Source organism: Helianthus annuus, chromosome 14 (genome assembly GCF_002127325.2).
Source record: "Helianthus annuus cultivar XRQ/B chromosome 14, HanXRQr2.0-SUNRISE, whole genome shotgun sequence".
NCBI lineage: Eukaryota > Viridiplantae > Streptophyta > Magnoliopsida > Asterales > Asteraceae > Helianthus > Helianthus annuus.
The window spans coordinates 167,679,094-167,740,041 of NC_035446.2; the positions used below are offsets into that span (position 1 = coordinate 167,679,094).

The 60,948-nt window shown below is 35.3% G+C and overlaps 5 protein-coding genes, 2 non-coding genes and 1 pseudogene across 7 annotated transcripts; 2 read left to right on the forward strand and 6 right to left on the reverse strand.

Moving 5' to 3' along the window:
• Positions 1-14,062: 14,062 nt before the first annotated feature.
• LOC110904914 (LRR receptor-like serine/threonine-protein kinase EFR) lies at positions 14,063-17,677 on the reverse strand. Its single transcript, XM_022150780.2, has 2 exons — positions 15,151-17,677; positions 14,063-14,741 (listed from the first exon to the last, which is right to left on the reverse strand). Exons 1-2 carry the CDS (start codon positions 17,537-17,539, stop codon positions 14,314-14,316), a joined length of 2,817 nt encoding a protein of 938 aa, XP_022006472.2. The 5' UTR covers positions 17,540-17,677; the 3' UTR covers positions 14,063-14,313.
• Positions 14,249-14,336, reverse strand: TRNAM-CAU. The gene is given in 2 exon segments: positions 14,249-14,284; positions 14,299-14,336. It is a non-coding gene; the product is annotated as a tRNA-Met (tRNA).
• A 101-nt stretch (positions 17,678-17,778) lies between the features above and the next one.
• LOC110904915 (adenylosuccinate lyase) lies at positions 17,779-24,247 on the reverse strand. The gene is made up of 11 exons (XM_022150781.2): positions 24,126-24,247; positions 23,000-23,217; positions 22,653-22,805; positions 22,016-22,231; positions 21,714-21,896; positions 21,385-21,606; positions 21,185-21,301; positions 19,990-20,133; positions 19,804-19,905; positions 18,313-18,381; positions 17,779-18,174 (listed from the first exon to the last, which is right to left on the reverse strand). The coding sequence occupies exons 2-11, from the start codon at positions 23,201-23,203 to the stop codon at positions 17,956-17,958; spliced, it is 1,629 nt and encodes a 542-aa protein (XP_022006473.1). The 5' UTR covers positions 23,204-23,217; positions 24,126-24,247; the 3' UTR covers positions 17,779-17,955.
• Positions 24,248-33,255: 9,008 nt separating this feature from the next.
• Positions 33,256-37,429, forward strand: LOC110904916 (sedoheptulose-1,7-bisphosphatase, chloroplastic). Its single transcript, XM_022150782.2, has 8 exons — positions 33,256-34,918; positions 35,080-35,199; positions 35,434-35,619; positions 35,723-35,804; positions 36,022-36,243; positions 36,737-36,837; positions 36,930-37,001; positions 37,082-37,429. The coding sequence occupies exons 1-8, from the start codon at positions 34,805-34,807 to the stop codon at positions 37,361-37,363; spliced, it is 1,179 nt and encodes a 392-aa protein (XP_022006474.1). The 5' UTR covers positions 33,256-34,804; the 3' UTR covers positions 37,364-37,429.
• A 443-nt stretch (positions 37,430-37,872) lies between these two features.
• TRNAR-CCU lies at positions 37,873-37,945 on the reverse strand. The gene has a single exon. It is a non-coding gene; the product is annotated as a tRNA-Arg (tRNA).
• Positions 37,946-39,243: 1,298 nt separating this feature from the next.
• On the forward strand, positions 39,244-40,551 carry LOC110904917 (transcription factor DIVARICATA). The gene is made up of 3 exons (XM_022150783.2): positions 39,244-39,493; positions 39,604-39,955; positions 40,073-40,551. Exons 2-3 carry the CDS (start codon positions 39,615-39,617, stop codon positions 40,389-40,391), a joined length of 660 nt encoding a protein of 219 aa, XP_022006475.1. The 5' UTR covers positions 39,244-39,493; positions 39,604-39,614; the 3' UTR covers positions 40,392-40,551.
• A 585-nt stretch (positions 40,552-41,136) lies between these two features.
• LOC110904918 lies at positions 41,137-43,845 on the reverse strand (annotated as a pseudogene).
• A 2,645-nt stretch (positions 43,846-46,490) lies between these two features.
• LOC110904919 (coronatine-insensitive protein 1) lies at positions 46,491-50,083 on the reverse strand. Its single transcript, XM_022150784.2, has 3 exons — positions 49,085-50,083; positions 47,712-48,183; positions 46,491-47,477 (listed from the first exon to the last, which is right to left on the reverse strand). The coding sequence occupies exons 1-3, from the start codon at positions 49,567-49,569 to the stop codon at positions 46,680-46,682; spliced, it is 1,755 nt and encodes a 584-aa protein (XP_022006476.1). The 5' UTR covers positions 49,570-50,083; the 3' UTR covers positions 46,491-46,679.
• Positions 50,084-60,948: the final 10,865 nt, after the last annotated feature.

A 60,948-nucleotide genomic window follows, 5' to 3' on the forward strand; every position in this document is an offset into this window, starting at 1 on the left:
CTTTTTACGCGTTTTAAGCGCATAGTATGTATTAAAACCATATTAGATATGTAAGACTTGATATCTACTGATATTTTAAGTAAAATTTTATATTCTAATAGTAAGTAAAATTTTTTGAAGTCAGATTCCAGATTCGACCTTTAAACCTTAGGTGAAATTACCAAAATGCCCTTTCGGTGCATAATTTGGTTAGAAATGATAAATTTCACACACAGGTTATACCCTACTGATTTAAATTAGTAAATTAAGTATTTTTACTGATTATATCAGACCCAAAACTCAGAATCATATTTAAACTCTTTTGTAACCTTTTAAATGACCAAAATGCCCCTACGGGGCATAATTCGAGTTTAAAATCATTTAGGGCATAATAGAGGATATCCTCCTGATGTCACAACATATTTAAATCATATTAACTTAGGAAACCTGTATATGACTCATATGGTTACCCGTTACGCATTTTGCGCATTCGGTTCGGCTTATGTAACTAGTTTGCATAAATTGACCGAAACGGGTCAAACCTTATCATTATTGTCTCAAAATCCAGAATGTGTTTAGTTTACCCATATTATACAAGTCTCCAAACTTGTCGGGTCTAAACCACATTCTATTCCGGTCTTCGCTTAATCGTGCGTTTGAACCGTATTTTCCTTTAAAACTAACCGGTCTAAGTTTAGGCTTAATTAAAGACCCGTTAGGAATCTAATAGGTTATTAAAAATCTTTGTTACAGATTAGGAGCACCAGTAAAAGCTACGTGCACTTGCTATTGTGAATTATACTTGCAAAGGTAAATACTTTTAACTAATTTTCCCTATACGGGCTTGGGGTACGGTATATAAAATACCGCTTGGTCGGGCATTGAATCTTTAATCGTATGATGGTTAATTTATTGAAATGACCCGTTTAAATTGTTTTGTTTGCTTAAAACCTTTGGGGGGTTAATGACCATGTCCCGAATATCCTTGGTATCATTCATAGAATGGCCACGACCTTAGCACACGGGTGTAGGCGTACACACGTCAGTGCGTTTATAATTAATAATGTATAACCGCCGGTTACGAGAATAACTCGACGCGGGACTGTACCATGTGGTGTGTCTATTAATCTTTAGCCCGGTGTTCAACCCGGGCTACTGAACGTATAAGAAACATGTAATTCTTTTACAAGTTTATATATAAATAATTATCCCAAGTTATAAAATGTTTTGTGCCTTGTGCATTCAAATCAATTTTTCTACACCTTTTTCAAAATGAGTCAGTTAAATTGTATTTACCAGTGTAAACTGACGTATTTTTCCAAAAAGGCTAAGTGCAGGTACTACTCGAAATAGGCTGGCCTCTCCTAGCATCAAATAGAAGTCTCGCAAGCTTAGATGCATAAAGTCTGTTGAACAAAGTTTCCTTTTTATTTTCGATCCGCATGTGGATCTGTTTCAACTATTTGTGATACTTAATATTACAATCTATTCAGTTGGTATAAATCTATCTTTCGCTTCCGCTGTGCATTTTAAATTTGTGTTTTTTAACAATGATGATATCAACTACGTCACGATACTCCCCACCGGGCCCACCGGTAATACGTGGAAATATCGGGGTGTGACAAAAAGCTATTGTCAACTCGCACGTTGACAGAATTAAGCACTGATGTCACCTTTTCTCATCTGGTTCTTGATGTGCAGGGTAAAATTCTTGAACAAATCAAGAAAAATCAAGATATATGGGAAAGAATACTTGAAGAACCATCATCAAGCTTCAGAGACAGAGCTTTGGATCACATAAAGGAACAATCTCGAGCTGATGACTTAGCCTTCTCCACCTTTCCGAATAGAAAAACCAGCTAACTTAGCGTATGATTGGTAAAACGCATATGCTTGTTCAATAGAGATAAATTGCATTCCAACAACTGGTGTAGCTGATGCTTGAACCTCCGGAGTGTAAACCCTTTCATCTACATGAATCAAAATCAAAAAACATAAAAAACGTGTGAGTTATCGGACTAGTTACATGCGACATATTAATAACAGCATAATTTCATCATAAAGAACAAACACACATGCGAATTGTATGAACAATAACATGCGAAAATGATGATTTTGATTAATTTGATTTATATATGCGATTTATTATACCATAACATGCGAAAATGCATAAAGAAAAAAAATCAAATGCGAATTGTAAGAGTAATAACATGCGAATTTGTGCATGTTGCTTTCAAATCAAAAATATAATCAACATTCAAACTTCAAAAAACAGCTATAACAACATTGCTACGATTAAACAAAAAACAGGTATACGAATGATTTAGAGATCTGAATTAAAATAATTACCATTAAAAAACTCGTTTACCGCACTTGTACTTGCAATTGGATTTGATTTGCAGGTAGCGGATTTAAAACATCCTCAGTCGAAACTCTCTGATATGCAGATAATTGAGCATGATCACCGATCGGTCGAGTTTCTTCAAAATCAACATCTGTTCGCCCAGTGCTGCTCTGTGGATCCATCGAAAAAAACAATTGAATGAAACCCTAACACAGAAGAACGAAAACTGCAATTTGAGAATTATGAAAAATTTGAAACTGATTAGAATGATAATTACCGGGATATTAGTGTAACGAACATCTCGCTGATTGAATGAAAAGACGAATTTGCCCTCAGATGATTGAATTAATTGTCTGATTTAACCTTATTAAAGAAAAACTGAATCAGGACACGTATATGGCTCAAATTCTTGCGTATGTAATGTACGATAACCTTATTTGTACCATACTCTTTACCTATATATATATATATATATATATATTAACTCTATAGGTATTTATGTAGGGTTATTAAATGAATTATATGTTTTAGTGTGTGTAATTATTATTTTCAAATCTCTACAAACTCATATGATTAATTCAAGATCTAATCTCTGTGTTTTCTCTCTCTACATATATATTCTCCACATTAGTTGTTTGTCAAAATCTTACATTCTACAACATAGTAAAACCACCACACCCTTGCTTCACATTCACTACAACATACAAGAGCATCTCTCTATATATATCCTTACTTGTCGCCAATGTTTTTATAACCGGACCGGATAACGAACCGGATGCCTTAGCGGTTCATTGGTCGAACCGGTCGGATCGGTCGGACCGGATTTAAGAACCGGATAACATTATAGATTAATTTAAATATTAAAAATATAAAATAACTCTAGATCACTTCTCCAAATTATTATAAGTGTTAAAATATATAAAAAAACACTATATTAGTTCACATATTACCAAGTGTAGAAATATAAAAGTATAAATTGTTAAAGTAAATTAAATTAATTATAACTAGGATTACGACCCGCCGCAATGCGGCGGGGATTCTTTATTTATAACTAAGTCGATCTACGACTCACACGTTATGTTAAACCTGTCAAACGGGGTAAAAATAGACGATGTAAAAACGTTCACCCACACACGCACGTTGCGTCGTGTTAACTCGCAAAATTTAGAACGAAACGTAAAAACGTTAAGCCAAAGACACAGCTGTGATGTGTTAAGTCACAAAATTTAGAACCAAGTATAGAGCGAAAAATTTGCGAAAAATGGAAACTATAAATGACCAAAGTTGAAAGTAAAAAAAGTTATGAGAATAGATTGCAAAAGATAAAAAGTTTTGGGTTAAAAGTAAAAAAAAACAAATAGTTTTGGGTTAAAAGTAATTTATGAAATACTTTTGGGTGAAAAGTAAAAAAAAAACATTCTTTTGAAGCCCCCCAAAGCCAACGTTACGACAACAATATGCATAACAATTTTTTCTTTGAAAACCCCCAAAGCACACCCCGCGTTGCGGCGGGGCGTAAAACGGTGTCAAATAGTACTAATGTCACACAACCGTCATCGACAACCAACACTGACTTGACCTATAATATGCGTATTGCGACAAACCTGTCAAACATGGAAAAATAGAGGTAAAAAAGTTGAACCACACATGCACGTTGCGTCGTATTAACTCGAAAAATTTAGAAATATACGTAAAACGAAAATTTGCGAAAGATGAAAAGTACAAGTGACAAAAGATGTGAAGTTAAATTGCAAATAATGAAAAGTTTTGGATTAAAATTAATAAAACAAATTATGTAGGGTTAAAATTGGAAAAGGTACAAACCTTTGGGTTAAAACTAAAAATTTAAAGTTTTTTTTTTTTTTTGAAAAACTCATAAAGCACAACTTACAACTAATAATGCACAAAAAGTTTGCAAACTTATATAGGTTTTAATAGTTACAATATATTATTCTACATAATATTAGACAATAAATATGTTTGGGCCTTACTTTATCAAAAATATAATCTAATAGGTTAAAACCAAGCCCAAACCCACAACTAACTAAATATAGTTTCGTAACCCTAGCCACCACTAACTTATTTGCACAAATTCTTTAGAGTCTCTCCCGAAGAGAACTTATCTACACAACTTTCTTATAGTCTCTTCACTAAAGGGTAAAGAGTTTGAATCTCTATGAATCGTAGATCGAACATTAACATTATTTCTACACCACTTCTTTCTGTTTAAATGGACAACTACCAACTCCGGCAAAGACTGCCGGCTCTGGCGAAGGCATAATGCTGTGAACCGGCCCGACCTCGCCTGTGAACCGCTGGCCCGACCGCCCGAATCCCGACCCGACCACCGGCCCTTTGTTGAAACGGCTCAAATCATAGAACCGGCCCGCTTCAGCCTCCAGATCTCGGCCGGACCGGTCCGACCGGCCGGCCCGGTCCGGGTTTAAAAACGTTGCTTGTCGCCCCACTCACTACATTCCCATCCCCTTTATATATGTTTTTCTATTTGTATACTGTATGAATAGATGGTACACAACAACATAGTAAAAGAGTAGTATATTGAATATATGTAACAATACCTTTTAGAAAGGAATTGACTTGAACTGAAAACTAATAGTGATAAATGTTTAAAATGAATTAACAAATGAACAAATGAATAGGCATAAAATGAATCTTGAACTAAGTCTAATCAAAATCTAGAAGTAAGTGAATCTTGAAACCAGCCTATTGCTTCAATTCTTTTTTTCCCAAAAGTGAATTTTGAACACCTCCCAGTAATAAACGCTTCATCCGGACCTTCCCCGTCACCATATTTGTTAATATACCTGGGATATTCGTTGATGTTAAAGTTTTCACGCTTAATTAGGGTTAAGCCAGAATCCTTTGCGAGACCAACGATATTTCATTGATCGTAGTAATTTGAATCCTTATGTGTTACTTGAACCTCGCCTCGTTCTTTTAACATTGCAATGGTGTTTTCGAAAATCCCTTTTACCAGTCTCTTATGTTTCATGTATCAAAAAACGAAGACCCTCGCAAGTAGTGTCGACTTCATGGAAGACCCTCGCACCCAGATCCTTTAGGGTCTTGATATTATTTTTCGCATTTTCGTATTTCTGGAGCAGTGTATCTGGGTATAATGCTATTAATTAGGGTTATTCAAGAATGGAATGAAAAAGGAAAAAAAGGAGAGATCAGTGTTTACCGTGATCATCATAAGTCGTAGCCGTTATTTGCAATCCATTTTGAATTTCTTTAGCCATAGAACATGAAAATGAAAGATCTCCGTCGCCAATAGTAAGTATCCTCTCATATCGTGAATATTCAATTACACCATATACATTAAATTCACATGTTGTAGAACACATACAATCATATGATCACTTAGGTACATACATATACACATATAATCGACTCCACACTTACTAGTGCTTCCATGATTCTACAACTGGCAACACAATAAAAAACTTAGCCAATACAACATAATTCTAACATCATTACTGGCTAGTGCACTTCTATGTTCCACAACACTACAAATTCACTTCTTAATCTCAATTAAGCAATTAATCAAACACATTGTGTGCATCACACCATTCAACCATAAGGTACAAACTCATAATGCCTATTTTTCAGAAATCATACAATCAAACTTAATTCCAACATGATTTCCAACTAATACACATTCCTCATGTTATTTAACTAATTAGTTACATCCTTTATCACATTTCATTCATATTTGTCAAGTTCTTAAATACAAATTCACATATTATCATTATATAGACACTTCATAAAACACTTGGTGTGCATACAACATTTAAGGCTCAATGTATAAGCAATTCAGATCTCCTTTCCTAGCTCATAACATCACTCACTATGTTTTCTTACTAAACTTCTAAGAAATTAACATGCGAAACATGTTTTCACATCATTAATAACCCATTTTAGATTGTTTTCTTGTAAATCTTGATAAATAAATTCTGAATTTGCTTTCTTTTGATTTCAGAACAATCGAGCCGCAAAATGAGAAACAAGTGAAAAACAAAGAAAATTAAGAAAATGTCACGTTGCATCGTACCTGATCATCAAGTCATGACAAAAGAGTGTCTCCTAAAAACAAGACAAAGTGGTGGTCCCTTTAGGCAACTAAAATACAACGATGTGGCCAGAAAAGCCCATAATTTCATGGTTTTTACGGTTAAAGTTGCAAGGCACATGTCGCGCCTTCTGCAGAAGACAAAAGGACAAGAGCGAGATGACAGTTTGCAAAGATTTGGAGTTGACCATGGGTCGTGCCTGGTAGGCACAGGCTATTCCCGGTCACGGGCTGTTCCCGCTCGATTATTCTCCCTCTCTCTCTCTTTTAAGATTACACTCCAATTCTTCCTTTTTCTACTTCGTAATTCAAGATTGTAAGAACACTTAAATATATTTTCAATCTTCTAATTTTTAATAAAAACCAAGCAAGTTTGATAATATTTGTCTTTAAAGTCATTTACACACACCTTAAGGTTATCCATAATCTATTTCGTTAACTTCCTATCAAGGATTTATTTTCCCCGAGTGAACAAAAGAACTTAGCTACTTATGGATTTAAAGATAGATATTATAAAACTTGCATGATTTTTGTTAAACATTACAAGATTGAAAATATATTTAAGTGTTCTTACAATCTTGAATAACAAAACCAAATTAGAAAGGGGTAGAATTAGAGTGTAATGTAGAGAGAGAAGGAAGAATTGAGCAAGAAAAATGAAAGGAGGAAAGCTAAATTTATAGGTTGAACTGGGTGATTAGGCACGACATGGCTCGTGGTCAACTCCAAATCTTTATGAATCTTTGCAAGTTGTCATCCCGCTATTATCCTTTTATCATGTTTGGGAGGCACGGCCCATGCCCGGGGTGTTTCGGGTTAGTATGAGCTTTTTTCTCGTTTTCTACATGAGTCACATGCCATACCTTGCAATTTTAACCATAAAAAACATTTTTTAGCTTCGTCTCATTGAGATATTCAAAATTCATATATTATGGTCTCCGTAACTCATTTCTTAGCTCGGGATATGCTTCCGTGAAGTTTTGGACTTTTCTAGTTACATCGTTGTCTTCTAGATGGCTAAGGGACCACCACTATTTTGTCCTGACTTGAGGATCATGCATGGGACGTGCCTTGAATGCACGGCTAGTGTCTTGACCTGTAACTTGACATTTTCTTAATTTTCTTCGTTTTTAGCTTGTTTTGTCATTTTGCGTCTTGATTGTCCTGAAAATCAAAAGTAAACAAATTAGAGCTATACTAGCAAAATTTACAAGAAAACAATCTAAAATGGGTTATAAATGATGTGAAAATATGCACATCAATTCCTAGTGCTGTATTTTTAAATATACAGTAATAACTAACTCTTTTATTTCAAAATATTTATAATAGCTTTTCTTATGTTACAATGATTCAGAATACTTATATATAATCATTATAGAACACTAATTATTGCGAGAACAAAATGAACAATTCTAAATCACTAAATTTTGGGATTTAAGATTCATATCTTTTAAATTTTATGTTTCTTACATTCATATGTGTATTATATATACATAAAAAACTATATATTTTTAGCTACGCATAGCCTACACATATATGTAGAAAATTTTCCATATTTTGTTTTGAATTCTAATGTGAGAAACAATAAATCTTACATTTGTAACATTTCCATTTACTTGTTAGGTTTTTGGATTGAAAAAATAGGTGACTTATTGTGTTCTGCGTGTTCTCACAATATTTAGTGTTCTATATAGAATCCCCTTATATATATATATATATATATATATAGGGCTGCTAGAATGAAAACCACCTCGAGTTGTAAGAACCGCGAGAACTACACCCCACGGAGCGTCGTTCGCCATGATTTTTTTTTACAAGTAGATGTGTATATTATAAACACGGCCGTAGAAAATCATGGCGAACGGCGCTCCGTGGGGTGTAGTTTTTTACACCACAAGTTTGGTGTTTTTTAAATTTTTTTCTTTTTTCTTTTTTTTTTCACCAAACTTGTGGTGTAAAAAACTACACCCCACGGAGCGCCGTTCGCCGTGATTTTTTACGGCCGTGTTTATAATATACACATCTACTTGTAAAAAAATCATGACGAACGGCGCTTCGTGGGGTGTAGTTCTCGCGGTTCTTACAACTCGGGGTGGTTTTCATTCTAGCAGCCCCCTATATATATATATATATGTATATATATATATATATATATATATATATATAGGGTGAGGATTTAGAGAAAACGGTAGAAAGTGTGAGAACGGTGAGAACGCTTATGGATCGTCCGATCAAAACAATCTATGGACTAGATTGGCGCGGTGGCGTTTTCGTAAATAACATCAATTTTATTACGTGGACGCACTTCATTAAGGGTAAAAAAGGTAAAACATCATTTTTCACATAAAACGTCGTTGAAATATAAAACGCCAAATAAATACAAAACGCCAATTTTATCACTACGTACTTTTTTCTGTGTTTTTATTTAAGCTCTCAGGCTACAAAAACGCCACAAAATGTGAAACGCCATAATATAACGCCAAACCTTACTTTCGGATAAATGTTAATTACATTTTTTTGTTATAAAAATAATATCCCGCCTAAACTACGCGCAAAAAGAATCCTATAAATAGAAACGTCTCACCACATTCCGTTTATCACACCAAAAAAACACACAAAAAACACAGTGGTTCCTAAAAAAATACAACTCAATGTAAAACGCCAAAAAATACAACGATGGCAAACATCTTTTCTTTGATACTCAGTAATGTTCTGCATGAAGTTTCGCTGAATGATTTGTTACGTGAGTGTAGTAAGATTCTGCTGCATGAGATGGACAAAATTCAAAAATAGGGACTGATGACACCCATATGTCATTCTGTCATCTTTGTTCTTGAAGAAGGTATGAATGATTAGAAGAGACCTATCCTAGTGTAAATGCTACTTTGGCCTCGATGATTATAATGAAGACGACGGGCAGATAGTATCCACCCACACAGGGTCGATGTATGTCTCCAACATCCCAAAGACACTTCAACACATGAACAAAGAAAATAAACCACGTCAGACCCAAAACGCCATTTATTTGTGACAGTTCTTGCAGTTTCAAAAGAAAAAAGAGACTGATGACACTGAAGATTTAGATCATAAATTACTTCTATTTGTTTTTTTTAGTTTTCTTTATCTGTTGTTTGTTTTGTAATTTCAGCTAATAAACAACAAAAGTACATTAATACTATAATGAAAAATATAATAAAACGCCACAACGAGCAAATGCTTGTAAAACACCATCATGCCATAAATACGCCCTCATAAAACTACCAAACTATAATAAAATTACTTTGAACAACTACTATTATAAAAAAAAAGCTTAAAACAATGTGCAAAGAAAATAAAACAAAAAAGCCCCATCGTTATCTAAACGCCATTGGAAACAAAACGCCATAATTACAGCTGGCAAGATTAGACGTGTTACACCATAAAAACAGTTGAGTTTGAAAACAAAACACGGTAACTGCAAAAACAGTAATATTAAACGACGGAAAACATAATTACTAACATTTCTTATATTGAAAACCAAATACTTGGGGAATTGAATTTATTTATCTTTTTCAAAACGCCATAATTACCTGTCATGCGCTGGAAAAAAAAGTCAATATAAAGAGTAAACTTCCGTTCTGCTCCATGTGGTTTGGTCACTTTAACGGTTTTGCCCCAAACCTTTAAAAATAGCCATTTTCCTCCAATAGTTTGCTATGGTTTTTCCATTTTGCTCCCAACGGGGAGCAAAATGGAAAAACAGACAATTTGGATGGAGTCAGAGGCGGGGAGCAAAATGAAAAAAACCATAGCAAACTATTGGAGTAAAATGGCTATTTTTAAAGGTTTGGGGCAAAACCGTTAAAGTGACCAAACCACAGGGAGCAAAACGGAAGTTTACTCCAATATAAAAGAAGACCATGAGAACACAAGCTCAAACACGCCAAAAACATTGACTAAAAACGCCACATATTGTCCAAAACGCCAAAAACTTTAAAAATGGCTAAGGTTATTGCATGGAGGTTTGAAAGGAAAGAGAAACGATTCATCATAAAGTTCTCTGATAGGAGAAGGGTGAAGGTAAGGACAATCAAAGCCATGCTTAGTATGAATGAAGGGGTTCAGAGGGATATCCTGGCCCTTGGGGTTCCAATGGCCAACGATTGTGAAAGAACCCGAACTGTAATAAAAAGACTGAAGAGAAAATTTCCGGCAGAAGATGATGAAGATGATGATGATATTGACGATACTCCTCTACCAACACTTAACAGTTGGGTGATGCATGAGGAAGAAGGAACGCTTGAAGTGACTTATAAAAACGGGGTGCAATATTCATTGCCAATGGAGGAAATGTTGAAGACAGGGTTGCTATCTATCATTGAACAACTCTGTGATTTAGCACCTTCGAACGATCCAAAATCCAAGGATGCAGTGATATTCAAGAATAGGTTGCGTCAAAGAAGAGACGAGCTAATGGCGTTATACGCCAATCTAAAATTTGATGATGATGAATCTGAAGAAAGTGATGAACAAACCGATGGGTACATCTCTGATGTAATCCCATCCATGGAAGACTATTAGTTTATTTTGATTTCGTATTATTGTAATTTTATAAAATATTAATCTATGGTAATCAATTATTAACAAAAAGACCCAGAACGCAAAAAAAAATGACATGGAAAAAGTCATAACGCCAAAAAAATTAACTATGTGACACAAAAAGAATTAATTCAACGAGAAGAAATTTGAGAAAAAACAGTAAAACGCCAAGTAATTAATGATTCTAGATAACGCCAAAATTATATTGCACGCCAAAAATGAAGCAGCATGTCAAACGCGAAAATCGGGAAAGGAGAAGAATACTAAAAAGACAAAAAAAACCCCTCGGACCCTGATCATGTCCCGCGCCACGTGTTGGGCCAGGATGCGTTCTCATCGTTCTCACACTTTTGGTCGTTTTCTCATGATCCCGTTTCTATATATATGTATATATCAGAGCTCGCACTTCGCAGCAGGGTAAGAAGTTGTTGGCGAAGATGTACTTATTTCATGATATCTCGATGGGTTATCATATACCGTTAAGCTTTAACCTAAACGATGGTAAAAATAATCAATCAACACGATTTAGTAAATATCTCTAGAGTTAAAAGCTAGCTTCAACTATAATAAGGTAAATAAAAAATGATTATATTTGTTACCTGGTAAATTAAATGGGAATTGGCATGTAATAATCCCACCTAGACCTTATTGGCCATTAATAATCCCATCTCAGAATATTCCTCCCACCAGTCCCACCTTTCACCTATTTTTCCTACAATGGTCCCCCGTTAAAAAAACTTAACTCCGTTAAGTTTTTTTCCAAATTACAAACAAATTTTTTAGGGTTTTTGATTAGAACGATGATACGAGTCCATTTATGTAAAACTTACTTCGAAATGGTGCTCCAAGTGACTTGATTTTGGTTAATTGGAAATTTAAACACCCGAATTGAAGCGCCATTTTCATCGTTTGGAGCACCGTTTCGAGGCAAGTTTTACATCAATGGACTAGTATCGTCGTTCTAATCAAAAGCCCTAAAAAATATGTTTGTAATTTGGAAAAAAGCTTAACTCCGTTAAGTTTTTTTAACGGGGGACCATTGTAGGAAAAATAGGTGAAAGGTGGGACTGGTGGTGGGAATATTCTGAAGTGGGATTATTACAGGCCAATTTCCCTAAATTAAAGTGTTAAATAGACTATGTATGCTTTAATCTAAGGGGAATTGGCATGTATTAATCCCACCTAAACCTTATTGGCCATTAATAATCCCACCTCAGAATATTCCCCCCACCAGTCCCACCTTTCACCTATTTTTTTCCTACAATGGTCCCCCGTTAAAAAAACTTAACGGAGTTAAGCTTTTTTCCAAATTACAAACAGATTTTTTAGGGTTTTTGATCAGAACGATGATACGAGTCCATTGATATAAAACTTACTTCAAAATGGTACTCCAAGTGACTTGATTTTGGTTAATTGGAAATTTAAACACCCGAATTGAAGCGTTGTTTTCAACGTTTGGAGCACCGTTTCGAGACAAGTTTTACTTCAATGAACTCGTATTGTCGTTCTAATCAAAAGCCCTAAAAGATTTGTTTGTAATTTGGAAAAAAGCTTAACTCTGTTAAGTTTTTTTAAGGGGGGGACCATTGTAGGAAAAATAGGTGAAAGGTGGGACTGGTGTGGGGAATATTCTGAGGTGGGATTATTAATGGCCAACAAGGTCTATGTGGGATTATTAAAGGCCAAATTCCCTTAATCTAAACGACGGTAAAAATAAGCAAATAACACGGTTAAGTAAACATATCTAGAGTTGAAAGTTATCTTTACTTATAAAAAAATAAATAATTAATAAGTTAAAAAATAATTAAACTTATAAAGAAGACTAAAGAACAAAAAAAAACAACCTTATTAAATTTCAAGGGCCTTATGATAACTATATTTAAATTTCGTGGGTCAAAGCGTAAATCGTTTATCAAAAAGAGAATTATTATTATTATTATTATTATTATTATTATTATTATTATTATTGTTAATTTTCTAATGATAAATCTGTTAGAGTTTGAAAGTATACGTAAATCGTTTATATAAAAAAAAATAGAGCTCAGTGTCATGTGATAAATCTATTAAAGTTTAGAGTTAAACATATAAAATATTTATAAAAAAAACAATAATATTGTATCCTTAGAATTATAAATTAAACTATTAAAGTCAATATAGAATAAATAGGTATTATATATTAAACCAAACTCACTATGTTGGTGAATTTAGTAAGTTTAGAAAATGACTTTTCTAATAGATCAATATGTATTAGTATTTATAAAACTGACTTTCTTTTTATTTGAAAACCAAGTTATATTTAGAATCAAATATTTTTGTGTTGTGTAAGTTTGAAAACGAATTTATTTTTTTTGTATTATAAGTTATAGCCAATGATGTTATTGTTGTGTAACGTCGAAACTTCTGTCATGTAACGCAGGGGAAAAGACCAAACTTCCGCTGCGAAGCGCGGTGAATAAAAAACTAGTTTAGTATTAAAGTCACAAAAGAATAAAAAAAATATTTAATACGAATGATTTTGTTATTATATATAATATAATATAATATAATTATATCAATGCCAATGAGGTGGTGGTGGAGTGGTAAAGGAGAGACTTGGTGTTCTAAGAGACTCAAGTTCGACTCTCCCCATCATTTTCTGCGGCATATGTTGATGATGGGAGACTAGGCGTGTATGCGGAGATTGCTAGTTCGATCTTTGAACTTAGCGGGTTTTAACTCATTGCATAGTCATGCCTTCGGACGAGTGTTCACGGGCTTCGGCCCTAGGTGAGGGTTTTCCCGGGTTCGGAGACGAGTATATCTCGATGTGGTGAATTTTTCCAATAACCCGTTTAAAAGATTTATTAATCGTTAAAAAATATAAATAATTACAATAATGGGGATGAGGTTCTATTGTGAATGATGTTGGTCACTTAACTAAAGACTTTTAACACTCTAATAAAACTAATCAAAGTGTCATAAAAGAGCTCCACTCAAGAAAACTCTTCTATTCACCATATGAAGACTAATTTTTTTTTTCTAAATTAAATTTCCATTGACATTATTCCAAAATCCCTACACGTGTATACATTTTTTAGTTCATTTTGATGTTAAATCATTGTTCTTGAAAGAAAATTTTTACAGAGATATAAAATGCCTAAATTGATTTTTTTATATATAAAAGATCTTAGATAAATTCATAAAAAGACTCGTTTACAAAGGTTGTTGCCCATGTGATCACGATTTCTATGTAAATAGTTACTAAAAAAATGGAATGGGGTGAGAGAGGCTCGAACTCTCGACCTCAGGATAACACACAAATAGCTATGAGACCTACGCGCTAGCCAACTGCGCCACCACCCCTTGATGCTGTTGAAGTGTTTTGAACCATTTTATAAATGTTATCCAGCTCATGCATCATGTTACTCATATCCATTCTTTCTCTGGGAGACTCCATGGAGCATGCCAACCCAATTCTTGCTAACAAAATCATACTCTCTTCCAATCTCTTCAACTTTCTTGCTTCATCCATACGGTATCCATGTTTCATGCCTGTAGCTTCCATATGATCTTCATCGATAGACAATAACGTCGGCTCAATGATTTCCTTGAGACGATCAGGCAACGCCATCTTCACATAGCCATGGAGGTTCAACCCTTCTTGGAAAATAGGATCGGTTGGTCTCCTTCCGGTTATCATCTCTAACAACAATATCCCAAAACTGTAGATATCCCCTTCTTTTGTCATCTCATTTCCAACTCCATACTCTCCAAGTCCATTGCATGAAATCATCAATATCAAAACATAACAAATAGAGGTTAAAAAGAGTAAATTGCCAAAATCGTCCCTGAGGTTTTGGCATGTTTGTCATTTTCATCCAAAACATTTTTTTGTACCATAAAGTCCTTCACTTTTGGGATTTTTTATCATTTTCATCCAAACGTCTGACTTTTTTTGCCAAAATAGTTCTTGAGATTTGGGATTTTTTGCCATTTTCATCCAAATGTTTGATAGAAAAAATAAAGCAAATTAGACGTTTGGATGAAAATGAAAAAAAATCCCAAAAGTGAAAGACTATATGGTACAAAAAAGTTGTTTTGGATGAAAATGACAAACATGCCCAAACCTCAGGGACGATTTTGGCAATTTACTCGGTTATAAAAGTTAACTTGTTACCTGGAGCTGCATATCCAGTTGTGCCTCTTATTCCAATTGAACTGCTTTGGTGTGGTTTTAATGGAAGAAACTTTGCTAGCCCGAAATCACCAATATGAGCAACCATGTCACTGTCCAGTAAAATGTTGCTTGGTTTAAGATCACAGTGAATTATGGGTGTCTCACCGTCTTGGTGGAGGTAGTGAATGGCATGCGCCACATCTGTTGCGATTGTTACTCTTTCGCGAAGGCTTAATCTTCGTGGAGCTTCTTCGGTCTCAGTTTCGTGTTCTGAACTTGGATGTAGCCACCTTTCGAGATTCCCATTTGGCATGTACTCGTAAATAAGAGCTTTGAAATCGTTCCCTTGAAAATCAACAGACGAGCAGGAAGTAATGATTTTTACAAGATTACGATGTCTTATGTTTTTTAAAGCTTCACACTCGGCCATGAAACTCTTTAAAGCTCCTTGATTTTCAAGATTTAGAATCTTGATGGCAACCGTGACACCATCTGGTTCAAGGATACCTTTATATACTTTACTAAAAGTCCCAATCCCGATTAGGTTCTGTCGGGAGAATCCGTTTGTGGCTTTGAGTATGCTTCCGTAAGATACCCTTGAAAATGGTTGGATAAATGAAGCTCCAGTTGGCGGCGTTTGTGTCGTTCTTCTTTTCCAACAGAACAACAAAGACAACGCCACTACTATAATGAGGAACGAGAAAACTGGGATGACAATTAGAATAACACGTGAGACATGTGAACGTTTTTTTGATCTTGCTGACATGGCACACTTGGGTAGGCCAAGTTCAGGAAGGCCTCCGCATAACCTACTATTCCCATAGACTGCGAACGCACTTGCGTTCTTGAAAATACCTTCCATAGGTACCTCCCCTTCAAAATTGTTGAATGACAGATTCAATGAAGACAGGTTTAACTGCTCCAAGAATCTTGGAATCTGTCCGGAGAGGTTGTTACTAGAAAGATCAAGGTTTCTGAGACCTCTTAAAGCACTCATAGAGAGAGGTATTAGACCTTGAAAAGAATTGGCTTTCATATCTAGGTTCTCTAGGCTTGAGCAGCTTCCAATGCCGTATGGAATTTCGCCAACCAGAAGGTTATGTGACATATCGAGTGTTGTCAGGCTTTTGAGTTTTCCTATATCTTGAGGAAGTGGTCCAACAAGACGATTATGAGAAAGATCTAGAACTCTAGACAGGTAAGATAGCTGAAAAAGCTCTGTGGGTATTGGGCCAGTAAGATTGTTCGCCGAAAGGTACAATGATGCCAATCTCCCGCAGTTACCAAGATTTGCTGGTATTTGTCCTTCTAATCTATTATCTAACAGACGCAATTCATCTAACAAAGACAGGTTTCCTACAAAATTTATGTTAATTTTCCCAGTGAAATGGTTTGCTGACAAGGTAAGTTCTACCAAATTTGAACAGTTAGAAAATGAGAACGGAATGGTTCCTGTAAATTTATTTCCTGGTAACTGGAATCGCTCAATGTTAGGTAGCCGCAACCCGATATCTTTTGGTAGATCTCCACTGAGTTGATTATCTGTGAAACTTAGAATTCTTAATGATGTTAAATTGTATAAGGATGGAGGGATCATACCGTAGAGTTGGTTACGCATAAGACCAATTTCCTGCAAGTTGTGCAATTGACCTAAAGCATGTGGAACGCTTCCACTTAGATGATTATTTCCAGCCGATATGGATTCAAGAGAAGTGAGATTTGCCAAGAAAGACGGTACCCCTCCTGTGAAATCATTACGATGAAAGGTTATGATCCGGAGGTTCACTAGAGAACTAAGCTGGTGTGGGAGCTTTCCAACTAGCTTATTGCGAGACAACCAAAGCTCATCAAGTCTGGTGCAGTTTGATAAACTGGCTGGAACTTCACCTTCAAAAGAATTGTTCATGAGATATAGCTCCTGTAACCTGAATAAGTTACCTAATTGAGGCGGGATTACACCTTTTAAGGTGTTATTCTCGAGACTAATTACGCTGAGAAAACTCAAGTTTCCAATATGAGGAGACAAGGAACCAACTATGCCTCTAGACCCAAGGTCCAGTTTAGTGACTCTGAGATGCCGACGACCACATGTAACACCTTGCCATTGACAGTAATGGAGAGAGGTATTCCATGAGTCAAGAACATGTTGTGGGTCATGAGAGATGGCTGATTTGATGGCCAAAAGTGCAAGATGATCCGTATGGTTTTTTGCAAGTATTACAGGGCATAATAGCAATGCTATTGCATGTAAGAAAATCGAAAGGTATATCATGAACACCATTCTATCTTGTTTTTGACACAATTGTATATGGGATTTAATATTGATTTCTATAAATACTAGAGTCTTGCCATGCAACCTGATGGGGACTGCAGTGAAGCATGGAACCATTGGAATAAAGTTTTATTTGACTTGATATCTCCAAGTCTTGGTCTTGTTTCAAAGAGTATTTTATACGTTCGTTATATGGAATTCCATCCATAGATGTCATGTCATCTGTTTCCTTCACGGCCAAGTAATATTTGACCGCCATTGAGTTTGACACGCCAGCTTCCAGGTTTACCATATATCCAATAAAATTCCACAATTTTTTACTTTTTTAACTGTCGGAACATGTCAAAAACTGTAGATTTAGCAATTGGTTGCTTTTCTTCATAATGGTAATTTTTTACTTTTTTAACTCTTGGAACATGTCGAAAAATGTCACTACCAGCCACCAGACGACATATAACGATCAATTGCAGCAAATAGATGCAAAATCTCTAAATTTAGTACACAAAAGGTGCATCTCTTGCGAAGAACGTAAGTCAAGCACATCCATTGGTCCTGCTACACGCATCCTCCACCAATTGAGCTGCAACTCCAACGTAGTTATGTGGGGTCAGCTTTAAGAGCTCGGTTTTAGCTTCCACTGGTATTTCTAACCCGTTAATGAATTCCGTAATGCTCTCCTTGGTAACTGCTCTTCCTCTAGTAAGTTCCTTCAGTTTCTCATACGGCTCCTCGACACCATATCTTCTCATCACCTTCATTTAAAATAATTATAAGAAATATCATTTGCTGATGCTGTTTTGATCCATAAGATAATTCCATTTAGACATTACGGGAGAAACGTTTTCTAAAGGTAAGGTAACCAGTTCAATGAAGATAGGCAAGATACATACCGTCTGTATTGGTTCAGCAAGAACCTCCCATGAGTTGTCCAAGTCCTTGTTTAACGCAGCTTCATTCACCTAACGCGCCCACACACACAGTTTAAAGTTACTTTAAACAATTATAAAGCCAATAGTCAACCTATCCATTTTCTCTTTAACAAAGAGGTTTTAGTGCATTAATTTAACTAGGGGTGCAAAAGAGCCGAGTGGCTAGCGAGCTGCTCGAGATCGACTCGAGAAAAAGCTCGAAACAAGCTGAACCTTATCGTGCCGAGCTTGAGCCTAAATTAAAGTTCATTTATTTATTGAGCCTGAGATGTGAAGCCTGTCAGGCTTGTTGAGCCTTATAGAGCCTTAGTGTAATGTTGGTTTTTATTAGGAATATTGGATTTTAATAATCCCAATTATTCGCCGGTGGCCGCCAACAGTCCCAACTTAAAAAATAACCACTAGTAGTCACAACTATTAACATATTGGCCTCCAATGGACCCGGACTAATGGAACCCTAACACCGTTAGTCTCCGGTCGCCGGAAAAACGTTTTTGGCCAGAAAAAGGTTCCCAAAGGTTCGATTGAAGTTTACAAAGGTTTGGGACAAAATATTAAGTTTTCCTGCCAAAAAGTTGAGTTTTCCGGCCAAAAAGAAGTTTTTCGGCGAAAAATGAGTTTTCCGACGACCTCAATAATTGAGGCTTTTAATAGAAAAAGGTTCCCAAAGGTCCGTAATAAGGTTACAAAGTGGTTTGGGACGAAAAAGTTGAGTTTTCCGGCTAAAAACGTTTTTCCGGCGACCGGAGACTAGCGGCGTTAAGGGTTTTGTTAGTCAAGGCCCATTGGAGGCCAATATTATAATAGTTGGGACTGCCGATGGTTATTTTTGAAGTTGGGACTGTTGGCAGCCAACGGCGAACAGTTAGGATTATTAAAATCCAATATTCTTTTTTATTAATATTTAAAAACATTTACCTCTTATTTAAAGTTGTCTAGTAAACGAGCCGAGCCGAGCTTATTTAAACTTGTTTACGAGCCGAGCCTGAACCTAAAAATAAGCTTGTTTAGTAAACGAGCCCGAGCTTCACTTATCGAGCTCGCGAGCCTAAACGGGTCTATTATTTATATTATTTTTATTTGTAAAAACATTTACCCCTTATTTAAAGTTGTCTAGTAAACGAGCCGAGCTGAGCTTATTTAAACTTGTTTACGAGCCGAGCCTGAACCTAAAAATAAGCTTGTTTAGTAAACGAGCCCAAGCTTCACTTATCGAGCTCGCAAGCCTAAACGGGTCTATTATTTATATTATTTTTATTTAATATATTAAATTATTAATTAATAGATAATAAACGAGCCGAGCTCGAGCTTTGAAAACAAAGCTTGAACCGAGCCGAGCTCCAGCTCAAGCATTTCCCAATTTAAAGGTATGTAAAAATTAAAAGAAGCATTCCAATGTAGGTTAATAATTAATATAGGTAGAATTGGCCACAATTAGATATGATAATGTACCTGAAGCTTCCCGATTCCTACTAGTGCACTCTTGTAAGCCAAAAGTGAATAGCCCAAACCCACACCAATGTTTCTCAGAACCGTAGAATCAGTTAAGTCACGCTACAATTATAGCAATTAAGGCATAAGTTTTAGGTTCACAACCTCATATACCTACAATTAAAAGGAGTAAATGTATAGCAATACCTGCCAACGCGAAATAGGCAATTTCATGCTTAAATGATCAAGAATCGCATTAGCTATCCCAAGATTGCCTTCACTGTTTTCAAAGTCAATGGGGTTGACTTTGTGAGGCATTGTTGATGACCCGATTTCACCAGCCTTCGTTACCTACATAAATATTTACATCGTCAACATCCAATAATAATAGTAACTAGAAATTTTACCCCGCGCGTTGCGGCGGGAGTTTGATTATCAATATAGTACCGACAATCGGTATAGCAACCGAAAGAGATAACATAAAATCATTGGAAAAGGATTATTGAAACGTTCACGTATGTATAAAAAACACTAACAAACGAAATACTAAAAGAAAAAATATTGGTTCTGATAATACCGATAGCGGAAACAATATTATTCAGTTGGATTGGCTTTGGTTCATCACGTTAGGGAGAAAAAAAAAACTCTAAAAGGCGAAATACTTAACTAAATTAAAGTAAAGTAGAGTAATTAAATATGTATATCAACAAAGTTAAAGTAGATGACGTAAACATGTATATAAGCAAAGTAAACTAATGAGGAATCAAATTTATTAAGTTGAGGGACTAAATATGTATATTAGGAAAGCTAGAGTAGAAGGACAGCAAAGTTAAAGTAGAGGGACTAAACATGTATATTAGCAAAGTTAACTAATGAGGAATAAAGTTTATTAAGTAGAGGGACTAAACATGTATATTATGATAGTTATAATAGAAGGACTAAACACGAAAATTAAAAAAGTTAAGGGTTAAAAGCAAAAATTCTTTTGCCCAACCAGAAGTGGACACTCGGCTATGTCGGATTGGCACACCGACATAGCCTTTTAAGTGTATATATATTGCTAATATACCTAACTACTTTTGAAAACTATAACAAAATAAAACTTAGAGTAAACTTCCGTTTTGCTCCCTGTGATTTGGTCACTTTAACGGTTTTGCCCCAAACCTTTAAAAATAGCCTTTTTACTCCCTGATGTTTCGGTTTTTTTGCCAGTTTGCTCCCTGCGGGGAGCAAAATGGAAAAACAAACAATTTGGATGGAGTTAGAGGCGGGGAGCAAACTGGCAAAAAACCGAAAAATCAGGGAGTAAAATGGCTATTTTTAAAGGTTTGGAGCAAAACCGTTAAAGTGACCAAACCACAGGGAGCAAAACGGAAGTTTACTCTAAAACTTAAAAGTGAACCTGCTTGAAGTAGCCGACAGAGATATAGCCCCATATGTCTTTATCGAAATCAAGTAGAATGTTATTGAACCGGATGAATGAATGAAAAAGTTTAGCCATGTAGTCGTGAGATTCAATCTGCATCAACAATACGGTTCTCGATATTATGTCAGTTGTTACATCAAGTTTCTATAGATGTTTTAAGATGACAGTTCACATGCCTGGGTCACGTGTGGATTAAAGCTTAATCCAAGAGAATTTACAAACTGATCTGCAACAAGTGGCCAATTTACGTCAGGATATGCCACAACGTGCGCATTGTAGTTACCAACTGCACCCGCAAATTTTCCCAATATCTCAACTTGTGAAATATCTCGCCTTTCTCTGTTTAACCGCTCAGCAAATATCACCATTTCTTTTCCCAAAGTTGTAGGTGAGGCTGGCTACATATAACAAAATAAGAAACGGAGTTAGTTGTTTAAATATATAAATGTTATATATAAAAAAGATATTGCGGGTTTAATTCAACGTTAAAAAAAAAAGATTTTACTTGTCCATGAGTCCGAGAAAGCATAGGAATGCGAGCATTAGCTTTCGCCATTGAATACATCGCATTAATTAAATCATCCATGACCGGCAGTATAACAGAATTAACGGCTTCTTTCAGCATCAGTCCATGTGCTAGATTGTTAATGTCTTCCGATGTACAGCCAAAGTGGAAAAATTCAAGCACCTGTAATAATTATTTCATAGACAAATTTAAACATGATATTGTATACAGATAAGATTAAATCAAAATTTAATCTATGGATTCTAGGAAAAGTACATGAATAATAGCTAATAGAGACGCACCTTAGCTATCTCAGGATCATCTTGACATTTTGTTTTAAGAAAATACTCCACGGCTTTTACGTCATGATTGGTTATTTTCTCGATATTCTTCACTTGAATTGCATCAGCTTCACTAAATCCATCAATCAATCCTTGCAATTTCGCTTGAGCTTCGTTGCTAAACTTTGGAACCTCAAATACTTCGGGAATTTGTGAAAGCTTTAGCAGCCACTTGATCTAAAGTAAGAGAAACACATAACAATCTATTAAACATTAAAATTGTTAAATAAAAGATATATATATATATATAGGGGTTGGTTAACGTTCAATTGGCCTTAACGTACGATGCGTACGTGATTTGCGTTCCGCATGTTATAATCCGCCAAATTATAAACCTGCATGTTATACAAACATAAAACCGTATGTTATACAAACTCGGAAGGATCCCAAACCCCTAAGTATCACAAACTCGGAAGCATTTAGAACATGCGGATTTAAGTTTTTGTAACATGCGGGTTTTCGTTTGGCGGATTATAACATGCGGAACTCAAATCGCGTACGCACCGTACGTTAAGGACAATTGTACACTACACTTTCTCTCTCTCTCTCTCTCTCTCTCTATATATATATATATATGATGGTGTAATAGGCACTGTACCTCAACCAGGGTCCGATAGTAGATGAGGCCGTATTCACTCAGATAAAGGGATAGATCCTTGACTTTATTACGATAACGCCCATCCAACGGACTTATGGCTGTTAAACTTGAGAGCTCCATCTCAGTAGAAACTTCAGAAGCCTTCGCTTTTACCTGAAATTATATAGGATTCTTAGTTGATTTCAGACAAACCACAAGTCTTTGCTTTTGACTTCAAAAGTCAAAGGTTGGAAATACATAAACAGAGAACAAGAAAAGATCAGAAACAGCAAATACAAACTGACAGTACAGTCAACAAAAATGGCAAAAATTATTATAAGATATAACCTAATAGGACAACTCATTACCTTTCCTACAGCTTCAATATTGCTATTGGTTTCCTTCAAAGTTGCTTTGCAAGTGCATTTTTTGCGAGGAAGCGTTACATAAGATGAAGCCTTTGACATACGGTTTTGGGTTGGAATAAGTTGTTCATAAAGGCTACTTGCACGCGTTACGTATGATTTTGGACAGATTCCGTTTCGAACTTTAATACAGGATCCGATTTCCATAAATGCACAAAAAGCTTCAAGAGAATGATGTCCAATTAGAAGAATAGTACGATGATTGGAGAATCAAGTGAATGAGCAGCGAAATTCCACAACATTTTTCTAGTAAAAAGTGCATAGTTGTGTACACAAACACATGAATTTCTTAAAAATGGACTGAAATACAATTCAATCAAGACTTAACACACATGGAATTTGGTGGTATCGCCTATAAATAAGGTGATTGTAAGGGATTTACAACAAACTTGAGGTACAATAAGAGCTCAAGCAGTTGCTTTTATTCATCGATCACATATATGAACATGCCATCAAGTTTGAAGAATCAATTACAATCCTTTGACTTTCATAGCTAAACCTAGAACCCGGGGATGCTAAAAAAGTTGTATCCATGGGTTGGCAGGTTCAACCCGACACGATCCTGGATACCGTACACAAAATGAAAATCGTGTAAGACACAAGAACCCAAACATGACTCGGTTATTTGGGGATCGACACGAACACAACCCGTTTAGCCTGAATTTTCTACATATTCTATTCTAAAACAATAAATTTACACCCAAAATAGTGTATAACATAAAAAATTCAAAATTCCCACAAAACACATAACTTCTTTTCAACAATAAAATGATTTGGGAATTGGGATAGATGTAGATAGTAGGTGTACATCTGTTTAGACAATGATATCAATAACAGATGTGTTGCATTTGCAGATTATGAAACAGCTACTGCGTATGCAGCAGAGGATTTCAATGTTTTATACAACAAATACTCAAGAAATTTGACATGTGAATGTGATAAAGAAATCAACGATTCAATAAAACAAAAGAAAAGAATACAAGATTCGATATAAATATGACAAATTCCGATTTAGAATCGATCTAAATGGGTAGGCAAACAAGGGCACAAAATGAATGTAGAGACGAACCTGAAGACTAGAATAGAGAAGGAAGACGAGTGGAGCCGCAGACCTGAAGAGAGAAGCCGATTGATTGTTTGTAGGGGTTTATCAGGGTTTTTTCACTTCACTAGTTCAGTCAATCAGCCCTCGTTATTTAACTTTTGAGTAAACTTAGGTTTGTTTTACGTGCTTTCGTCGTTTTAACGGTTTTGCCCAAATCCTTTAGAAATAATCATTTTCCTTCAATAGTTTACTATGTTTTTTCCATTTTGCTTCATGGCCTTAACTCAGTTAAATTATACAATTAAAGGTAGGGGTATTTGGGGAATTTTATATATAAGTAATTAATTAATTATAAATTCCTTAAATATATAACTTATCTAAAACTTTCAAACTCACCAAGCCTAATCTCCCAACCACTACCAACCACCTGATCCTAAATCACAGACCACTTTCGCCACCGTCACACCTCCACTTTTTTCTCCCCCACCATCTGCCACCACCACCACTCTCCACACCTCCCTGTCTTCGGCACCATTATGCCTCCATCATCTGCCCCCACCACCTCTCTCTCCCAAAACCTGCCACCACCACCACTCTCCAAAGCTCCGATGGTGACGAGATCTGAAACTAGGCAAGTCACTGGCCAGAGCTGAAAACGGTCAAACCTCCGTCACCATCTCTATCCTTTCGTCTTTGACAACCATGACCTCCATCTCCGATTTCAGAACTTGTTTCAGATCTTATTTCGACGGTGGTGGGTTTTTTTGGGGGAAGATGCCGGTGGCTGGTTGTGGTGGTTATCGGTGCAGGTAGCAGGCGGTGGTGTTGTTATGGTTGATGGTGAGTGGTGGTGGTGAGGTAGTGATGGTTGTTGGTGATTGAGAAGAGAGAAATTGTAGAGAGAGGGTAGAAAACAGATTATTTATGGGTTTTATTATTATATATAATATAATATAATATAATCTTTATTTGTAGTTTTACTAAAATACCCTTAGTTTTATACTTGAAGTTACCAAAATACTCTTTCAGTTATCAAACAATTTGGATGGAGTTAGAGGAGGAGAGTAAAATGGGAAAAACATAGTAAACTATTGGAGGAAAATAACTATTTTAAAGGATTGAGACAAAACTGTTAAAACAACCAAACCACAGAGAGAAAAACAGAAGTTTACTCTTAACTTTTTAATCTTCGCATTACACGTAACAAATCTTACCCTAAAGAATAAAACAATATAGCTTTTTAAATGTTTTTTCTCAAGGTTAACTAAAAATCACATGTAAAAGTGTTATAGTGTTATATCACTTGAAGTCAGCGTGGGTCTCGTTAACACAACATAGGGTATGTTTGGCAAAAGTAGTTGGTGGTTTGAAGCTGATAACTGTAGCTTTCTAAATATATTTAGATGTTTGGCAGAGTAGCTGAAGTTTTTAATAAAATATATAAAATGACCAAAATTGACATAACTAAAAAAACAAAATACTAAACATACAAAACGTAATCTCACACATACACACACACACACACACACATATATATATATGTTAGGGTTCCAGCGTGAACAACCTCCCAAGAGTGAACTGCGTTAACAGATCTGGACACTTGATTTCCTTTTTAGTTGTTAAGGGTAGGATTGTAATTATATAAAAAAAATTTAGATGTAAATCATTATTTTAATAATTGAATTAAGTTACATCTTTCCTATTTTAAATTTATTATCCACATTATGTTTTATTTATTAATAAGATAATTATCAAAACAAACAACAAATTATCACCAGATTTCAGTTTTAATTTTTATTTCAGATTTCATCAGCAGAATTCAAATTTTGATTTTTAAGACCCGCGTAACCTTCATATTTCAACGGTATACACATGTGTACTTGGATATACATAGAACAGTACACATGTGTACTCAGCATCGTACATATGTGTAATTAGCTACATAATACATACATAGAAGAGTAAAATGCACGGATAGTCCCTGTGGTTTTGCAAAATAACACCTATAGTCCCTAACTTTTGAAAATTACACCGGTACTCCCTGTAGTTTGACAGTTTGTTACTCGAATAGTCCCTGGAGTGGATGACAGTTAGTTTTCTCCATTAAATGGATGTGAAATAACAAATTTACTCTTCATCTTCTTCACTCTAAAAAAAAACAACCCCACCCACCCCCTACCTTTCTCTCGAACATGGAGTTATAAACTTGCTTGATGCGGAACATCCTCAGATTACTGTTTTGATGGACTGTGATGGATTCTCATCTTTTGGAATTCCCGTAAAAACATTGAGATTGTGCGTTGTACTTCTTCAAGATCATTACCTAGAACGACTTGGGTGTTTACTTGTTGTAGGGCTCCTCTCTGTTGCCCGAGTCATAACTCAAACTCTATTCCAAGTAAGCATCTTTGATTTTCTACTTTTTTCACATCACCATTTCTTGTTCATAATTCATCATCACAGAAAGAGAACAAAGAAAGAAATTTAGACACTAATAAAGGTTGCAATTTTGATCCTTTTATCTAGAAATATTTACTCGCCCATTGTCATCATTCTGAATAATTGCGAGCTTGAGTTGGGTTTATACATGACACTTTTATCAAAACCTAAATGGTACTTCTGTAAATCTGTTCAGGTTTTGAAGCCTAGGACACAACAAAAGTTAATGATTGTGGGAGAAGATTACCAAGAGGTTCTTTCCAAATACTTTGAAGAATTACCACCTTTTCTTTGTGGCAATTGCACTTGCCCTAAATGTGCAAATGAGGCCACGACGGTCGGTGAAAAGAATCTTAAAGACCATCATGGACACAGTGCATCTTCTAATATGGAGCTTTATGTTGGTTCCAGCTTAGATACTAATCGAGATCACGTGAAGATTGCTGTCGTGGGTGGTGTTTGGTAGATGTGGTTAATGGTGGGGAAACAGAGAGTAAGGTGGGGGTGGGTGGGGTTGTTTTGTTTTTATAGAGTGGAGAAGATGAAGGGTAAATTTGTCATTTCACATCCATTTAACGGAGAAAACTAACCGTCATCCACTTCAGGGACTATCCAAGTAACAAACTGTCAAACCACAGGGAGCACCGGTGTAATTTCCAAAAGTTAGGGACTATAGGTGTTATTTTGCAAAACCACAGGGACTATCCGTGGATTTTACTCTACATAGAAACAATACCTGTAAAACTATTTTATATTTAACAAATTACAAGTTCCATAATGTTTTCCAAACCAAACAAAAAAACATATAATTACAAGTTCCTGTTTCGTCGAAACAATAAACCCAACATAATCGAAAAACAAAAAAACATAATATTTTACAACTATTCGCCACGTTGTATGCTGAATCATCCTTATCGACCAAGCAAACAAACATATGTGAATCATCCTTATCGACCTCATACGTGAATCATCCTTATCGACTTTCCATCACCACTTTTCTCATTAACGACATCTCCTATATTAGCACAAAAAAACTCAGCAACTAATACTTTGTATAATTGAAAAGTGTACATCAACAACCTTACACATTCAATACACACAAAAGTCTGAGATATCAGAAAAACAGACGCTATACACATGTGTACATGGCGTTAAAATCATAATACACATGTGTACATCGCATTAAAAACAGAGCAAAATCAGAATACACATGTGTACATCGCGTTAAAACCATAGCAAAATCAGAATACACATGTGTACATCGCATAAAAAACAGAGCAAAATCAGAATACACATGTGTACAGTGGCGGAACCATAACTTTTTTACCAGGGGGTCGTAATAATTTTTTTTTTCAGTACACGAGTTTACATAATTATATTAAACGACTCTCCAAATAACATGTCATGAAACCCTTATAAATTGTTTTCAACATTTGCAATGACTTTTTTTATGAATTCAAAAACTTCATTAATGAGTTTACTAGTAATTCTATTTTTCTCAATCATATAATTAATATTTTAACTAATATAGAACGTATGGAATATGAATGTTCCTTTAAGTATTTTTTAACTATGACAAATGAAATTCTTTAGTTATCTAACAATTAAAATGATGTATACAACTAAAGATATAAAAAATCTTGCAAACTAAAAGAAATAGGAATAATTCTATTATTATATTAGCAAACAGGTTAAACCATTTTAACAAAATAAGTAAAAAAAACAATTAACAAAACCTTAAAGGAATAAAAAATAATGTAAAAGTTAAAACTTATTACTTTTATCTGTTTTGTCAGTTTGATTAGATTGGCAATATAGAGAGAGATTCAACATAATCTCAATTTTTTTAAAATATTCTTTTACCTTATCTTCTTTCTTTTCTTCATGAAACCTTTCCTTCAAAACTTATTCAAAATTTCGCCAAAACCAAAACTTATTCAAAATAAAACAGTTACACACAAATAATCAGAGATAGAACCCAGTTCTTGAAAAGCAAATACATTTTCAAGAAGATACTCTTGGCTGCCGTTGATGTTGATTCTCACCGAACCGTGTACATCGCCGTCAGTTGCTGCCGCCGCGCGGCCCCCTCTTTCTCTCTCTCATCTCAGATCGGTCGGCGATAAACATCACATCGCCGGCGATAAACATCAGATCGGCGGCACTCTGTTTCATCATCGAGATGGAGAGACAAAAAAATGGATCAATCGGTCGTGGTTTGGGTGCGTGGGGGTGCGGGCGGATATCGGGGTGATGAAGGTGGCCGGCGTTGCTCCGGTTGCCGGAGCCGGAGAAGAGAACGAGGGAGAGAGCAGGGGTCGGCTAGGAGTTTTTGGGTAGGGTTTTATCAAATAATGAAGAGGATAGTGTTTACTTGATTTATGAGAGAACATGATTTATGCAAATCAATTTAAGATAGAAATTAGACATATACCATTTTTGTATTTAATTAAATGGAAAAAATTAACTAAATAATTACCAGCATGCCACTCACTTTAATCTCAAGATCATGAAAATCAAGGGCCCAGATCAATTCACGCAGTTCACTCTTGAGATTTTGTTCACGTTTGAACCTAATCCTATATATATATATATATATATATATATATATATATATATATATATATATATATATATATATAGGGGAAGGTTCATTTGAGAAGAAAAATTAACTGAGAAGAAAAAGAACAAAGGGTAATTTTGTAAAACATTAAATAGTTTTTCACTTATCTCATTTATTATCATTTTTTACTAATTAATTAGTCATAAAGACTATTATCCTCCACACTAACTTTTTTTGCCTACACACATCAAAAAGTTGTACTACATATTTCGAAATTCATCCTACACGTTGAAATTTATCTTACACAACTCGTAATTTATCCTACACAACTTCCAATTTATCCTACATTTTAAATTATTTTATTTTATTTTTTAAAAAAATATATATTTTGAAGATATGTTACCAAAAATTTAATGTATTAGCTATTAAAGAGGAGGACTACAAATTAATGACCTATGTAAATTTACCAATGTACCCTTATAGTAACATTAAATACTTATATTAAATGAAGTAAAATAAAGCATTCTATTGGTTGAAATTTGTTCTTTTTTCTTCTTACAAAAAATTTCTTCTCATTTGAACTCTCCACTATATATATATATATAGGTAGAGGATCCTGTAAAAAGCGCTCAAAGTGTGAGAAGTGTATTATAACACTATATATAATACTATATAACACCATATAAACACCGTATAACAATATGTAACACCATATAATACCATATAACACTATGTAACACTATATATCATTATATAACAAATATAACACTATAGTTTGTCTGATAGCATGTCTGTGATAGATGTATAGTGTTATATTTGTTATATAATGATATATAGTGTTACATAGTGTTATATGGTATTATATGGTGTTACATATTGTTATACGGTGTTTATATGGTGTTATATAGTATTATATATAGTGTTATAGTACACTTCTCACACTTTAGGCCCTTTTTACACTATCCTTACCCTATATATATATATATATATATATATATATATATATATAGAGAGAGAGAGAGAGAGATAAAGTATAATGTACTTCAAGGCTTAACCTACATTAACATACATGACAAAAAATATAACGTGCGTTATTATCATAAAACGTGCGTGATTATAGTCCCATGCGTGATTATGTGGTCCCATGCGTGATTATGTGGTCCCATGTGTGATTATACCCCTGATCCAACGGTTACCATTGTCTCCTACGTGATGTATGATAAGGCTTTTTGTATGTTAACCTTACTCTATATATATATATATATATAAGTTCTTTCTCAAATAAATAAAACATAGTCATTTTCAATTAAATAAAACATAGTCATTCAAAAACACTTAAAAACTTAATATAATACTATTCGGTCATTAATGTCATGCATTCCATATCAAAATAGCAATATTGTTGTATTAAAAAGTTTATTATCTTTAGAAAAAAATTGATTTTTCGTTATCTTTAGAAAAAAAATATTTAAAAGTTTGTGCATTAAAAAGTTCATTATTTTTAGAGGTTAAAATAGACTTTTTTTTTTCCTAAAAGCTTATAGCTCATTCTAAACGCACTAGTAGGAGCGTTCAATCAAAAGCTTCAAGCTTCTAACCTAAAAGTTTCAAGCTCATTCAACCAAACAAGGTTTTTTTATTGAGTGGGAGCTTTTTTCTTAAAAGCTAGAAGCTTCTAAAAGCTACATGTCAAACATACCCATAGTCTAACCATAATAGGGCAACGGGGGGCTCTCCAATTTGGGGAGTGCAGTGGCCTAACATAAGAAAGTCATCGTTCCAAAAAAAAGTGTTGTATCACTCCGTCTCCATGTAGGTAGTATACTTTAATTAACTTAGAGCATTCACATTCAATCCCCCTATCCTTATTTTTATAATTACCATGGTTGTAAAAATCTGGACTACATGCTGATAATCGCCAATTAATACCGATTAATTCCAATTAGTCCCTGATTAATCTTGATTAATCCCTAACCCTGCCCCACTGACCGACTAGCGAGTAGCGATTTTTTCAACCACGATAATTACACTAAAAATCACTACTTTTTCTCTCTTCTTTCCAATTAAATAATTTTTTTTATATTTTTTATCATTACATCGTCTCTCTCCTCTACTCACAATCAATCGAAACCACTCACAATCATTTCTTATAATACAAGAAACTTAGTCACATAAATATAAGGGAACCATTGTGAATGCTCTCACCTTTTAACAAACACGATGTGGCTAACTAAAAAGTGCATGCGAAAGTGTCACGTCCTTGCTATGTAGGCAGTGAACTTTAACTAACTCACCTTTTAACAAGCGCGTTGTGAGTTAACTAAAAAATGAATGTGTGTGTGCATGTGATTGGTGGAATGTAGTAGATCCCATCTCCCCTTCGTTTTCATGCTCGTTAAGTGCATAACATCTTCTCTCTTGGCACCCCCTTTAACATTCACATGTTGGTGTTTGGTGTTGACGCGTTGGTAAAAGGGTAAGGTGGCATGGGCGCCACCCCTCAACGACCAACCTAATCTACACCTCTTAACCAGCTATAGCTATATTTGCACAAGATAACTTTATTGAATACAACTTTATTTCAATCAACACTTTTAGAATCAACACTTTTAGAAATAGTGAAAATTGTATTAGTGAAATTGATGTTTGGTGTAGAAACTTAAAGTGCAACTCTTAGTGAAGCATCATTTCACTATTCACATATCTAAAGGCTGGTATTAAGGTGTTGGAAAATTGTATTTTTGTTTAAGTGGTGAGGGTTGAAGTCCTGTAATGAATAAATAATATAGATTTAAGAGTATTTTTTAGAAGGTATGTGACTTTGTTTTTCTAAAAACACCATCAATTCACATGTACTGTAAAGGAAAAATTACACTTTTCGTCCTTTATGTTTGTAGCTAGTTACAATAGATGACCTTTACCTTTAATAATTACAGCCACAGTCCTTTATTTTGAAAACCTGTTACATCCAATGTTTTAAAAACCGGTTTTTAAGTCATACCGGGTTGGGCTCTAAAATGGTTCAACCGGTTGAACCGGGTTGTATCGGGCGGTTGAACCGGGTTACTAATTAACCTTATAAATTCCAAAAAATACAAATTCAATCAAATCTCAACTTGGATTTATGTAATTGATCATAGTTTTATCTAAAAACAACTATTTTTATTGTAAACTACTAAGCATTTTAAGAATATTTTTATTAGTTATAAACAATATTGCATTGTACGAGATAAGTAACAATTTCAACAACGATGAAATATTAGAATAGAAGACACTGGGTTAATTACCGGAAATATGGAATATCAATATTACCTTAATATCATATTTTATTAAAATTAAGAAATCAAATCTTAAGATAATGCAAACCGGTTCAACGGTTTGAACCGGTAGAACCGGATTTACCGCCGGTACATAAGACATACCGTATTCGGGTTTTATCGGTCTTTATCGTACCGGACTCGTGTCCGATATCCGGTTTAACCGGTATAACCGGCCGGTTCATACCGGTATTTAAAACATTGGTTACATCTTTCGTCCTTAACCCCAAACCCAGTTAAAAAATTAGGGTAAGTTACATCACATGCTCTGCACGTGGGGGCATTTATGTCCATTCAAAACTCCAACTACCCACCATTTAAAGCCCCTATTTCTCCCCCAAATAGATTATCTTCGCAACTCCCTTAATTCTCTGCAATTACGTCTCCATCTCTACCCTTTTCTCTACCACCACCACACAATCACCACCACCCCAACCTCTGGCAACCACGAGCATCACCGCCATCTTCGCAACCACCACCGTTGGAACACTTCTCTGTGTTCTCACTCACAAAACCATAACCATTAGAAGCCCTAATCGCCCCAGATTTGAACAGTTACTCATCACCGGACAATTTTCACCGCCATACGTCACCGAAAAAAATGCATGACCAACATGATTCACTCACCAACAAGCTCTCAGATCTACCAGAAAAATCAGATCCAGAACTTTCAGATATCGTTGACTTCGAGTTCAGACTCGACGAACCAGTCAACACGCTTCCCGCCGATCACTGTTCTCCGACGGTATGTGTAGATTTGGTTGGGGTTTCTGGCAGATGTTACAAGATAGTATGTGTAGATAGATTGTAAAGATAGTATGTTTCTGGCCGATCACTGGAGGTTTTTTGATCGGAGGTTAGTGACGGCTTCTAATGATGCCGGGAGGTTTTTTGATCGGAGGTTAGTGGCGGCCTCTGTTTTTCTCCCTGTATTTTGGGGTTTTACTTAAGGCTGTGATCTTCTTGTGAGCCTACTGATTCTATGGTTTTTTACATTATTGGGTTTAAAGGGCAAAATAAGAAGGGTAATCATTCGCAGATCATGGTTGCTTGTGAATATGGTTGATTTTCAAAGGGATATAAATCTTTTTCATCACCTGTGAAATGCAAAACTTTGCTGATGTGAAAGGGTATATATATATATATATATATATATATATATATATATGTTTGCTAAAGAGCAAAACGGGTGTCGTTTCATACAATCGGTTTTCGATGAGGAGAATCCAAAACGGTTAGGGGCGGTGGGTGTGGCGGGAGTGGTGGCGGCAGGATGTGGTGGTGGTGGTGGCAAAGATGTGGTGGTTAGGGTTTTAGGGTTAGGAATATGAGGAAGATAAACTGTATATGCAATTTTTGGGTTTTATTTAATAAATATTTAAATAAAAACATGAATTGACTAAAATACCCTTTAATGAATAAACTTAACTAAATTTTTTAACATGGTTAGTACTAAAGGACGTATAGTGTAACATGTTTTGCAAATAAAGGACTATGACTGTAATTATTAAAGTGAAAGGCTATTAGTTGTAATCTGGTAAAAAACATAAAGGACGAAAAATGTAATTTACCCAACTATAAATTTGAACAAACAACTCATAACAAAACATGAATATAATTAAAGGCTTAATATAACCAACTAAAAGTCCAAAACAAATAAAATCACAAATATTAACTAACACTAAAGCCTATCAAAATCTTTGGCTTTTCACTTTTGTAATAAAACTTTGGATTTTTATATTTTGTAACAAAAATCAAATGAGTTTAGTTTATTTATTACTTTATTTTTTCCCGGATTTTGTCGTCTTTTGGTTGTTATTTAGTACGGTCTTTGGTAGTCACATTTAGTCCCTCAAGTTTTTTTTACCCACTCGATTTTCTGATACGTGTCAGTATAAATTCGACTTTGTATACGTTTTACCTCACGTGAGTCACTTAGTGTTAGAAATTCACGTTTTTATTTCAAGTTTTTTTTTTCCGATTTTGATCGTCGTTCGGTTACCACTTAACATAGCTTTACGCCTCGCCCCGCAATGTTGGTAGCACGATTTTATGCCCCAAACCGTAACGCAGGGGGAGGGGGGGGGGTAAGAGTTAAGACTAGTTTTCATAAATTTCTCTTGAAAAAAAAAACCTGAAACATAATCACCCGTATAACACCACAACCACATAGAGATGAGAGCCACATAATCCTCAAAAAGATGAACAATAAACCTCACCCCATACTTGTCAATCACACCATATCTATCCACTCCCTCACCGCCACGTGTCATTCCATCGTTTCTTGCTTATCTGATAAAGAAACCACTCTTCCAAACAAAACACCCAAAAACCTGCAACTTAACAACCTCTTGCTGCTCCTTTGAAGCTCAAAAAACATAAAAATGGAGACTGGAGTAGCGTGCTTCGCACGTGGCACAATCTCGCCAACCGTTGCTTCTCAACATACAACCTCATTTGCTTCTCCTCGGTCCATTTCTCCATCATTTGCCACAAGGGTATGCTTCAGTTCCATTATTTTTTATATTTTTTTTACTATAAGTTTTGACTTTGAATCACAAACATTTGAATTACTTTAGATAAGGATAGAATTATGAACTATTGTTAGCTTGAAACCGATAACGGTATTCGTTTTCATTCGTTTTATTCGTTTTCGTAGAGTTTGAAGTCAAGCTCGTTTATGGGAGAGTCATTGAGGGTGATGCCAAGATCATCCATTAAGGTTTCAAAGACACAAAACTCTTCACCCGTAACCAAATGCGAAATCGGTGAAAGTCTGGTGAGTCAGTTGGATAATTGTGTCTCTAATGGTTGTAATTGTTGTATTATATATATATATATATATATATATATATATATATATATATATATATATATATATATATATATATATATATATATATATATATATATATATATATATATATATATATATATATATATATATATATATATATATATATATATATATATATTGGAGGTCATATTGGTGTTTTGATTAATATGTGTGTAGGAAGACTTTCTATCAAAGGCAACCCCGGACAAGGGTCTGATTAGATTGTTGATAAGCATGAGTGAAGCGATTAGGACCATCGCGTTTAAAGTCAGAACCGCGTCTTGTGGTGGCACCGCGTGTGTTAATTCGTTTGGTGATGAACAGCTTGCAGTCGATATGCTCGCTGACAAGCTTTTGTTTGATGTTAGTTTCGTATACTTTTATTTTTAGAATTTCCAATCGTAAAAATCGGGGAGTTACAAACTAGTTATAAATTATAATATGTTTGTTGTAAATTCTTTTATAGGCATTGAGTCACTCGCATTTCTGCAAATATGCTTGCTCTGAAGAAGTTCCTGAGCTTCAAGACATGGGCGGTCCAGTCGAAGGTTAAGATTTTACAATTTACTACTTTATAATACCTTTGCATTTAGTGGCATAATCACAACTTTTTAGTCAGGGGTCATCATAAGGCTCTTTGATCTTTTGGTTTAAACTACGGTTCAAACCATGTGACGGTCAATGGACTCTCTTGACCCTCCTTGGTTCTGTGCTCCTGGAATTTCATTGGAGACGCTTATTATATATATATTATTATATTGACAGGTGGATTTAGTGTTGCTTTTGATCCTCTTGACGGGTCTAGCATTGTTGACACCAACTTCACCGTTGGTACCATCTTTGGTGTGTGGCCGGGAGATAAGCTAACTGGGGTGACCGGAAGGGACCAAGTGGCTGCAGCCATGGGAATTTATGGACCTCGAACCACTTACGTTATTGCCATCAAGGGTGTCCCTGGAACCCATGAATTTCTTCTTCTTGACGAAGGTAAAAAGATTATTCTTTTTCGAAAGAACGTAAAGCTAACAAACTAATGATAATGATAAAACTATCCTTATATCTAAACACGAGATAAAATAATGACTTATAATAGATAATAAACTCGGCTAACAGTTATGATAATTATATTATTGTACAAAGCCTGTTTGGCAACATCTGAATGGTTAAGTGTTGAACTAGTAAGAGGTCTGAACCATTAAGTGCTGAACCAGTAAGAGGTCTGAGCCATTAAGAGCCTGTATGATGTTTAACCGTTCAGAGGCAAATGTCTGACCAATTCAGATTAGATGTCTTAATCATTCAGACTCAGTATAAATCTTAACCATTCAGAGACAAATGTCTGAACCATTCAGACATCTGCTCGTGAAACAAACAGTCTGAAACATTAAGTGCTGAACCAGTAGGTCTGAACCATTAAGAGCCTCATTAAAAAGTAAACAAACAGCCCCTTAATTATGTCAAATTCTATGTTGCTGGTCAGGGAAATGGCAGCATGTGAAAGAAACAACAGAAATTGGTGAAGGGAAAATGTTTTCCCCTGGAAATTTGAGAGCCACTTTTGACAACCCAGATTATGACAAGGTTTTATAAACATATCAAGAAATAAAATCTTAAAATTTAATTTCATTTTCTAGTATTTTTCTAAAAAATATATGTTTGTTGATTGAATTCAGCTGATCAATTACTACGTAAAAGAGAAGTATACTTTGCGATACACCGGTGGAATGGTGCCCGATGTAAACCAGGTCATTCTCATCATGTCGTTTTAAAAAATGTCGATACTTTCGGTCATTTTTTTGGTACTAATGTTGTTTTTTTATTGCAGATAATTGTGAAAGAAAAGGGGGTTTTCACAAATGTGATATCACCAACAACAAAAGCTAAGCTAAGGCTGCTTTTTGAGGTGGCTCCATTGGGACTGTTGATCGAGAATGCTGGCGGTTACAGCAGTGACGGGACACAGTCCGTGTTAGATAAGGTTATTGTGAACCTTGATGATCGGACCCAAGTAGCTTACGGGTCCAAAAATGAGATCATTCGGTTTGAAGAGACGCTATACGGATCATCTAGGCTCGCATCTGGTGTCCCTGTTGGAGCTTCCGCTTAAAACCCGACCCTTTGTTTTGTAAACATGTATTATTAAGCATTTAATAAAATTTTCATCTTATTCAAATATTGAAGTTATAAATTATACAAAAGAGTTAAATGTCATTTTAGTCCCTGTGGTTTGGGTCATTTTGCCAGTTTAGTCCAAAGGTTTCATTTTTAACCTGTGGGTCCAAAAAGATTTCACAGTTGCCATTTTAGTCCACTTGGTTAACTTCATCCATTTTTTCTGCTAACGAGAAGGCCAATTTGGTTATTTTGTATGTAATTCTGTTAACTAAAAGGGCAATTCAGCCATATAAAATGACCGAATTGGCCTTCTCATTAACAGAAAAAATGGATGAAGTTAACCCAGTGGACTAAAATGGCAATTGTGAAACCTTTTTGGACCCACATGTTAAAAATGAAACCTTTGGACTAAACCGGCAAAATGGCCCAAACCATAGGGACTAAAATGGCATTTAACTCTATACAAAATTTTGCAACGTACAAAAATATATAACTGAAAAACGCGCCAGGTAGGGGTCGAACCTACGACTTTCTGCTTAGGAAACAGACGCTCTATCCACTGAGCTACAGGCGCTTGTTGTTAAAATTTAGTACTAAATATAATGTAATATATACTGTGTTTTATAACAGCATCATATAACAAGCTTTGTTTGATTATTCTTTTAGAATAAATATCTGTGACAGATATGTATAATCATTTTCCCACATATGGGACCCAAACCTCCAACAAAGCAGGGAATAAATGACGTACTAAACAGACATGTATTTTGTGTTTCATGCTTAATAAGACGATTGATTCGTTACCGACACTATGTGAAGTCGATATGAATCTCACGCATAAAATATGGTAAAAAAAAGAAGTGTAAATGCACCTTTTAGGACCTGTTGTTCTTTCCACTTGACCCCTTTCTTTTTTTTTTCCTTTTGCCTTTCACTAATTTGCCTCAAATTATTGCTCATGGGCTAAATGGCTCATGCGGCCAATCTTTGTCTCGATTGACCTTTCGACCTTTAAAAGAAGTGGGTTTCGTCATGACTCGTGAGGTTGTTGGTACACTAAATACCCTTTTGTTTTATGCGTCTAACCAAGACGTTAACGCTTGAGTACGACACTAAGGATGACTTTTACGGTTTATATTTTGATTCGATTCTTTTTCAAGCATCTAATTTTCGAAACAAAAGTTAAACGACACTTATTAAATCAAATTTCCTACACAAATACTTTGGTTGTATAGTAACAAAATGTTGTTTTTTTTTATTATATCAAGAGGAATGATATGAGATTGAATTTTGATACAATGGAAAAAGGGTATGGTATTATACTATTATTACAAAAAGAGTAAACTGTCATTTGGTCCCTGAGTTTGGTTACTTTTGTCACTTTAGTCCAAAACTCAAACTTTTTGCATCTGGGTCCCTATGGTTTTAGTTTTATTGCCATTTTGGTCTAAAAATGAAATCAGGTCATATTTGTCTTATAAAATTCTGCAATTTTGCCATTTTCCTCAGGGGCAAATCAGGTCATATTTGTCTTATAAAATATGGTATTTATTTATAAAAAAGAAATGATCATTTTGCCCAAGCGAAAAATGACAAAATAACAGGATTTTATAAAACAAATATGACCTGATTTCATTTTTGGACCAAAATGGCAATAAAACTGAAACCACAGGGACCCAGATGCAAAAAGTTTGAATTTTGGACTAAAGTGGCAAAAAAGACCAAACCCAACAACCAAACTGGCAGTTTACTCTTACAAAAATTATAAAGATATTTGCCACTATGTTCACAAAAGAAGTTTAATTGAGTTTTTTTCTCCTCTAAAGCTTTTGGTAAGAACAATAATAATACAAGAAATGAAAAAGCAAATGGATCACTGTCTAGCCAAATCTTGCTAACTTTTTCATGCAATTATAAAAGTTGTCATAAAGTAAACCCTCTAGAGAAGCCACTGTGAAATAGGCCACAATTATACAAATCATCCAACACTTGGTGTATAAATAACATAGAATCACCCTTCCATTGACAACTTTGTAACCTCTCCTTGTTTAATCATTCTGGGTTCATCCACAAATCACCATCAAGATTCACATCAATACCAGTCTTGATTCGGCTACAAGCGGTAACGCGCTCCCTGCTTTTTCTTCTGTTTCAGAATTCATAGTTTAGAATGAACTTTTTTATTTAAGTTTTTTTCTTTTAATCATGTTTCTCAACTGGGGTTTTGATTAGTTACAAATCACATGATGCAAGAAAGCAAGAGATCAGAATGGACAAAAGAACAGAACAAATGGTTTGAAAGTGCTCTAGCTATATTCGATACAGAAACACCAGATCGATGGTCAAATGTGGCTGCCTTTGTTCCCGGGAAGTCAGAACATGAAGTGAGAGAACAATATGAGGAATTACAAGCTGATATCAATAATATAGAGGCCGGTTTCGATGAAGTTCCAGGCTACTTGACCGTTAAAGCTGAGTTCAATCAAGATCATCGGTTCGGTTCGTTCAAGAATAGGTTTTTCAGGTTAAGATCGTTCGACCACGAGAGGCGAAAAGGCATACCTTGGACTGAAGAAGAGCACAGGTAAATTAGTTTTCATTTTTTTTTTAAATTCTATAAATAGATAAATGACTCAAAAAATTATTGTAGATTTTATGTTTAATAATATTATTATAATAGCTTGTTTTTAATGTAATAAAGGCGATTCCTGATGGGTCTTGAAGTTCATGGCAAAGGAGACTGGCGAAACATTTCACGCAACTTTGTGGTGACGAAAACACCAACGCAAGTGGCGAGTCATGCTCAAAAGTACTATGCGAGGCAGCATTCTGATGGGAAAGAAAAGAGGAGACCGAGCATTCATGATATCACCACCGTCCACCTGGCACGATCCACCAGTTTCCCAAATGACACAGATAAATTCTCGTCGTTAGTCAATACACCAAACAATGGAATCGATATACGAGTGTACAATTCGGGTCTGTTTTCCCAACCAACAAGGTACCAGGTTCAAGGTTAGGTAACTTAGGTTTGCCGTTGTATTTGAGATCGATGTCTTGATGATATGTAGGTTTTTAGTGTTATATTGATCAATAATCATGACGAAAAATGTACATTGACACGTGAAACCTCGTTAGATTTTCGTTATTTATCAAATTTGGCTTGTGTTCTTCACTGCATATAATGCATTTAACCATGCCGATTTCCATGTCATCGGCTGACTCACCTTACACCCATCCAATTTTTTTCAGATAATCACCACCATATAGTATATATGTATAACAAACAACCCATGCCTTGATGATTGTAAGCTCTAGAATAAAAAATAGAAAGAAAGCAAGCCAAAGTGCACATCACATGTACATGCACAAGGATTAAATGTATATATATTATGACAAAGGCCCCCACTTGATGAAATAGTTTTATCAATGTTAAGCAAGTTGCATGATAGAGCACGAGTGGCGGAACCAGAACATTTTAGTCAGGGGGGTCATCATAAGCTTATTTTCTTTACATGTTAAAAATTAGGGGGTCCATTTTATCTTTGTTTCTTTAAAACTTTGATTTTCTATATAAAAATTCAATAAATTATGGTGATCGGAGGGTCAGCTGACCCTCTTGATCCCCCTCTGGTTCCGCCCCTGTAGAGCACTTAGCTCCACCATTTAATTCTATTTTTAAGAGTTTGTGGGATGGCCTACATATAATATAAAGAATCAAAATCAATTAGAAAAAAACATTTGTCTAACTTTAGCAAATGTGAATTAAATGGAACACAAATCATTATAAACATAAAGATATAACTACATGGCTACACCAAACGAAACATACACATTTACTGAGCAACTGAGCCGAGTGGGATAACAGAAGGCGGGAAGTCGGTTCTCGGTCCAGCAAGAGAATAATAAGCGAGTATATGTGCAGGATGTTCTATCTCTCGACCTTCTCCATACTGAACCTTTCTTGGTGGAATTAGTTCGATATTCCAATACGGACGGGCCATTGTTAATAGATCTAATCCAGTTTCAGATCCTATGTAACCTTGTACCCATAAGTATCTTAAAGATTTCAGCTGCAAAACCGCCGTAGCAAGTGCAGTTTCACTGAAACAACACCCTCTTATTTCAAGTTTTTGTAGGCTCGGGCAGCCTCTAGAAAACCCGAGAAGCCCGGAATCAGATTCTCCGACATACCCCAGAAGCATCCATCTTATGTTTTGACTGTGTTGACCAATATAAGTCAAACCCATATCCGTTAACCCTCCTGGTCTAAGATAGATTGCGAATCTTCTGAGTTTATTGCAGCCACTCAGTAAAGAGCGGATTCCGTTATCAAGTGGCAAGTCTGTAATAACTTCTTTTTTATCTAGTAAAACCATACGGAAATCACAGAGGTTTTTCAGGTTCATGCCCATGGACTCTAGAGCTGCGTTTGTGATATCGGATACGTATACGGCAATGTATTCTAAATCAAGACAACCTTGTGCTATGGCGGTTAATCCCCTTTGAGAGACAACACCTTCTTCATCTTCCAGCTCTTGTTCATCAGCCCCTCTTTCGATTCTTAGCCGTTTCATTTTCTTGCACGAGCGCGCTAAAACTTCCATTCCCTTGTTTCCAATCACATCTCTTGTCTGAATTCCTCGGATTTGCATACTCCTCGGATTCGTTGTTAAAGCAACCACCACTGAATTCTTCAAGTGAAACTGCAGACCGAAAAAAACCAACAAGATCCAATATTTCACTATCGCCTATCTTAACCGATACTAAAGATTTGCATCTTTCGGCTATTAGCTCAAGATCGTTAAAACTAACTTGTGAAAGATCAGTCATATAAAAGTTTAAGGTTTCGAGTTGAGTATTGTTTATAGCAAGCTCATGTAGCCAGTTTCCATCCTTCTCTATCACTTGGCTCTCTTCTAAAAACAATACTTTAAGGTTCCTGCAACAGCATAGACTGACTATAAGTCAAACATATGTTGTCAAATGTGTTATGTGTATTCCATATTATAAAATCAGAATAATTGAAGCAGTGATAATATAAGCCTTGAACATGACAGCAAACAGTTATGCAACAGTTTGAGTGTGACAAAACATGAGTGTATTTCAATGTCGAAATTACAAACCAATGATCAGGGATGTAAACGAGCCAAGTCGCTCGTCAACTACTCGAGATCGGATCACTAATTTAGGTATCAAGTGGCGCAGCAGAACGGCAGAACCAACACACACACAAACGATATAATCACGCGATACAGAAATTAAAGACAAGTAGACAACAGTACAACACAAGACTTTTATGTGGTTCGGTCGGGGGACCTACGTCCAAAGGCTCCAACTAGGTTATTTCCTTAAGATCAGACAAAGATTACAATACATGACTACGGTTTATATAGAGAATATATTAGAGTATTCGGCTTGGGCCCCAAGAAAGCTAACATGGACCAAACTGGGCCTAAGATCTCTAAGCCTTCACATACCCAACCGCTAAAAAGCTCGAACTGATCCGAGCTCAAGCCTTAAAATGAGCTTGTTTAATAAACAAGTCCCCAGAGCTTCACTAATCAAGCTTAAGCTAGCACATGAACCTAGCCTATTATTTATATGATTTTATTTAACATATTTGTATATAGCAATTATTATCATCTATAAAATCATGATAAAACACCTAATAATATATGTTATGTTATTAAAATGTGCATTAATTATTTAGTAAATAATAAGCGAACTCACGAGCCAGGCTAGAGCTTTAAAAATGAAGTTTGAAACGAGCCGAACGGATTAAAATACCTGCAAGAACGACAAATATGTAAAAGCCCATCAGTGGAAAACCCAGAGCATTTATCAAGTTTAAGAACCTCAAGAACATCCCCCTTCTCACGTGCCAACAGTTCCAGATCTTCATCTTTAACAATCATCCTTCTGAAATGCAAAGCCTTTAAGAATCTAAAAGATTTCGAAAGCTCCTCCACCCACGGCGTCGCAAACCCACCCCAGTCCTCCGGTATCAAGTTAAAGACGGCGGCGCGTGGCTTCCCTTTCAGCTTCAAAGATTCAAGAAACGGGAATCTTCGCAGTAACTGTTGAGGTGTGGTTGAGTAACATAGAGCTACAGTCACGTGCTTACGCGTCCGAGCTTCCTCTTCGTACAACTGCCGGCAGACCAAGGAGATGCAGTGTCGGTCACGTGAGTCGTGTATGTACGCTATTATGGATTCAAAAACATCGTCGCACAGCTGGTTGGTGTACTCCATAATTAAATTCAAACAAAAACAAAAACTCTAATTCAAAGTATTGATTTGAGGTTCATGATTGGTTTCAGGTTGAAAAGATCGATTCTTGGAGTTGAAAACGATAGAGTTTAAAGGTGACGAGATCCGCGAATCGGGGGATAAAGGGAAAGTAGGAGGAATGAAATGGACGGCGATGTTTTAAAAACCAGTTAAAAGTTAGAACCATTAGCCAGGAGGGTGGGGGGGCCGTCACCTTTGCCAACTCAACGTCAACGGCGCCTCCATGGTGGCGCCACCCCACACCATGGAATTTGAGGGGCGTCATGGGTTGTCCGCCATGGTGGTAACAAGAAGAAGTTGTGTTCAGGTGGCGCCCACATGCATTTCATCCAATAAAATCTTTTTTTTTTATTTTGTTTAATGGGGAGCGGTATCCCATACCCTACAACTTAAGCTGACGTGGCACTGATGTGTCACGGTAAAGCCTCTAGGGGCTTTATCCTACACCCCATAGCCTTAGAACCGGTTAAACCTCTCAATATACTGGATTAGACTGTCTGATAAATCTAGTTAAACCATTTCTGAGTCAAATTTGTTACGAGATAAAAACTTTTTTTTCCACAACTCGAAATTATAAAAACTTTTTTAAAAGTAACATTTTTTATTAACTTTTTTTTCATATAAAACATTACATAATTTGGGGGCTTTTTAGATCGCCTCAAAATACTTGGGCGAAAGTCGGCCCTGCTTCAATGAGTGTCGTCGTATTATGCTAGGGCATACGGTTTCGGTTGTAAAGCTGGTATATAAAAAGAAATTATTGGGTTCAAGTACCATTGTAGCCCGTGATGGTACTGTCGATCTTTTAGTCTTTTGGGCTTATGTGTTTACTAGGCTACTAGCTATAGGTCATGACATTTTATTTATTATTCTAAGCGGGCCAAGACAATTTGCATTTGGGCAGATTGGTGGTTAAACCAAAGCCCATATCATCATTGTCTTTCTCAACCCATAGGAATAGAACCAGCTATGAATGCATCAATCTCAAAAAACGACGTCGTAGGGTTAGTTCCACATAAAACAGTTTATTGTGAAGGGACATGACGTTTTTTTTAACGGCCAACAATCAATCTCGAGCACTTTCGGGACACTTACTGGACCAAACGGCGTACTCCGAGAGTAACCTGAGTTCACCACCAATTCTGGGGGAAATCGGGTGACCCAACCGCCCGTAGGCACGACGGTGAAATTACCGGTAAAACTCATTTGGCTCAAGGATTAAACCCAGGTTTCCTGAGTCTCCTATCATTGCTCACCAATGCCTCACGCACCAAGTGAGTTGAACTTGCATCTCCCAAGAGAAATGAAAGTCTTCCACCACTTAGAGATCATTGGTGGGACACTACGTTTCACGAGGAATATAAAGGATGGGGTCAAAACAAACAATTTTTTTTAGCAAAACAAACAAATTGCGGATTAATTATGTACTTTCATACAAATGTAAATCAATTTGCCCGGCCAATACAAAGGAGGTAAATCACGTATCTTATATTAAATCGGGTGATGCCAGTGGTTGAATTACTTACACGACCAATCCAAATGTTTAGTGAAACTTCATTAGATTTTCTGTATTCATCTAATTTGGTTTCTGATCTTCACCACATAGAAAAGGTTATGTCATCAGCTTGACTCACTCTACACTAATCCCAATTTTTGTTGGAGAAAATGGTGTTGTGTTCCCTCTCACTATCTCATGATGATGTCTTTGGTGATTGTTTTGTTTTGTTTTGTGGTAGGCATAATATTTTATTTCCTTGCTTGCTTGTATTGGTCCAGCTCCCTGCTGGCCTTTTTTGGTTGTTCTATAAAAGTAGCTATAAAAAAATTAGAGGCTAAATCACATACTTAAATATATCTTATTGGGTATTGTTTCTTTACTAAATTCTATTCAAATATGATAAATGCCCCTCATGAAGTGAGCACCGTCCTTATTAAGTATATGTGGGGGTGGCCTACGTATATATTAGTTTTTTTCAATTTCTATGTATTACAAGTTGCCTTTAGTTCCACCATTTATAACTTTATTTATATGTGGTCATGTGGGGTGGCCTACGTGTATACTACTACACCAACGTATCATTTTTCAAGAAATAAATGTACTACATATATTTGTACACCAACTAAACATGATTTATTTTTCAAGAAATAAGTGGACTTCGATTTTTTTTTTTTTTTTTTATTTTTTTTTTGCTAAATGAGCAGTCATTCTCACCGTTGCCACAACCACCACCCAGATCACCACCTGCACGACAACCCTTAGCGCCCCGTCACTACCATGGCCCCTACTGTCATCTTTACCTCCAACGCCACTATATCCACTTCAGCCGATGTCACACACCCCACTATAAAAACATATATACTTGGTGAACCCGTTTTCACACTTTTATTTTCTAAAATTACCTGTTTTAACCAGAGTCCATTTTGACTTTAACTAAATCTAAAACCAGTTTGATCCAAACCTGCTTTCACACGTTACGGTCGTTACCTAACCTGTCACGTGACCCATCCTTTGGCTACACTTAAACACTATAAAGATTCAAATCATGCATATCCATGAATACAAAAAAACTTGCAAGTAGTTATAGAAAATGTTTTTCATAAAATTTTGTCCAAATTTTGATAATGTGAATAAGATGGAACACCACATAGGATGCATTGGATTTATTAGATGATGTTGAACAAAAAACATTATATATAAACCACCATTGTATTTATTATGGTATACAAATCAAATGGGCTCACTATCTTTATTTTTATTTTGTTTTTTTCTGTTTGTATTCATATTCTTGTTTTGTATACCTTACTATCCTAGTAAGCAAGCTCATAAACCGCGAAAAATCTATCAAGATAACAGAATTATCACACGCTGGATAGTCGTTCCAAAACTAACACGAAACCAATACAAACCATTATAAACAGTAAAGATACAACAACTACATGATACAACAAACAAAACCAACCTGGACCTTATCTCAAGAAAAAGACTGCTACCTTTTTTTAAAGATATGTACACATTTACTGAGTAATGGAGGCAAGTGGGATAACCGAGGGCGGAAAATCGGTTCGCGGTCCAGCAAGAGAGTAATAAGCAAGTATATGTGCAGGATGTTCCATCTCTCTACCATCTCCACAGTTAACCTTTCGTGGCGGGATTATTTCGATATTCCAAAACGGGCGGGCCATTGTTAACAGATCGAATCCTGTTTTGGATCCCCGGTAACCCTGTACCCATAAGTACCTTAAAGATCTCAGCTGTAAAACCGCCATAGCAAGTGCGTTTTCACTGAAACAACACCCTCTTACTTCAAGCTTTTGTAGGCTCGGGCAGCCTCTAGAAAACCCGAGAAGCCCGGAATCGGATTCTCCGAGATAGCCCAGAAGCATCCATCTTATGTTCTGACTGTGTTGACCGATGTAAGTCAAACCCACATCCGTTAACCCTCCGGGTCTAAGATAGAGTGCGAATCTTCTTAGTTTATTGCAGCCGCTCAGTAAAGATCGGATTCCGTTATCCAGTGGCAAATCTGTGATGACTTCTTCTTTATCCAGTAAAACCATACGGAAATCACAGAGGTTTTTCAGGTTCATGCCCATGGATTCTAGAGCTGCGTTTGTGATATCGGATACGTATACAGCGATGTATTCTAAATCAAGACAACCTTGTGCTATGGCGGTTAATCCCCTTTGAGAAACAACACCTTCTTCGTCTTCGAGCTCTTGTTCATCCGCTCCTCTTTCGATTCTAAGTCGTTTCATTTTCTTGCAGGAGCGCGCTAGCACTTCCAATCCCCTGTCTCCAATCACATTTCTCGCCTGTGTTTCATCGGTTTTGAATGCTTAATTAGTTTGTTGTTTGTAATAAGTTCGATGCAACTAATATCGCCAATATATCGGTCCCCTGGTGAGATATTGGTCAGAATATCGATACTGATATTATTGGCCATATTGACCGACATTTGACTGATATATCACCGATTTTCCCGATATCACTAATTCTGCAAATAATTTTTCTAAGAAATTAATAAAATAAAAACAGAGAGAATGTACCTCAAGAACTTCTAAATTAGGACACCGTTGGAGCAACACGCAATGATCCTCGGTGTCAAGAAGGGCATAGAGGAGATCAAGCTTTTTTAACCGCGAAGCAAAAGGGTACACAATGGGCATTTCGTTCGTGCTCATATAATTCAGACCTAACCGACACAATCGCGGGGGGTACGCTAAAGAAGCATACTCCTCGGATTGTTTATTAAAACACCCACCACTAAACTCTTCAAGCGAAACTGCAGCCCGAAAAAAACCAACAAGATCCAAGATTTCACAATCACCTATCTTGACCGATACTAAAGATTTGCATCGTTTGGCTATTAGCTCAAGATCGTTAAAACTAACTTGTGATAAATCCGTCATGTAAAAGTTTAACGCTTCGAGTTGAGTATTGTTCATAGCAAGCTCATGTAGCCAGTTTCCATCCTTCTCTATTACTTGACTCTCTTCTAGAAATAATACTTTAAGGTTCCTGCAATAGCATAAACTATAAGTCATGCTAAAAGTAACATAACAAGCAGTAATTGGTAATAATAAAAGTGTTCAACAAGACAACAAATAATTATGAAACAGAACAAGTAAAAAAACCATGTGATCTAGACATAAAACCCCACCCGAGTCGTAAAGTTCGCCGATTTTCTTGACTAACTATTAAATCCAAACTAAACATGAGTACAAGAGTGCATTTCAAAATATATGGTGTAATTCAAACTGATGATATTAACCATGGTTGTAAAAGTCGCTAGGCGCTCCCTAGTCGGTCGATCGGGGAGTTGAGAGTACTCGGCCTAGGCGGAGAGTACATGGGGAGTACTCGGAGATTCCAAATTATAAAGAAATTAGTTGTCGGAAATTAATTATATGTCAAATAACATAAATTTACTAATATTTATAACAAAATACGTGAAATTGATATTCATTCTTTAATATGATATATGCATAGAAATTATGTTTTATTTTATTTTAAGTTAAACTCGGCCCGAGTTGACCTACTAGATCCGATTTTGGCCAATGTTGACCGCATTTAATCGATTCCGAGTAATTTGTCGGAGTTGAAGAAAGTCGCCTCGGCAGCTTACCTCGAAGAGTAGTCGACCTTGGAGACCTTGTTTTACAACCATGATATTAACCATTCACCACAAATAAATTTGTAATTTACACAAGTATTAAAAAAATTTGGTATGATTACTTAAATTGATAAATTTTTATCCCCAAAAACAGAATTAATCTGTTAGCAAGAACACAGCTTTTAATGAAAAGAACAGTTTCCAAAAATGGAAACTGAAATTAAATTCAGAGAAAAAGAATCACATAAAAACTGAAAAATTGAATCTTTTTTTTTTTCAAACAAGCAACAAACTTTAATAACATACCTGCAAGAGCTGCAAATATGCAAGAGCCCATCAGTGGAGAACCCAGAGCACTTATCAAGTTTAAGAACCTGAAGAACATGCCCCCTGTCACGTGCCAACAACTCCAGATCTTCATCTTTAACAATCATCCTTCTGAAATGCAAAGCCTTTAGGGAACTAAAAGACTTGGAAAGCTCCTCCACCCACGGCGTCGCAAACCCACCCCAATCCTCCGGGATTAAGTTATACATGGCGGCGCGTGGCTTCCCTTTCAGCTTTAAAGATTCAACAAACGGGAATCTTCGTAGTAACTGTTTAGGTGTGGTTGTGTAACATAAAGCTATTGTCACGTGCTTACGCGTCTGAGCTTCTAACTCACATAACCGCCGGCAGACTAACGAGATTGACTGACGGTCACGTGAGTCGTGTATGTACGCTAACACGCATTCGAAAACGACGTCGGACATGCCGTGAATTCGCTGGTTGTTAAAGCTCCGGTCATCCATAATCCAATTCAAAAACAAAAGATTACAAAGATTGAAAAAGATTCAAAACCCAGATGAAATCAAGAATCTTTTTTGGATTCGGAAAATACCCAGATGAAAAAAGTCGTAAAAATCGAGTCTTTACTGATTAAACGAAAGAAAGAAACAAGATTTGTAACAAAAACCCTAATTCGAGCAAGAAAAAGTATTGAAATTCATTAACAAGAACCTTAAAGATGATTATAACAAAAACAGAGTGAAAATCTAACAAAATCGAACAAAATCAAAGTGGGTGGTGTGATTGGATTACTGCTACTCAAAACAAAGGGATGAAACTAAAGAAGAGATGTAAGCTAAACCAGAGAATTTAGGAGTGACGAGATCCGCGAATGGGGGGCTAGAGAGAGAAAGGAGGAGAGAGAGAGGATGGACGATGGGGATTGGGGAAGAGGGGGAGATCGTAGGGTGACAGATGGAGGAGATTGAATGGGGACCGATGAAAATGGAAAGTTTATTAAAAGGTTCTGAGACCAAGAGAGAGAAAGCATTGAAATTGAAGGGTTAAATTTGGAAATCCGCTAAAGATTCTGAAATATGTATAGAAACAAGCTACTGTTGTGTCTTAGGAAAATCCAAAATTTACTAATTTACTTTATTATATTTTTTATTTTTTTATATTTTATATTGATCGATATCTTTTCTTTTCGAGTATATTATATTTTTCTGCAAGTGGTGTATTAAGAATTGTGGATCTAGATATTTGATTTTTGAATTAATTATTCGCATGCTTATAATGCTATGACTTTTTTTTTTCACAGAGAATTTGGTATCCGTTGGTGTTTATTTATTACAGGTTTTCTTTTTGGTTTTTTTTTTATTTTTTTTAAATAATAACCGGTATTCAAGATTCGTGCGTTGCAACAGGATAATTAAACTGAACGAAAAGTAGACATAAAAACATTGAATCATGCACGATTGTTGTGGCGTGTTAACACACAAAAATCAAAACAAAATGTAAAAAATTGTAAAGAATAACATGGGACGACATGATAATTAAACTGAACAAAAAGTAGACATAAAAACATTGAATCACGCACGGTTGTTGTGGCGTATTAAACTCACAAAAATCAGAACGAAATGTAAAAAATTGAAAAGAATAACATGGGACTGTTAAACCATAAAATGTATTTTGTGAACAAAGTTGAAAGTGAAAAAGTGTTTTGAATGAAAAATGAAAAACTCTTGGTGAAGAATTGTTAAAAGTTGAAAAGCATAAGAGTTAAATGAAAAAAAAAATTATTTGTGACAAGTTTGTAAAAGTTGAAAAGTATAAGGATTAAAAAGTAAAAAAAAATGAATAGTGATTTTCTGAATGGTAAGAAAGTTGGTAAATAATAGTATATAGAGTTAAGTGTCATTTACGTCTCTATGAGTTGTCCACTTTTGTTATTTCAGACCAAATTTCAAAATGTAGCATTTTCCTCCTTAATATTCTTGAAACGTTTCATTTAAGTCTAAAAAACTAACCTCAATTAAAAGACTAAGTTGACTTAGACGTAAAATGATCATTTTTCATAGTGGTTCACAGGTTTTACATACCCTCCTCCACCGTGCAACAACCCCAAACCACTATGTAAAATGACCATTTTACCCCTGAGTTAACTGAGTTTTTCAACTGGGGTTAGTATTTTGGACTAAAATAGCACGTTTCAAGAATGTCAGGGAAGTAAACTGCAGGGACGTAAATGGCACTTAACTGTATCTAAATTACATGGTGACGATTTAAAAAAAATGATATGATACAAGTTGTTTAATATTTTCTTTCATAATTGGTACCTGTTAATAAATTTATCAATTATCATTCAGTGAATAAAAAATATTGTACAAACTTAAGAAAAAACTTTATAAAAGGTGAAAACATCGTGACAAAGAACTTGTAATGCTATGTTCCTTTCTTCCACATGCTAAGGAAAGAAATGGTGAAAAAAATGCTGTTAAAGAGTCTTTTTCAGCCAAACTTCTCAACTTACATTTTTAAAAAGTTTTTAAAATTTGAAGGTCTCAAAAGTTATTATGTCTAAAGTTGTTTTTAGAAACACGTAAGACTGTCTTGGTATCAAATAGATATGAAACAGTCATGTCATTTAGAGTTGTTAGTTGTGTATTTCTGTTGAATATATCATATATATATATATAATGTTAATGTTAATTACATCTTACATGTAATTTTTTTCAAGTAATATTAAAGTGGCCCACCCATGTTAATAATTTAGTATTATAATAATATTAACATAAACTGAATTATCATTATATCAAAAAAGTCAAAACTATTATTAACAAAAGCACTAATATGTTTGTCATTTGACAATTGACAGGCATCCAAATTCAACCCAAGTTTATGAAGTTAAGACATAGCAACATCAAAAACAAGTCAAGACTTCAGGATGACTCAGCAAGCATGTGTTTTGGTTTTATGCTATGAGCAGTGCCATATTGGTGGCAGTTTAGAAGAAGGAAGCAAATAGGAATCTATAAAAACTAAAAACATGAAAACAGTTTTGTAGTGTTTTGAACTATTTTATTTTATCCCACTATATTTTCTTTGTTTAATCCAATTGAGTTAACCGAACCGAAACCCGGTACAGATTAGGCCCGCTTGAATTGAACCGAGCAAAAAAAATTGAACCAGGTATGGGTTAGGCCCAATAGGATGTTAAACGAACTGAAACTGAACAAGGTACATGTAATTAACCATTTAACAGAATCCAATTTTAACTGAAGCGATCGGTTAAAAAATCCTCATAAACAATAACTTCTGGTGGAGGGTACAACCGACCCGTGCACACCCCCTTAGCACACAAACAAAAAACACAAATACTTTGAAAACATTTAAAATCTTTGTGAGAAAGTATAGCATGACTGCTTAATGCATTTATACAAAATTTTGTGACTTCTACTAACATGTCAATGTAGTGCTTTATATACATAACAATTTAAAGCAAGGACATAGATATGTGATACAATTATACATTGTTGTCCGGATTGTAATTGGGACACGACTATGTAATACAATTTCCAAACTACTTTTATAATACTCTACTTAGTAATATCATTTTATACCAATTTCCAAACTACTTTTATAATAGAGTATTTAGTAATCTGTCATTTTCTCATTGACTTTTAATCACTTTTGCTAGTTTCATCCAAAATGATTTTTTTTTCACGTGGGTCCTTGTGGTTTTCAAATCTTATCATTGTCATCCACTTTGCTAACCTCATTCATTTTTTAATGTTAAATCAGGGGCATTTATGTCCTTTTACCTCCCCAGTTCACTCCAAAGAAACCCTAGTTGACAAATCACTTGAACTAGTTAGGCCCAGTCCAACGGATTTGAACCCGAAAAAGTCAACTCTATATCGGTCAGTCAACCCACTCCCCACCAACTTTTTCATATTGATGGACTTCTCCGTCGCAAAAACGTTGTACATAGACCATCTTAAGCCTCAAATGGTTAATATATGTGTGATTAATGTAAAAAAAATCAGACAGCCTTGCATTATCATATACAGAATTCGTACATCATTTTTCAATTATTTAAATATGGTTATGTCTTCTTCCATTCTTAGTCTTTTTTCGATTTGGCTCCCGCATAATCTATTTGTAGTGTGTAAACTTGAGTAAACCAATAATCGATTCTAACCGTAACCACATGAAATCCTTGTGGTTTATGAGAAGGAACCACTTGATTGTTGTTCAGGTGTGAATATTCATACTTATTGGAGGATTTGTCATCAACATACACCAATCTAGTTGTGTAAACTCAAGAACTTCAATAACCTCAGCTTGAAACACACATGAGTCATTGAAAAGGTATCCATTCTTAGTGGTGTCCACGGTCCTGTTTTGACATTTTTTAGGCCAAACCGTTGGTAACGGTTTTTTATGCTCAAAAACTGAAACCGGACCATTGAAAACCAAAACCAAACTATTACTAATGGTTTAGTTCTGATGTGGTTTCAGGGTTTATATTCCTACTAATTAGATAAACGGTTATAAATCTGTTACTTTACATTGTGTTTGCTAATCATAGCTTTTCACATGATCTACTATCGAACATGATTTATAAACCCGTAAATGTATAATGGTAGTGAATGATAAAACCGTAAACTAATTGAAATGAACCATGTGAGTCATTTTTAACGTTCTTGCCATGGTGTTTTAAGTTTTAAGCATAGAATTCATTGCATTGTGTCTTAAATTGTTATGTTTGGTGTTTTTCTTGCCAAAACATCATATTTAAGTCCAAAATATGATGCCTATATGTCAATTTATATGCCTTCTCACATTTCTCACGAAAAAATGTCTTTTTTACATGATTCTAAGACTTATATTATATTAAAATATATATTAAATAACATCACATTGGCTACACATTTCTTTTTTTTTTAGCCACAATTTTTTTTACTCTTTTTTTACTACCAAGCTTTATCAATTTCACTTTTAACGATATCAATTTTGATGTATATATTAAATAGGATTATGAATGTTACTAAACTAGCTAGAGTAGGCTTGGTTGTTGGATTTTTTTTATTATTATTATTTTGTTTTTTTAAGTAGTTTTTTCGTTTGTTGTTTTTTTAGTTTTAATTTAACCTCTTACATTATAAATAATATACGCATTTAATTAAGTAGCTTTATTTTTCTATTATAACTTTTGTTCGTTATTTTGTTTACAAAAACTAAATACAAGATATAATTAACTTTGAAAACAGATCGAAGCTGTACCTATCGAAAAAAGTAATAACTCTTTTTACAAAAGCCAAATATATTTACATTTAAAATTTATTAAAAAACTGGGTCAGTCCCACCACTATAATAGTCAATATCAAAATAGAATTTCCTGTTCAGCGAACCCTGTCAGCCATAGCCGCAAGTTGCAGCGGTGGTGGCTAAAGCGAGTTGATAATCTCCGACACGTGGGGTCACAACACCACATCATAGGTTCCATGTCACCATTTTTTCTTGTATTTGTTACAATTTTTATTTCTTTTTAGTCTTTTTACATATTTATATTTTGTAGTTTCATATTGGTTTTTAACGTTTGGTTCATATGCGGATTCCCCGCCGCAACGTGTGGTGAAGAAATCATAGTTGATAATCTTTATTAGTTCCCAACTTTGAGACTTTGAAAATCATAGTTGACTGCACTCTTGTTCACAACTGGAGACTTGTTCGTTGAGTGCAATCATGTTCACGATTGCACTCATGTTCACTTGAGTAGTTTATCAGAGACTTAATTTGTTGATTTGTTATAGCAATGAAATTTAGAAAATGAAATTGAAATGTAATTTCGTTGTAGGCCTTAAAGATGGTTGAGCCGACCTTGTTTGCACCGATGACTATCTCATGCGTAGAAACATGTATCCGCTTTCAATTCATGTTTGGCACTTCCAAATGTAGCAAGATTAATTTTATAACAAGATGGAAGTGATGCATACAAATAGACACCTCTTGGGTGGTTTTCAAATCTTGTGAGATGACAATTGACATGACCAAAGTCACATTCACCGAATATAATCTAACATGAGAAATCTCATTCGATTCTTATATTACATCTTTTCTTCCATTTTAGTTTGATTCATATTTGCCAACTTAGTCAAAGAAAAACATGGTGCGCGCCTTTTGTCAATTGCAAACGTAAAATGGAAACTTCACCAACAATAATGTTATAAAAATAATAAATTAATATTGATGCCTTTTCTATTATAGACCATAATTAAACACAACAAAATTTTTTGAACTTAATAAGAGTATTATGTGTTTGTGTTTGGTTCTTTTTTCCGCAAACTGGCTGACGTATTAGAAAGCTAGACCAATTTAAATAAAAGGAATAATTACAAAAATAGTCGTCTCAACCACCTCGAAGAAAATGTAGACTAAATTCTAGCTCTCTCAGTTTTCTCGTTAAAATGCAGGCTAATTCCTATCCCCGTCTTAGCGGACGGAGCTAATGTGGCAGCTTCTAGGGGTGTGCATAGTTTGGTCGATTCGGTCATATGGCAATACCGAAATCGGAATGTTTAGTTTGCGGTTTTTGAAAACCTTCCAATTTTCCGTCTACTTAAACCTTTTTTAAAAATAAGTTATCCATTCATCCGTATGTTTTCTTTCACAAACTAAAACAACTTAATATTATATATAATTTTCTGAAAGGTCTATCTATGATTTACACAACAATAATTTTTTTTAACAACTATTTTTCTTATAGTATACTAAATCGTTGAAAGTTAATCCTAAAACTCATATGAGTTGAAAGTTGAAGGGTAAAGTGAAAGGTTGATATAATTAGTTTTCATTAAAGATTAGTTTATTTTAGATAATTATATTGTAATTGGTTTACGAAAGGTTTAATTGTCTTGGAAAGCAAGTTTAGTTTAACTATAAATAGGGGTCTGGTTATTGTTTTTATTTGTCCCTTATTTTTTGTAAGTTCGTATGTTCGTTTGATTAAATAAGAAAGAGTCACGGGTTTATCCCCCAATATCTCGTGTTCGTGTTTTTTTATACGATTATTTGAACCTCTGGGCCAACAATTGGTAGCAGAGCGGAAGTTTGGGATTGTAATCTCTGTGTGCATCCTCCAGTTTTTCTGCTTCATGAATTTGAACATGGCGAAGGCATCAGAATCTCTTGAGCTCGATGTTGATCTCTGTATTCAGAATTTGGAACGCGCTCTGCATGCTTGGCGGGAGAGGCCACTGAAGTTCTGGCCAGTATTGACAAGTGAAAGGATACTAGAGACTCGTAAGCTTGATTATGATGGAAAACTGGAGAGGTGGGATGGATATGATGCTGCCAAGTGTAGGTTACACTTGTTTATGAAGGAACAAAGGACATATGGAATGTGTATGATTCCACCGGATGAGAATAACAGTGAAAACACGAACACTGATGAGAAGGGTCAATCTTACGTTGGAATTGAAGCTGCGCGGCTTGGAGTTCATGGTGGCCTGGTGGGAGGAACACTTTGTTGGGAACCCGTCCTGCACAGGTGTTGCTGGAATAGAAGCTGCAGCAGGGCTAATGAATGCCGACGTTGCTCATAAACAGGCTTCTGAAGGTTTGGTTTGGTTTGGTTTTATGCTTTCATGTGTGTGTTTTTACTTTTTACTTCTTTTGCCAACTAATTTTTTTCTTGATTATCACAGTTGTGGTGCTTCACTTTTGTATACCCTGAAATAAGTTATTTATTTATTTTAAGCAAGCAAGTAAACACCTGGATTGTCTCACCAAATTTTTTAAGCACATAAGAAATTAGTTGTCGTTTGAGATAAATAAAAAGAAAGCAGGTGTTGGAATTAATTTGCATTGAAAAGGGACCATAAGTTTCAAGGGGCAGCAAATTTTGATTGCAGCAACCATGGTTGTGTTATGATTAGTAGCGGTTAGAAAGAAAAACGAAACAGCCGGGTTTTCGGGTCAAGTAGGTAGTCAAGAAAGTTTAAGTCGAGTTTTTAGATTAAGAGGGAATGTTGAAAGTTAATCCTAAAACTCGTATGAGTTGAAATTTGAAGGATCAAAGTGAAATATTGATATAATTAGTTTTTATTAAGGATTGGTTTATTTTAGTTAATTATATTGTAACTAGTAAAATCACTGCCGCGTTGTGGCAGAATATATGTCGGTGTTGGTTTGATTTGTTATCTTATCATTATAGTACCGACAATTTTGTCATAACTTGGCACATATAACAACACCCGATGGCTATGGTTTATATACACATATACGTTTATGTAAGCATATATTGACACATGCATATGTCATGTATGATGTATGTTTGTGAGTTGCGAAGGACAGGAACGCAACCGGAATGCAATTGGAGTTACATTATTATGCAATTAGAACGCAATTGGAGTAATATTATTATGCAGCTACATATTTTATATTTAGTAGCATGTTTTCATGTCTTGATTTAACCATTAAACTAAAGTAAAGTATTCTAGGTTTTAAAAAATGTGGGTGTCAAAATGCTCAATTTTTACGTTTTAGAAAAGGAGCGAATGAAATCTAATCATGTTCCAGTTTCCACGCTTTCCTTCTTTTTAAAGATAACACAGTGAAATTATTTTACAATAATAAAAAAAATTATAAAGTAAACTTTTTTTAAAGTAAAAATAATAAAATTTGACAGTTTTCATGTCTTTAATTAAGTTCAATTCAAGGTAAAATATCTTGTATAAAATGAGAAATGGGTACTACTTTTGTTTGGGCAGGGAAGCACACGTAGAATTTAGAGTGTAAGGTGTAGGCACAAGCATGCATGAGTCAACTTGTATCTTATGCATAAAAGAAAATAGGAGTTTGAAATTGATTTTTGACCATACAAAGTTCACTGGTAAAAATTGAAAAGATAGAAACATTACTATTGCGCCGACTTTTGTGAATTAATACATATATACAATTGGTTTAGGAAAGGTTTAATTGTCGTGTTTTTTGATACGATTGTTTGAACCGTCCGGGCCAACATAAATTACAACTTTCTTAAGAATTAAACTTGATCTTCCCATAAAAGATATTTTCTCTTGACCACTAGGCTAAAGCCCAGATGACAACAATAACATTAGTTAATTTATAAATTAGTAATCAGTTCCATTAAACATGTTTAGTTGAGATTTCTTATAGAAGACAATCACGATAAATTCTTAATAAGAATAAAAAACATGCAATGTTTTAAATAATCATTTGTCTATTTAAAATAATTTTTAAATAAATAATTGGTTTACATAATTAAGATTTAATACCAATTATATTTATCAAGTCAGGGCTAGCTTAACTATTTTGATGGCCCAAAACAAGTCACAAACCTGAGGCCTTTTTCTAATAAAATAAAAATAAAAATAAAACCTCACACACATGTTGTAGACTTGTAGTTCCACATCATAAGAATATTGGGTGTAGTGTATAATAGACAAGAATAGTCCCATGACAAACCATATGTGATCCGGTTTCCATCCCATGAAACCTATTCAAAACTAAATACCCACACCTAATGAATCCAAAAGTAAAACACATACTCTCTTGCTAATTTACATGAAGCCTATTTAGAACTAATGTCTTGTAAAACAACAGAATCCACAAGTAATTATGTAAATTAGCAATTAGCACAGAACACACATTTCAATTATGTTTAATACAAGTAGCAAAGTATATCACAAACCTTAATTAGAGAATTAGGGCTATTATCACATATTTCAATCAGATTCGTAATGAGTTATAGTGATTAATGTACCTTAACTTTGAATTAAAGGCCTTCAATGTCGATTAAGAGGCCTTCAATTTCGTCATAAGGCCTTCAGTTTCATTACCATGGTTGCCTTTAAATTCGAACATAGAGTGAATGAAGTAATAATGAGCCCTAGTCTCTTGGTCACAAAACCTTAATGTTTGTCACAGCCCCCGACCCCTCCCCGGGAGCGGGATCCGTGAGCCAGTCAGATGGTATCGGTGTTTATTAATTTGGCAGCGGAAAGTTCATCAGGATCGTAATTAGGAAATATTTTTATCAGAGTAAACACCAAATGTTTAAGATAAAATAATGGGATAAAACGCAAGTTTTTCGAATAATACATTTGTAATAAATCAGTGGGACAAAATCCGATTTTCATTTGTAATATATTTATAGGGATAAATCCTAATTATTGAAAACAATTCTCCTTTTTAATTAGGTAACTTTTATAGCCACTTTTCTAAGCCTTCAGTGCTCCCCAGCTGGCTTTTATGGGCTTCACACTAAGTTACCTGAAACACGTGTTTAAAACATTTTATCAGCAAGAAATACTGGTGAGTGAATCCCAGTTTAATCAAAACAGGTTTTATCGTTTCACAGTATTGAGAGCGATTACATTGTTTATATCTACACAATTACTCATTCAGTACTGTCAATCTTGATTGGTGGGTCATATTACACATTGGTTAACTCTTTGTCCAATGGTAACGTGTTCCACATTTTGTATAGAAAACCCCAACATACCGGCAGTAATTGTAGACTACAAAGACTCAATCACTGTTATTTATAATTTAAAATAATTAAAAGTGTTCTGAAAACAGTTTACAAAAAGGAGATTACTCACATTGCGGTCTTATGGTTTTCCTTAAGGATTTCTTGGTGATTATCTATTAAATACATAAATGCACACGCATTGGTATAATAACCCAATATTTACATTAGTAATACCCTCCCCGAGACGGCATTCCAACGACTATGTCGGGCAGAACCACGACAGCCGTTACGGAACCCTGGATCAATCGGGCAGCGTATCTAATACGTAACCGGGGTTATGATACTTACAACGAGGCAGAACTTAGTTAATTAAGGGGGTATTATGCCCGAGAATAGTGACTACACTATAGAAATTCGAGAGAGAAAGTTTTTGTGAACGAATTCGAATGAACAGCCGAAGCCTTCTATTTATAGCGCTGATCTCGGACTTCGTCGCGGCCCGCGAAGGAGAACAAGGGGGTCTTCACGCCCCGCGAGAGATGGTAGGGCGGTTTGAGGGTTGCTGAGTCATCGACACGTGGCAGCACCAGGTGCTTGCCGGATATTGAGCTGTCGCGCCCCGCGAGCTCCACCAAATTCTTGTTTTTATTTTATTTTCAATTATATAAAGGTATTTCAGGCTCGGTTTTCGCATACGGGGTATGTTTGGGAGTGTCTAGGGTCACGTTAAAGGTTCCGGAAGAGCTGCTACATCTGTGGTGGTAAAGAAGTACATGACTTTAAATTTTTGTTAGATTTGTTATCATATTTAATTGCCTACCTATGTTTAGCTGTCTTTGGTCAATTATATACATATAGGAGTGTCAGAGGATTTCTCAGGAGAATTGTTATATCCTCCCCACCTTGTTTTAAATCTCGTCCTCGAGATTTGAGCTATTATATTCTCTTGGAGTCATATCAAGTCTTGTAGTATCAAAGCGTTCTTGGTAGCATTTAATGGACGGAAGTTCTGAACTTCTCTTTGTTGGACGGCAACTTGGAGAAAAACAACTTATCTGGGCTTGAGATAGTGTAAGAAACAATAGACAAGATAGAAATAATATGGAATTATTAAAAGAGTTTTGTAGATAACAGATGGGAACTTTTCAAGCATTGTTAAAAGTTTCTTTATAGAAAGGGGTAGTCAGAATTGTTAAAAAGGGAAGTCAAGTCCCTGGTATGTTGGACCTTTTATTAGACGAGTAGAACTCGTAGCTTATCGGCTACAACTGTATGAAATCTTGCAAAAACACTTAGCAGATGAATCCTTAGTGAGATTTTTCTGAGGACACAGAAGAAATTTAAGAACATGATTAGTTCCAGGAATTATTAATTGAACAGAGACATCTGAATATAAATG

What these genes read in the sequence shown, in the direction of transcription:
- LOC110904914 (XM_022150780.2), bottom strand. Translation starts at nt 17,539, where the DNA reads ATGGTTCCATGCTTCACTGCAGTCCCCATCAGGTTGCATGGCAAGACT. An exon ending in AACTGGATATGCAGCTCCAG is followed by an intron (nt 14,742 to 15,150) that starts GTAACAAGTTAA and finishes ATGGACTTGGAG; the next exon opens with AGTATGGAGTTGGAAATGAG.
- LOC110904915 (XM_022150781.2), bottom strand. Translation starts at nt 23,203, where the DNA reads ATGGAAATCGGATCCTGTATTAAAGTTCGAAACGGAATCTGTCCAAAA. An exon ending in ACTATCGGACCCTGGTTGAG is followed by an intron (nt 22,232 to 22,652) that starts GTACAGTGCCTA and finishes CTCTTACTTTAG; the next exon opens with ATCAAGTGGCTGCTAAAGCT. An exon ending in TTTCTCGGACTCATGGACAA is followed by an intron (nt 21,607 to 21,713) that starts GTAAAATCTTTT and finishes TGTTATATGTAG; the next exon opens with CCAGCCTCACCTACAACTTT.
- LOC110904916 (XM_022150782.2), top strand. Translation starts at nt 34,805, where the DNA reads ATGGAGACTGGAGTAGCGTGCTTCGCACGTGGCACAATCTCGCCAACC. An exon ending in CTGACAAGCTTTTGTTTGAT is followed by an intron (nt 35,620 to 35,722) that starts GTTAGTTTCGTA and finishes ATTCTTTTATAG; the next exon opens with GCATTGAGTCACTCGCATTT. An exon ending in ACAACCCAGATTATGACAAG is followed by an intron (nt 36,838 to 36,929) that starts GTTTTATAAACA and finishes GATTGAATTCAG; the next exon opens with CTGATCAATTACTACGTAAA.
- LOC110904917 (XM_022150783.2), top strand. Translation starts at nt 39,615, where the DNA reads ATGATGCAAGAAAGCAAGAGATCAGAATGGACAAAAGAACAGAACAAA. An exon ending in TGGACTGAAGAAGAGCACAG is followed by an intron (nt 39,956 to 40,072) that starts GTAAATTAGTTT and finishes AATGTAATAAAG; the next exon opens with GCGATTCCTGATGGGTCTTG.
- LOC110904919 (XM_022150784.2), bottom strand. Translation starts at nt 49,569, where the DNA reads ATGGATGACCGGAGCTTTAACAACCAGCGAATTCACGGCATGTCCGAC. An exon ending in CATATTTGCAGCTCTTGCAG is followed by an intron (nt 48,184 to 49,084) that starts GTATGTTATTAA and finishes ATGCTATTGCAG; the next exon opens with GAACCTTAAAGTATTATTTC. An exon ending in CTAATTTAGAAGTTCTTGAG is followed by an intron (nt 47,478 to 47,711) that starts GTACATTCTCTC and finishes GATGAAACACAG; the next exon opens with GCGAGAAATGTGATTGGAGA.